The sequence below is a fragment of the Lactuca saligna genome, chromosome 3 (genome assembly GCF_052625555.1).
Source record: "Lactuca saligna cultivar CGN05327 chromosome 3, ASM5262555v1, whole genome shotgun sequence".
In the NCBI taxonomy this organism is placed as follows: domain Eukaryota; kingdom Viridiplantae; phylum Streptophyta; class Magnoliopsida; order Asterales; family Asteraceae; genus Lactuca; species Lactuca saligna.
In genome coordinates, this window is record NC_136419.1 from 219,368,000 (window position 1) to 219,433,312 (window position 65,313).

The 65,313-nt window shown below is 36.7% G+C and overlaps 2 protein-coding genes and 1 pseudogene across 3 annotated transcripts; 1 reads left to right on the plus strand and 2 right to left on the minus strand.

The window, feature by feature from the left end:
• Nucleotides 1–13,319: 13,319 nt before the first annotated feature.
• On the plus strand, nt 13,320–18,068 carry MYB17 (myb domain protein 17). Of its 2 annotated transcripts, none has more exons than XM_078986582.1 (4): nt 13,320–13,588; nt 15,557–15,713; nt 16,789–16,918; nt 17,205–18,068. In XM_078986582.1, the coding sequence occupies exons 2-4, from the start codon at nt 15,581–15,583 to the stop codon at nt 17,791–17,793; spliced, it is 852 nt and encodes a 283-aa protein (XP_078842708.1). In that variant the 5' UTR covers nt 13,320–13,588; nt 15,557–15,580; the 3' UTR covers nt 17,794–18,068. The 2 variants fall into 2 exon arrangements, with proteins under 2 accessions (XP_078842708.1, XP_078842709.1); XM_078986583.1 differs by having other exon boundaries at nt 15,570–15,713.
• A 5,798-nt stretch (nt 18,069–23,866) lies between these two features.
• On the minus strand, nt 23,867–36,485 carry LOC145037842 (K(+) efflux antiporter 2, chloroplastic-like). Its single transcript, XM_078986584.1, has 21 exons — nt 36,309–36,485; nt 33,807–35,404; nt 33,521–33,692; nt 33,336–33,426; nt 32,964–33,100; nt 32,532–32,591; nt 32,310–32,429; nt 31,697–31,765; nt 31,546–31,611; nt 30,967–31,056; nt 29,780–29,884; nt 29,576–29,704; nt 28,987–29,196; nt 28,042–28,191; nt 27,705–27,758; nt 27,511–27,569; nt 26,483–26,549; nt 26,178–26,354; nt 24,963–25,019; nt 24,265–24,339; nt 23,867–24,185 (listed from the first exon to the last, which is right to left on the minus strand). Exons 2-21 carry the CDS (start codon nt 35,330–35,332, stop codon nt 24,063–24,065), a joined length of 3,537 nt encoding a protein of 1,178 aa, XP_078842710.1. The 5' UTR covers nt 35,333–35,404; nt 36,309–36,485; the 3' UTR covers nt 23,867–24,062.
• Nucleotides 36,486–49,282: 12,797 nt separating this feature from the next.
• On the minus strand, nt 49,283–51,276 carry LOC145036394 (glutamate--tRNA ligase, cytoplasmic-like; annotated as a pseudogene).
• Nucleotides 51,277–65,313: the final 14,037 nt, after the last annotated feature.

Below are 65,313 nucleotides of genomic sequence, written 5' to 3' on the forward strand. Positions count from 1 at the left end.
TTCAAGCGTCTGAATGGTTCCTTCACTTTGACCATCCGTTTGTGGGTGATAAGCAGTGCTCATGTCTAGATGGGTTCCCAGTGCTTTCTGAAGTGATTGCCAAAAACGTGAAGTGAATCTACTATCTCTATCTGAGATGATAGACACTGGCACTCCGTGAAGTCTCACGATTTCTCGAATGTATATTCTTGTCAATCTCTCCATCTTGTAGGATTCTTTTATTGGCAGGAAATGAGCGGATTTCGTCAGTCTGTCAACTATTACCCATATAGTGTCCAATCCATCTGACGTCTTGGGCAGCTTGGTCACAAAATCCATAGTAATCCTTTCCCATTTCCACTCGGGAATTGCTGGTTGCTGTGATAACCCCGAGGGCTTCTGGTATTCCACCTTTACTTTAGCTCAAGTAAGGCATTTGCTAACATAGATGGCAATCTCTGCCTTCATGTTAGGCCACCAATAATGTTATTTAATATCCAAGTACATTTTGTCCGAACCCGGATGGACGGAGTATCGCGTCTTGTGAGCTTCATTCATGACTACTTCCCTAAATCCTCCAAGTTTAGGGACCCAAATACGGTTCATGAAATAATATACTCCGCCCTCTTTCACCTCGAGATTCTTCTCCATTCGGCGTAACGCTTCGCTTGTTTTGTTTTCCGCCTTCATGGCATCTGACTGGGCTGCCCTAATCTGATTGGTTAGATGAGCTTGGATGGTTATTGAGAGAGTTTTCACATGATGATTAGAGTACTCTTTCCGGCTCAAAGCATCAGCTACCACATTAGCCTTGCCTGGGTGGTACTTGATTTCACACTCATAATCATTTAATAGTTCAACCCATCTTCGTTGCCTCATATTCAGCTCTTTTTGATTCAAGATGTGCTGGAGACTCTTGTGGTCCGTGAAGATGGTGCACTTCGTACCATAAAGGTAGTGCCTCCAAATCCTCAGGGAGAAGACCACTGCTCCTAATTCCAAATCGTGGGTTGTATAATTCACTTCATGCGTATTTAGTTGCCATGACGCGTAAGCTATCACTTTTCCACGCTGCATGAGAACGCAACCTAAACCCTGATTTGACGCGTCACAATAGACTATGAAATCTTCCGTTCCCTCTAGTAGTGATAGTACTGGGGCACTGCAGAGTGCTTGCTTCAGAGTTTGAAATGCAGCTTCTTGTTTGTCTGTCCATTTGAATGGTACGCCCTTTTGTGTAAGCAAGGTAAGTGGTTTGGCGATCTTAGAGAAGTTTTGAATGAACCTCCTGTAGTAACCTGCTAGACCTAAGAATTGGCGAATTTATGTGGGTTTCGTCGGGACTGCCCATCCTTCGATGGCTTTGACCTTAGAAGGATCCACATGTATTCCTTCCTGACTAACAACATGACCCAAAAAGTTCACGCTACGAAGCCAGAACTCACACTTGGAGAGTTTTGCGTATAGCTTCTCAGTTCGCAGGGTTTCCAGGATTTGTCGGAGATGTTGGCCATGCTTTTCTTCGCTTCGAGAATAAACTATAATGTCATCAATGAAAACAATAACAAAGTTGTCAAGGAATGGTCGGAAGATTCAATTCATTAGGTCCATGAATGCAGCAGGGGCATTCGTTAGACCGAAGGGCATTACGACAAATTCATAATGTCCGTAACGAGTTCGGAAAGAGGTTTTGGGAATATCCTATTCCTGGACCTTGAGTTGATGGTACCCGGATCATAGATCTATCTTAGAGAAGTAACTAGCTCCTTGGAGCTGGTCAAATAGATCGTCGATTCGTGGGAGTGGATAGCGATTTTTGACAGTGAGCTTATTCAGTTCTCTGTAATCAATGCATGTCCTAAAAGATCCGTCCTTCTTCTTGACAAAGAGGACTGGAGCTCCCCATGGTGAGAAGCTGGTCGGATGAATCCCTTGTCCATGAGTTCATTGAGTTGGCTGGACAATTCCTGCATCTCAGCAGGAGCCAATCGGTAAGGTGATTTAGCGATGGGAGTAGCTCTTGGAACAAGATCAATTCGAAATTCGACTTGTCTTTCTGGGGGTACTCCAGGAAGATCTTCAGGAAATATGTCTGGGAATTCACATGCTACAAGAATGTCTTGAACGTTAACCACTTCCTTGGTTTTCACCACTATGTGCGCCAGGAACGTCAAATCATTCTTTCTCAGATGCTATTATGCCTGGACGCACGAGATGAGACGAAGGTTCGTGATGGGTTTGTCTCCGTAAATAACTAGGTTTTCATGATTTGGAAGGCGAAGGCGAACGGCCTTCTCGTGGCACATAATTTGAGCATGATGGGGGCTTAACCAGTCCATGCCAATAATCACATCAAAACTCCTAATGGAAATAGGCATTAAATTTATTAGAAAGACGTGTTGATTCAGGGCTAGGGTACATCTTATATAGATTTCCCCAGTGGATTATGTTTTCCCATTGGCCATTGCCACCGTAAAGGTTTCATTGAGCTTCTGGGGTGGTTGTTTTAACAAATGCTTAAACTTATTGCTCACAAAACTTCGTTCTGCTCCGCTATCAAATAGGATGCATGCATAAGTGTGGTTTAGGAGGAACGTACCGGTAACGACAACGGGATCCTGAACCGCTTCTCCCTGACCCATGGTCAGCACCCTTCCTGTTCCCCCATTTCCGGGATTGTTGTTGTTGGGTCAGTTTCGACGGAAATGCCCAGTACTTCCACATCCATAGCAGGTGTGGCTAGGTCCTGCATTGTTGCCGCCATTGTTGGTGTTGTTGTTTTTGGGTTATTGTTGTTGTTGTTTCCCTGTTGTTGGTTCTGAGGAGGGTAGGTCTTGCAGTACTTCGTCGTATGCCCCTTCCGATTGCAATTGGTGCACTGCATCTCTCTGCATTCTCCATTGTGATGGAGGCTAAACTTGTTGCACTTAGGAAGATTACCAGAATAAGGTCTAGGAGCACTTGGAGCAGCTGAGGCTGGAGCATGTGGTGTGGGTGGAACTTAAGTGGTTGCAGCATTAACTGTCACTGGTTGCTGCTTCTTGGATGATTTAGAGCCTTGACGTCCCTTCCTCTTGTTGTTCTTCCCCTTTTTGTTGTCGTTTTCCTTCTTACCTTCAACCTCCACTAGCTTCTCACCCTTCTTGTTGTTGTGGTCGTACAACTTCTTGGCCAATCTCTTGGCATTGTCGAAAGTTTCGGGATTTGCAGCTATCACGTTTCCTTGGATCGGGGAGGTTAGTCCCCAGATGAATCGTTCGATCTTCTTTCCCTCTTAGGTGATCATGTCGGGGCAAGCAGAGACAGTTCGCTAAACCTTGATATGTATGCATCTATATCAACGTTCCGGACAGTGAGATTCCACAACTCTTGTTCCATTTTCAGAATTTCGCCACGAGGGCAGTACTCGGCCATCAGCATTTCTTTCATCTCTGCCCATGGCATGGAATTGGCTACGAGGAGTGTCATCGCTTCCACGTGTCCGTTCCACCAAGTGAGCGCTTGGTCAACGAATGTGCATGCGGCAAACTTCACCTTCATCTCCTCAGGGCAATCGCATATCTCGAATATCGATTCCACCTTCTCGATCCATCGTTTCAGGGTGATCATTCCTACAGTGTCGTTAAAGGTCCGTGGTTTGGCGTTGGTGAAGTCTTTGTAGGAACATGTTTTGGTAGGTCCTTGATTCATCTCGTTGTTTGAACTTCCAGCCCCTTGCCCGTTGACTCCTCCATTGTTCCCTTGGTGAATTTGTGTCATCGATGCGGTGACCGCAGCAGATACAACTACTTGGAATGCAGCTGAGTCGACTTCGGGTGGGGTTGGTCCAGGGTTTCCGCGAGTGGGTCGTTGAGGCATCTTTCTATCATGGAACGAAAAGATGTTGAGTGTATGTGGTTTTTGTGAGGTTGTGATCCTATAAACTAGGTGTGTGGCACAAACTTAAGTAATTTCACAATTTAGCATACAATCATAGGTGTGTGGCACAGTATAAGTTCGGCAGCGTAACGGCTCTATGAGTAGTGTAATCACTTAAACATAGAGTCGGGATACATAGCATAGATCATAGTACTAGTAAGATAAGTCTATTCTTAACACCTTATGGAGCGCCCTACGACAGTAGCGAGATCATATGCCGAAATGTTGAGCCAACAACTGAGCCATCTCAGTCATTTCTCCAATGACCTCATCCCTCTCATGCTCAGCTCGCACTGCACGTGCTTCCATGGAGAATAGTTGTTGCCGCAAGGCGGCAATCTCAGCTTCGGGGGAGCGATTCTCCCTTGCGGGATTCACTGGTGAGGTGGGATGGTCTTGTTGCGCCTTGCTGTCAGGTGAGGTGGTGGAGTCCTCACCTGAGTCTTGTCCTTCCTCCATATCATCCTCGGCCTCATCGAACTCGTAGTCAGTGTCTGTGTACTCGTCAGGCCCAACGTCGTGTGCTCCCTCTTGACCTTCTTCAGGCTCATCTTCAATCATACTGTGAGCCACTAAGACCTGATGAAACTGAATACCCTGTTTCTCCCCTTCCATAGCGACTGAGAGGAGGTATACGAATAACTATCATTACTCCTATGACTCTACAATTATTGTATAGATTGAGCTGATGTTCTCTTCTTGGTGATAAAGGAGTATGTTTTTAGGTTCCCTAACCATCACGATTTCCTCAGGACATGTAATAGTTGTACCTTGGAGGGAATGTAGTTGATCAGGCTACATTCACTCCTTGATACGACCATGAACAGTCCTAGCTTAACCGAGATGCTAGTATTATCTTGTTTGGTTCGGTATTATGTTCTGTTTCCTAATTCACACAAGCAAAGATGTTTGTATCGTTATGTTTTACTTGTTTTGTTCAGAGTTGTTTTAGTCCCTCTTTTTGGTTTATAGTTGCATATCAATGTGTGGTTAGATATGCTAGTTCACTATAAACCTGGCTCTGATACCAACCTGTCATACCCCCGAACCAGACGGCGGAAACGTCCGAGGGTTCTTGTGACTTAAATTGAATACCATCACAATGAATATACATGAATCATAACATAATTCATCACCATGCATTGAAATATTACAACTGATATTGTTTACATTTAGTACATTGTTTTAGACATTACAATTTCATAACATAAACTGTCTGGCAGATAATCTAAGCAAAACACCATGACATTACTTGGTACTTATTCTTCGGCTTACCTGTTACCTGAGAATACAAGTTATTTTGAAAAACGTCAACATATGAAATGTTGGTGAATTCATAAGTATTGTTGTGGTAAAATTATTTGGTGTAGTTTGTAAAACCCAGGAAATCCGATATTTTCTAAAAAGATTGTTTGTTTATAAAAAGTGTGAAGATCCGTGAATATATGCTTGTTGATTTTCAAAACATGTATAATTGTTGAACCTTTGTATACATCACGCAAGTGAAAATGTTGAACTTCCCAGGAAAACCCGATGTTTTCCCAATACATGACTTGTCTATTGTTATACCGATACGTCGAATGATTTTGATTACCCGGGTGGCGTTGGATTAATTAGGGTTTGTGAGTTGTTATAATCACGCATTAAAGAAAATGACTAGTTTATAACTACAAATTACGAACGATCCTTAAAGGCATCAGCCGTTACTACTCACTTAATCCACCCACCCTGATTACTCTTGTTTATCATCTTGAATCTGTTTACTTTGATTTCTCATAAGCCCAACAACCGAGGAGATAGGAGAGTACGAAGTCCCTTTATTTCCATGAGTTATTCAAGGCTATCGGGAATGCGAAAGATACTTGGCCCAACTCGCATTTGACTTCTCGACCTCCCTAGCAGTACTAATGGGCCACTAGGGCCCAATAGCACATTAGAGCTATTGAAAGTCCTTTTACATGGAATTGGGGTCATAGGAGACCAAATAACACGTAAGCATATTCCTTTTGGGCCCAAAGATCATGTTAATGGGCTAGCAAGGCCCAACAAGCATGATTTGAAACTTCCAAGCCCAAAGTTTGTAAGTTAGCTCATCATAATTAACGCGTGTTTATTGAAATGCTTTGGTTTTATGATTTTGTGTTGTTATTGATTCGAGACTGAATTAATTCGTTTTGTAACGATATTTGTTGTTGAGAGTGTATTTGTTTTCCGTTTCGTTGGTAGTAATGGATCTTGTATTTTGTATTAATGAATTAATTTGTTTGAAAGTGGAATTTAACCCTTTTTACTACCCTTCTTTTATAAAAATAACACTTTGAGTCCTTTTTATATAAAAGAATTTCACTTTTAGTCCTTAAAACCTTTTTCTTGACACTTTTGTATTATTTATTTGATGAAAACACGATTTCAACACAAGATTTACTTTATTGACAGCTTCAGCCCCTCCAGAATAGTGTTTCTCGGTTAGTGACCCATTTTTCACAACTTTTACTGTTTTGGCCCAAAATCTAAAAAGTTTACATTTTTGGTCCTTTTTGTTAGTGAAAAGCATTTTTGACCTTTATAAACATTTTGTTATGGTAATTACCCCTTATTTTACAGGAAATTACATTTCCAGCCCCTCAACTTATCATTTTCGCATTTTTAAGGCTTATTGGGCCGAAAAGCCCATAAATAGCCCATTAGGCCAAAAATTTACATTTTAAGTCCCTTGAAATTCCTAAAGTTCAGAAAAATAATTGTAGGAACTGTTTTGACCCTTTTAACCTTCAAGAAACCATGACTTGTTGATTTGTACCCCTAGTTTTGTATTTTTGACAATTTAAGCCCAAAAATGGGTTTTATGTTAGAATATGTTCATCATGACCTTATAAACCATTTTTCTTGACTTGTTTAGTGTAAGATAGCTTAGATTATGCTTTTTTCCTTTCTCATGTCATAGATCTTGGGTTTACACCCCTTTTTGGTATCATATTCATCACAAAACACATGATAACACACACACACACATACATGCATCAAATCACACATAGCATACATATACACATAGATCTACACATTTTCTTGTATTCTCCCCCATAAAACTCATAAAAACCGAAAAGCAAGGGGTATGAAACTCACCTTTGCTTGTTGTTTTTTATTTGAAGAAGAAAAGAGAAGAGTTTGTTGTTATTTTCGGCCCTAGCAAGCTCCTTGGATGGATCTTGAACTTAGTGGGTTCTAAGATGCAAGATCATGAATTTGAATGGATTAAGAGGTGATTTTTGATGAAAAGAAGTGAGTTAGATCATAGATTTGTCATCAACTTACCTTAGATGATGAATTACTTGGTGAAAACCTCTTGAAACACAAGAAATTTCGAGATTTTTGGATGAAGGAGAGTGGATGATTCTTCAGTGGTTTAGAGAGAATTTTGTTGTGAAGTGTGTGTGTTTCTCTTGCTCTCGGCCGAAGAAAAGAGAGAGAGGGGAAGAGAGAAGATTGATGCATGTTTACTTGGATGTATGGGAATTGCATGGAAAACCATTAAGTAAAAATGAGGTGGCAATGAGAAAGTCAACTCCTCTTTCTCTTGTGGGTTTGGGCCGAAAATGGAGAGGGAAAGAGAGGAGATTTGGGATTTGAATGATTAAGCCCATTTCATGGTTAAGTTAGGTGATTTTTGGCCCAAATAAATAAAAATATGATTTTTATGACCTATCAGGGCTAAATTAAATTGGTTATGGCCCCATAAGATCCATTTAGGTATTTTATTTCATCCATGGCCCAAAATATTTGAAATATATGGAAGTGAGTCCAATTAGAGCCCATTTGAGATTTCTAAGCCTAAGATAGTCAAATTGGAAGCTTATTGGCCCATTGGGCCCAATAAGGAAATCCGAGTCCAAAATGGACTTAAACAAGGACTTCTCGGGTTTCCAATTATTTGTTGACTATTTGTAGTGCTTATATGAAGTGTTTGATTGAAATTATGTTGTTATTGAATAAGCATACTACATGCTTTCACATTGTTGGTTCACATTTGTTATCATTGTTAAATGTTTACTAGGAATTAAATTTCCTGGTTGCGACACTATCACTACCACATAATATCACACAAAAATCATCAAGCAATACATGCACAACTGATAATTATCACAAAGACAATCATCATACTATAACATAACTAGTGGGCCGGCCTTGGTGCCTTCGACCCACAAATTCTACGAAGGGAGACTCACCTCGAAAAGCTGAATCTCTCAGAAAGAAATCTCTTAATGCTGCCCTGATGACTCCCAAGATATCAATGCAAAATAACAATCAATCAAAATCTAATAACCCATCTTAGGGTAAAATGACCATTTTGCCCCTGGCCTAATTTGGATAATGACTAAGCCCCAAAACCATAACATAAAAGTCCATCACTAGATAATCTTCTAAAGCCCACCAGTGGCCTTCTTATGGCCTAATTTTCCAAATTGGACACAAATTCCTCTAATGGGCTTTACCCTAAAGCCCAAACATAAACATAGCCTAAAACCTGATTTCATATGGTCCACTATAGCCCAAAGCAACAAGGTCCAAGAAAATGGCCCAAGAAAAGCCCACTGTTTGGTCGAACGTTGGGCGTTCCCTTGTGGAACGTTGGGTGTTCGTTACCAGTGAACAGATCACGAGCCCCAGCCAGAACGTTGGGCGTTCCTCGACCCAATGCTAGGTTGAAACATCCCAAAAATACAGTCCAAAATTTTCGTTTTTAAATCATTATTAAAACCATAAATATCATCATTATAGTATAAAATCATGAACCATGTATCTCAAAATATCATAATGTCTTTCAACATATCAAAATCTCATATCAATTATCAGAGTAAATCTCCTAGGCTAGAAAACTGTGGTGTGTGTCAAGCGATCATCCTGAGCTCTTCCCTTTGCTAGCTGAAGTACCTGAAACCAAATTGAAAACTGTAAGCATGAAGATTAGTGAGCTCCCCTAAACTACCACATACCATACACATATATCATATAATAGATAACACAACTATGGGACACCGCCCAGCTGCATCGGGACGAGCCCGGCATCGGGCTCACCCCGGCATCAGACCACATCTGGCATCGGGCTCACCCCAGCATTGGGCTTGCCCTAGAATCAAGCATAACCCGACACATACACAATATATCATATATCATAAACACATAACATAAGCATATAACATACATCGGGCTTACCCCGATATCGGACTTACCCCGATATCGGACCGAAGCCCGGAATACATAACAGATATCATATAAACTAACATGCATCGGGCTTGCCACGGAACACATAACACATAACATGCATGAATCACAAAGACATCAAGCATACATATACTCTTCTCGAGACCGCCCCAGCATCAGACCGTAGTCCGGAACTACTAACAACTAAACGGGCTGGCATTGTGGCCTTAGACCCGTTCCTACTGGAAGATGACTCACCTCTCAAACTGGATGTTGAACTCGTGCATGAGGAATCTCTGTTGGCTACTCCCTTGACTCTCCGGCTACCTCTATACAATATTACTTAGTCAGAAAACTAAAAATCCATCTAAGGGTAAAATGACCATTCTACCCCCAGTCAAAGTCCATACTTTGCTCAAAGTCAACATTCTGGGTTGACTAACTCGCCGGGTTCTATAACTCAGAAATCCTGGAATTGCCACTCAACTCACCGAGTCGCTCCACCGACTCGTCGAGTCCTATCGAGCTGCTCAGTCGCGACTTGGCTAATCCACCCGTCGAGTCCCTCTACAGACTCGTCGAGTTCTACTATAAACTAGAATTAGGACAACACGACTCGACTCGTCGAGTTCCCTCATGGACTCAACGAGTCCTTATGTCTGATTGGCCATCTTAATAGAATAAGCCCGTGTTCTCTAGATCTATAGTCCATACTTCACTTGTTCACTGGGAATGACCTTTCTAAGGGTGAATTTTCCAACTTTACCCGTTGATAACTCTTTTTGAAGGGTTTAGCTAAAACCCTAATTCCTTTAGCACATAGATCTTGTCCAAAAAGCCTTAGAGTCTCAAATCCACGCATGAAAACCTAGATCTAGGGCCTAGCTATCAGATAACCACGAAAAGTCTCAAGCTTGCTTCCATGCATGGCCTTTTTGAGCTCAAAAGGCCATAAATACGTCTTTAGCACTTGCATGGGGGCTCTAAGGACATAAAGTTACACCTTTATGTCTTCACATCCCCTCTAGGCGCTAGATCTGGAAAAGTAACTCTTGGGTCGATCCTTACCCACAAGCTAGAAAATCTTGGACCAAAACCCACATAAAGTGGTCATAAATAGATCTAAGAAGAGAGTGATCAAGTTTAAAGCTTTATTACTAGAAAATGCAGCTAAAGGGATGAAACTTTTGGATCTACTATTTCTATCTTGAGTCCTCTAACTTCTTCTTCTTCCACAAGCTTCAAAAGGCACAAATAACACTCAAAATGACAAGAAATAGCTCAAGATCACTCAAGGTGGATTAGGGTTTCGAGATTAGGGTTTGGAGGTGATAGAGGTTGGAGTGGAGGCCAGATATGATGCTTAAATAGGGTGCAAGCCCTAAAGATTAGGGTTTCATCCAGATTGTCCTACTCTCCGAGCTAAGACCCCGACTTGTCGAGTAGCTCACTTAAAATCCCCGCATATACTTGATGGGTTTTGAGCAATACATCAATCCTATGGTGTACATGCAAACCCTAATACTTTTGGATCTAGTTTGTCTAATGAACATGCAATTGAATACCCAAAGCTATAAACCCTAGATCTATCAAATAAGAACTGAAATAAGGGTTTAGTAATTACCTTTGATTGTTATATTGCAATAACAATCAATTCCTTGCTTTGATTGGCTTCCAAAGCTTAGTGCCTCAAGTGTTGCACCTCTAATGGAGTCACAAACACCACTAAGCAACTTGGATGAAGAGGAGAATAGAGGAGGCTGCCCAAAACATCTAGAAACCTTAATCTAAGAGTTCACTATGTTTTGGGGGCCATAAGGGTCCTTTATATACTTAGGCAATTAGGGTTGTCAAGCTAGTAAACCCTAATTTGACTGCTTAAGCCCTAAGCAGCCCATGGACCATTCTAGAAGGCCCTTGGACGATTTCTTTATGGATCTCCATATAGAATTCGTCCATTGCCATCTAATGGATCCTAAGCCCAACTTTGTAACTATCTTATAATTACAATATCAGTCTCCTAAGTTTAATTAATCTCTTTTAGCCACAAAATTAATTATCAACTAATTCTTGACTAATATTAATTAAACAATATAATTTCTCTTTTAATATATTATTCTCATAATATATTAATAAATCATATTTAAACATTTCTCTCCTTAATTCATCCTACATATTGTTATGGTGAAGGCAACCCAAAAGGATCATGCTCATAATCGGGTCAAGTACATACCAAAATAGTTATGGACTTAGACACTAATCCAACAATATTGCCTTCTACTCGACGAGTTAGGGCCACCAACTCGTCGAGTAGCCCTTCTAAGATGCATAAATGATTAAGTTAAATACGTACCAGGAAACCGGGCGTTACATAGGCGTTCGCACACTGATGCCCAAAAGTGCTTATTAAGCACTTAATGTCTAAAGCCACATGACCATAACCTAGATCCAAGTCCTAAAGATCATATAGAATCATAAAGTCGCTGACTTGGTGGCTTTGCATGCCCCAAAAGGTCCCAACTTCAAGGTATAGCATTCAACTTCCATAAAAAGGGCTTAATCTCATGCATGACACGTATACAACTCTAAAGATGTAAACTTTATGAATCTAAAACATCATAAACACCAAGAGAAGCAACTCAAAGCTTCTTGAGTGACCATAACTACAAGATCTCAACCATGGGACCAAAATCCATAAAAACTTAGATCTAAGCTTCTAATGAGCAAGGTTAGAGCTTTATACCTTAAATGTGTTGGAATTGGAGCAGAGAACCAAGATCTAAAAGCTCTTACTTTAATCACCAACTTGCACCAAGCTTCTCTTCCTTGAATGAGCATAAAACACACACCAAAACACACACAATGAGCTCACAACTCACAAGGAGGCTCTAGGGTTTCGAGATTAAGGCGTGTGGCTGGAAATGAGGCCAACACCAGCTGAGACTTAAGGTGTTTAAATAGGGTCCAAGACCCTAAATTAGGGTTTCCATCTGATCATACGAATGCCCTATGTTCCCATATCTTCTCGCATCCGCATTTCCCATGTTCGCCCTGTGTACCTCCCTTGTGCGCCATGCGTATCCGTTTTGGCCCAACACCCCTCTAACTTCAAATGGTCATAACTTTTGCATCCCTTATCCGTTTTCGACGTTCTATATATCCACTGAAAGGTGGCGAGAAGCTTTACACTTCTAACAACCTACCTTCATCTTAAAACCTCCCGAACAAAACCCAAAATCCATAAAAGACCGAAATATCAAATTATGGTTATACCCTTGGCCTCCGAAGACACAATCTAACACTTGGATCATTTGGATCATAACACCCACACTCGAGAAGGGCCAAATTCTTCATTTCCCAAGGCCCTAAGCCTCATGACCATTGAAGATTGGACTGCAGCCCCGAATGAAAAAGCAAATTTGAAACCTAGTGTTACACCAACTTATCGATGAATATTCTTGAGAACTATAAAAATGTTGAGAATTGATCTAATTATTTATCAAACAAATGAAAGGTTAAAAAAAAGGAGTTTGTATGTATAAATATGCTCATCATAGAAAAAAATGTTAATTAAAGAAAATTACATGAAAGCATGATATTTTAACCATTTTTTATCTTAGTATTCGTGAATCAAAATATTTCACAGATCCAATCAACTTCAACAATTTTATTCTAGTATGACTACTTTAACCTGTTATAGTAAATAAAACTAACCAATATAGTTTTAGTTTGTTAAGCTTGAATTAGTGGCGGATACAAAAAAAAATATAAATGTTAGAACAATTTTTTTAAGGGTTGCACTACTAAAAAAAACTCATTTTCCAATAGCAGTTTCCGTCAGAAAAAAGTTACACCGACATATTTACAATATATTTACACTTATTTCTAACGGATTTTCAAATGATTCGTGACGGATTTTAACGAATTTACATTAAATTTTACACTTAACGATAAAATTTAAGAGATTATCCGTGCTACCCATAACACCAAATAGGTATGTCCCTGACTTATTAGAATTTCTTTGATTTATAATCGTTAGACCATAAAAAAGAACCAAAATGTATTAATGTTTTTTTGTTATATTCTCTTAAAACTTATACATTTAGTTATTTGCTCTACATGTGCCTACATGTGTATACGGAATGTATGTTTAGGTGTAGAATGTAGATGGCTGATGGCCCCCTTGGTCCTTCCCTTCTGCTCAGTCTCCAATTAAATGCTATCATCGCCTTTAATGCTCTCTTTCCCTCCTCTGCAACCTCTACTTACAATATCTTTACATACACATATACATACAATACATACATGTATGTATATGTATGATTTGAAGCGACAACACAACTGACGTACACACACACACACAATAATATATATTGTGTCTTTTTGGTTTTCGAATCCAATCTCCGCTATTAATGCTTCCTTCCTGCAAAATTTCTCCTCGTTGCTTTGCGTATTCAGCTCTTACCACCTATTATCACTATTATAACTTCAAGTAAGTTTCTCTCTCTCTCTCTCTCTCTCTCTCTCTCTCTCTCTAGATATCGTTGTTTTCTCTCTCTACTGCATTTAATTTTGCAATTATTATCAAGTGCTATTCATGAATTTAATGGCGATTTGTAAGAACTGATGGGGGCGGAAGCTTGTAAAAGAGGAAGCAACACATTAAATTCAGTTTTTCAATGCTTTTTATTTGCAAAAAGTATTGGATCAACATGTCTATCTCCTAGGGTTTTTCAAAAGAACAATTAATTGATCTCGAAAAATAATAACCAAAAATTATTTAGCCATTATTGTTCTTCTGCATTTAGAGAAAAAAAAAAAACAAGTTGAGTTATTATTTTAAGTTGTAATAATTAGTTTTTATTGTTTGATAATTTTATTTTATCATCAAGTATTTAAGGATCATATAATTTATTTTGTGTCGATTAATAATAAAACTGGTCAATGTTTAAGGATCATATAACTAGATTTGTGTCATTGTAAATAATACCATAAAGAAAAATGATAACGGTAAAATTATTAGGTTAAAATTGTATTAAAAAATCAACTATTTTTAACGTTTGACATTAAGTTGCCTACAAATCTAACTTACTATAAATAAAAAATAATTCTTTTCATTTCCACCTCTACTATACCGGTAAAGCGTGTCATAGTTTAATTTTAAATTTTTTACATAAGTATTAAATTTTGTTATGAATTTTGTCTAACATCTCAATTTGTTCAAAAAAAAAAAAGCATGTCATTGTATAAGAATCTACAAACGAAAAAAATTACGAAAAATGTAAGTCTCATAAGAAACCTACAGTGTATAAACAATCCATACATGTTTTTATGCATTAAGTAATTGTACACCATAAGTATTTTACGAAGCATAAAGTTTTGTTTTTATTTTTTCGATTTTTTCCAAAATAATAAATCATATGTATTGAATCTCATGGTAAACAAGAAAAAAAAGTCCGAGATTCCAAGAAATACTTCGTTCTTTGAAGCTTCATTGATAGAGTTATTTTAAGTTCGAAAACACAAAAAATGAGCAAAATTAAAATTTTCAACTTCATATTGTGTCTAACAAGCCCTAAAGACCCAAGAAATAATAGTTCATTGCCGGGAAGAGTAGTCAACTTAGTGTTGACCGTAGTCAACCATGCATTGACCATAGGTTTCTTAATCACCCACGATTTCAGCGGCTAATTTGAGATAAATGCTAATTTTTGACTAAAAACTAAAAAATAATTAAGAAAAATTGTTAGTTTTGTAATTTTCTCTAAAAGACACCAAATCATTGTTGAGATGCATTCATAGTTTAAATTGTTGTGAATTAACTTAGTTTACAATTTAATAACTGCAATGATCTAGTGTTATTTACGATTATGACACACATTCAGTTTCAGTTTAACAGGTTGTACATATTTTCACAGTTTAATAACTACGAATTTGATTACTAAGTGGTTTCTAACTTTTTTTTTTTTTGTTTCTACTTGGACATTTTATAAATATAGTCCAAACATTTTCTAAATAAAAAAATCGTCAAAAATTAGTTTTCCTTCATAAATTATTTGGTTACAAGTTTTTAATACGACCTCCTAAATTATTTAACCGGTTTGTCGTCGTTGTAATGAAGGCCGATTACCAAATATGCTGATACATAGTTTCTGTATCGTGTTTTGCAAAACTCTTGAAGATAATATGATAATAGAGATAGAGAGAGAGAGAGAGATATAAATACGATCAATAAATGCAAATAGTGTCGGCATGTAATTCGCCGGTCGTCGTACCTGAGATTTTGATTCTTCTCTTGACATGTCTTTTCCCCCACACACACCAACACACATTTTCTTTTCAAATTCATTCTCAAATCTCCATCTCTCACTCTCTCTCCATAATTATTGCTCAAATCATATATACTCTTCTTCTTAGTTCTTCCCCTACATATATACATTGATTCGGTTTAAATTTCTAGGGTTTTGATTCAGAGTCGTTGAAAATGGGGAGAGCGCCTTGTTGTGAGAAGACGGGATTGAAGAGAGGGCCATGGACTCAAGAAGAAGACGAACTGTTGATTGAGTATATCAAGAAGAACGGCCATGGAAGCTGGCGATCTCTACCTAAACTCGCTGGTGTGTTTCTGTTTATCTCTTTCGCTGATTTATCCATGAAATCTAGGTTAAACTTGTTTTGATCGAAGATAATAGCATTCTACTCGATTTTGATTTCAAAATCTTTAAAAGAATCAAATGATCGAAATATATGATATTCAGTTATTCACCTCCATTTTTTGCTTCGATTTTGGTTTCAAAATTTCTCCCTCTGAATTTTATCTTCAAAAAATCAACGATCGTTTTATTTTTGTGATTATGCAAAAAAGAATGCTTATTTTGTTTTGTAGAGGTCACAAAAATTCAGTTTTGTGAATATTGGACATTTTAACTCGTAAGAACTAATTTTGTAGTAGATAAATTTGATCATTTTGCAACTAAAAACGAAAAAAATATATATACCCATAATGTGAAGCAGATAAAATCTTATACATAAAAGTCCCAATACTTAGTTTTGGAATTTTTTTTTTTTTTTAAAATAAATATGTATTTATTATAGCTCTAGAATGTCAGAAAACCCATTTTTGTGGAGCAGATTGCTAGTGGTTAATATTCATTAAAGTCGTGATAATTAATTTTTACCTTTATTTTCAAAAATCATTCTATCTTATATACTTTTATTAATCCTTAATTATTTTGGTTAAGAAATTAGAAAATCTACAATTTAAATCAATATTTTTAAATAATACTACGTACCCATTAATCTTTTTCTAATATAATAATTACATGTTTGTAATCTTCCTATTAAGTTAACTATTGTATATATCAAAAGTTTTCAAAAACAAAATCATGAAATAAGTTAGAAGATTGTTTATTTGTATGTATGGATTATGTTGAAGAGAGTAATCATTGATTCATATTCTCTTTGTGTCATCAACAAAACAGACAAATAAATGTGTGGGGTCCATGCATATCTCTTATTATATATTATTATAACATAATATCAAGACTTGGATTTAAATGCAACTTATTGACATCACATGGATGAAAGTACACTTTTGTTGTATTGTCCATTCTATCACTATTTCCACATCAAAATTAGAACCGATATATTTTATATCAAAAAAATTCATTAATTATTTAAACAATTTTCCAGGTTTGCTCCGGTGCGGTAAGAGTTGTCGGCTCCGGTGGACAAACTACCTTCGACCGGACATCAAGCGCGGTCCCTTTAGCCCCGAAGAAGAAAAACTCGTCATCCAACTGCATGCCATTCTCGGCAATCGGTACTGCTAATACTCGAACCCTTTGTTTCTTTTTTGTAAAAGGGACACAGTGTTGAGAATCTTAATCCCAACGTGGGTTGGGATTTTTATTTCCACTGCGCAAATGGATTTTATAATCAATTACTAACCCTCAGCTCACGCTGGCCCACACTATCAGAAAAGGACTTGTGACAATGTGGGTGGGATTCTCGGTCCCGAGGGTTAGTAATTGATTATGGTTTTTATCTGGGGAATGAAATTTTTTTAATTTATGATTTTATGTTGACATTTTATTTGTATTTTTCAGATGGGCTGCAATTGCAGCCCAAATACCAGGAAGAACGGATAACGAGATCAAGAATTTATGGAACACTCACTTGCGAAAACGTCTTCTTTCCATCGGAATCGACCCACAAACCCACGAGCCGACCGCCGTATCGGGCCCGCTAAAACGACCGCCGGCCTCCCCGTCCACCCGCCACATGGCGCAATGGGAGAGCGCCAGGCTGGAGGCCGAAGCACGTCTTTCGATGGAATCATCTCTACTTTTAAGCTCATCGATAACAAACAAAAGAATCAACAACACCGCTAACGCCGACTATTTTCTCCGAATTTGGCATTCCGAAGTTGGGAACTCGTTTAGAAGCATGAATAAGGTTGTGTGCTCTAGTCCGGCTTCACAAGCCTCGGTTTCCGGGACGACTATGGAAACGGTACACAAACCGGAATTGGAATCGGAATTGAAATTCGAGGGTAAAAACGGACATTTCTACACCGGAATCACACATTCCTCGAGCTCGGATGAAGTTGAAGATTCGTCGGATACCGCATTACAGTTGTTTTTTGATTTCCCTGGTCAAAATGATATGAGCTTCTTAGAAGCTCATTTCAATTAAAGTTGAACTAGAAGAGAAACTGTCTGACAGACAGCTTGTTTCAGACAGGTTCTCTTCTGGTATTAGTTTTTATGAAAGAAGACAAAGATATTTGAGTACGAGGTCTTCGTTGTATTGTAATTTTATATATATAATCATGACGCTTTTATGAGCTTAGGTGTGAAACAACTAACTGTTATGAACTTAGCTATGAAAGTAGATGACTGTTTTGGAACAATGATGTTGACGAATGATATTTAGCAATTTTTCAATCTACGTTTTGGCATTTCTTTGGCTTTGTTTGTGTTCACCAGGGCTTTTTTTTTTTGGATATATATATAAATCATATGGATTTTTGTTAAATTATGTGTTCGATTAACTTAATAACTTATATGAAGACAGGAGGAGTTAGCTTGTTTCATCACTCATGTATCATGACCTTGTTTCATCCCTCGTATCCTTATGTAAGACATCACTAGCGAAAACTTATATAGAATCGCCAACGTCCTCAATAGACCTTAAAAACCTCATAAATGTATGGGCCACAGAGGCAAGCTTAGGGACATAAGGGATAAAACAGGTCCCGAAACATGCAAAAGTGTCTAAGAGATGAAGCTACAAAAACATCGGAAAGAGTCTGCACCACACAATCGTCTCACCCATAAACTTCATACATAAGATGCAACATGTACGTAAAATGCCAAACACCATTTAGCAATCAAACTTTACCATCTAAGCGTGAAAAGCATCTTAATCAGGATTATCACCATAAACTCATCATCAAATCACAATATAATAGCAACTAGGTTTAAACTGAAAAAAATGACAATAGACCTCTCTGAAAATAATATATTGGGTATGTTGTGAAAAAAAATTCAAAATGGAAACCAGCTAAATTTATCAAACCGATAAAGGTATCACTCTTGAGGGATTTCTTGAATTCTTTTTTAAATTTTAGGTTTAAACCTGAAAAAAAAAAATTGACTTGGATAAAAAAAAATCTTTTTTTTGTATGTAACTAATCAAAAGTATAAAGTAACAAGTAAGTGGTCGTGGTGGGGAGGTTTGGTGCATGTTGGTTGGGGCAAATTGAATTGAATAGCACTTGTACTGGATTAGTTATTGCATGAAATTTGAATGTTAAAAGTTTGTTCGAATAAAAAGAGACAATAGTTACCATACTATTATTCGAAAGACTATATAGCTTAATTTGGTATATAACCAAAATGGAACTCCCCATTTCACAGCTTTTATAGTTGTATATTTTCCTTGAAATATTATAAATTTTAAATAACCTTCTTGTATCAGTATTACTATAATTTTATATCACAAAAAAAAAAAAAAAAAAAAAAAAACCGTCAATATTCTTTTTTAAACGGCAGCAAGATTTATATAAAATGAAACTAATAAGAAGCTAGGAGACAAGAGTTATGGAAATACAAAAACAAATGAGCATTACATTCTAGAACATGATTCGAACACAATTTTTGCCATCTTAAGTGTCCACCGGTGGTGGATGTGAAAGTTGTACCTAACTTGCCAGTGTTGTGTGATTTTGAAGCGTGGTTGAAGATTTTCTCGTTTATAAAGCCCATTTGAATATCAGAGAAATAGCTATATGCAGTTATGCACATCGCTAATTTTTTTTTAGTCATTAGGCCTAATAAATTTATGAGAACCCATCGAGTGAATATGTGATCTTCATCTTTCAGTAGCAAAATTACAGAGTTGCACAAAGATCGAGTGAATATGTGATCTTCATCTTCGGTAGCAAAATTACAGAATTGCACAAAGAGGTAGTCCCAATACCAATTTTATGTAGATTTGCAAGAATTTACGACTTTCAAGGGTGCTTTTGTATAACAGAGAAAAAAAGCGTCAAGGTTTTCGATGACTGATTTGCATAAGAGTAGACGGTATGGGCCTCAACGAGCGATAACGAGGCTCAGGTGGCACACAGAAACACCGTCCTAACGGGGAAACCCACCCTACTCGTTGCATCTCGTCGAGCAAGTCTCGTGAGTCGTGACCATCACAACGACTTGAAACGGGAAAAAAAATAACCGTCGGGGCTTATAACCGTTTGCAATGGTCAATATTCAAAAAACAAAATTACCTTTTTACCTATATATTTACTCATTTTAATTCAATTTTTACATCTTTTTATCAATCTCTCTATATTTTATACACTTTCTAAATCAAAAAATGGAGCAAAATCCAATCCCCCCCCCCCTCCATCATCAAACTCAGGGCCGGCCCATGGGCGAGCGCACCGGGCCCCCAAAAGCCAAAGGGCCCCTATTTTGGACTTACAATATGGATTATATAATAACATCATTAAATTTAAGCATGGTGGATTGGTTTTTTAAAGTCCAATACTGTAACATCCGTAGGGTCGGTCCAAACATATATGGGGCCCGGAGCGAAAAGAAAAAAATAGTCCCTCAAATACAAATATAATAAAGATTGAAAAAAATATCATTACTCTTCAATATAGGCGTTTTCAATTAGAAATAAAAATCAAACTAAATTGTTTATATTTTGAGCTAAATTGAGTTTTAACCAACTTTAGGTCCTAAAAATCATTTAAGTAATAATTTATATATATATATATATAGATATATATATATATATATATATATATATATATATATATATATATATATATATAAACTACATAGCCCATAAATTTTGGGCCCCCTGGAATCGTGGGCCCTGGGCGGTCGCCCGGGTGGCGCATCGTCTGGACCGGCCCTGAACATCCGGAATTACGGGTATGCTATTTTGATTATTTAATCATTTAATTTTTTTGGGGAGTTATTGGAGGGACTCGACGAGTTGGTGCTTCAACTCGTCGAGTAGGGTCGTGACTTTTGATGCGTTTTAGCGACTGGACTCGACGAGTCGGTGCTGACGAGGAAAACCCTAATTTCTCGGGTTTAGGACCTATTTAAAGGTTCTTATGGCCTTCATTTGTGGCCACTTACACCCCTGAGAAACCCTAGAGAGCGAAGAGAGCTTAGAGAGTAAAGGAAAGGCTAATTCATCATCCTTTTTGGTGTGTTCTTGCAAGAAGGAGTGGGAAAGTCCAAGCTAGATCGATTGTGAAGCTTGGATTTGTGTTATTCATTCTGAGATTCGCTTCTGGAGGTACAAATCCTTTCCCATTTCATGTATTTGATAGATTTCTTGAATCTAGGGTTTCTTTGCATCATTTTGAGTTGGATTATGAAGCATGTGATGTCCCAAAGTGGTGTAGATGTTGGATCTAGACCATGAGAGGTCCAAAAAGTCCCAACCTTCCAACATTTATGTTGTTTCATGAGAGTTTTGAGAGTAGGTTGCCATTTTAAAGGTTATTTCTCCATTTATGGCTTTGTATGTGTTGCATGAATGTAAAGTTTGAACCTTTTCGTGACTTTTGAGTGCTAGAAGGTTAGATCTACTAGTTAGAGAAGCAGATCTGACCTCAGAAGTTCGTTTTAGTGTTGCCATGGAAGGAACTCGCCGAGTCCATAAGGGGACTCGACAAGTCGAGTTGGGTTGCCCCGCGATTCATGACCAGTAGTAGCCCGTCGAGTGGAAGGTTCACTCGACGAGTCGAGTGAGGTTTAGAAAGATCCAGAGGACACGCTTGGACTCGCCGAGTCACCTATGTGCACTCGACGAGTCTGGTCAAAGTTTGACCGTTGACTTTTAGGGTTGAGTCAACACTTGGACTTTTGGACCATTAGAAGGGTAAATTGGTCTTCTAGCCTTCTGAGAGAACATTGGAACGAACTAGTCTAGCCTGGAGAGTCGTTATTGATTTGAGATGATTGCTTATATGTTTAAGCGGGGCTAGGTCATTGTTACGAGGTTCAGTGATACCGAACACGTGAGTTACTAGACAGCATATGAGATGAGTCTTCTCACTATACTTTACCTAGAGTGGTAACTATGTGTGACCGGAAGGTCTTATATGTTATGCAGAGTATGTGATATATGTTGCTATGTGATATGTATGTGTTATGCTATGTTATGAGTACTATGATATGGACCGGAAGGTCAACAGTGTATGGACCGGAAGGTTAAGATGATGAAGACCGGAAGGTCTTACGGGTAGGGTCGGAAGGTCTACCAGAGTCGGGACGGAAGTCCCCTGAGACACATGGATCGGAAGATCCCATAGAGTTATGGCCTTGAGTGGCGTATGTGTTGTATGTGGTATTTTGGGGAACTCACTAAGCATTTATGCTTACAGTGTTATGTGTTATGTGTTTCAGGTACTAGCGATAATCGCAGGAATGCGCCGGCATGATCTGTACACACTGGCAGGAGATTTGTTTTATGATCTTGGGATATGTTTTTATCGTGATGGCATTTGTTAAACTTGAGAATTTGAGAATATTGAATGAGTTTTATGTTATTTGAAAAATGAAAGTTGTTTTGAAAATTCACTTTGTTACAAATACTCTAATCATTTGTAATCCGGGAGCGGGAGCAGGTACATGCAAGCGTGCATCCGAGTTTCGATTTCCAAGGCTTCATAACTCTTCAAAATCAATTTTCATGGAGAATACAAACGACACAGTCCACTTCTCTAGAAGCCAACAATTATATCTTATTCTATTTCTTATTAAAGATCTAAGTCAATCGATCGTCTCATACTTCTTCTTTTCATGATTTCACAAAAGTGAAACTTGATCTTTTCCTTCTTATTTTTGTTTTCCTTTTTCTAAAATATCACGATTGAATCTATGAATGAATGCGAAATTATTTGATTTATATCTTAATTCAAACCTTTTAGAGACTGGAATCGAGAGTTACAGTAATTGTGTCACTTCTATTTCTTTATCAATCGCTGGAAATTTCAAGTTGCAGTCATTCGGAATTGAGGTCTAGAGACAAAATCGACTTTTGTATGTTCTAGCCTTTTTGAAAAATCTGTATCGCAAAAATGACATGTTGAGCAACAAATTTGGGTCAAAGAACTAAGCGGTACAACAAATTCAACGGTAATTACAATCGGCTTCAGGCGCAACAGCAAAGCGGAACCAACGACTTTGATTTGTTCAACTCTGCTAAGGAACAGTATCGGGTCGAAATGGGACATATTTTCGACTTTGAAAAATCATGGGAGTTGTTGCGAGCGAATCCAAGGTGGAATAAAATGCCTACATCGTCAGAGGTTCAATCTAAAAGGTCTTGCAATTCGAGTTCGATCGACGTGTCGGACGCACGGACTCACATCGACGAGCACAATTTATTAATAAAAGAAAAAAATGAGTTGAAACATCGTCATTTGGAGTTTCTAGAAAAAAAGCAAACGCAAAAAAAGATGGAACTAATGACACATCAGTTGTCAATTCTTCGGACAAACGATGAGGTTTAACATCTGTTGATCTGACGGTGCTACAAGCGATAAATAAACAAATTATGAAGCAATATTTGGATTAATTAGGATTGTTGTGTGGTTTTAGAAGTAATTTAAATGATATTTATTTTAGGTTTAAAATTATGTTTTTTTTTAATTGTAATCATAATTTTAGATTTTAAATATTATATCTTTTTTTGTTTTTAAAATATTATGTTTTATAAAAATATATTCATTTTAGTGATTAAAAAAAACATAAAAAGAAAAAAAAAACAAAAAGAAAAAGAAAAAAGGAAAAAAAATAAAAAATAAAACATATTTATTTTCAAAAAAATTGGTGTTGTATCTTATTATCTATTTTCCCACTTGGTGTTGTAACCCCATTTACTTATGTGACATTTAAATGACACAACTTGATATTGCATCTTGTTACCCATACCCCATACCCAATGCTCTAAGGTTAGGCAACCCGTAGGAGAGATTAGAGGTTTTCCATAATTTCCCAGTGTTTTTGATCCATCCACTTATAAAATGTGTTTTGAATTTTATATCTTAATTATGAGTTTCTATCTTTAATTAAAATTAAGGGTATATAAGTCAAAAGCCATTGTTTTTATAATCTATATCTCATAAAATTACATCAGTTATCCAAGTGTTTGATCATAATATCACATTATAAACCATTGACCACGTATTTTGAATATTACCAAATTCAAAAGTCTTCAACAAATTAAAACATATCAGCAAATCCAAAATTTCGTCATTCAACTATTATCAAGTTTGGCCCCCACAAAATCAAGTCACAGTCCAAAATAACCCTAAAAATATGGGTAGATGGTGAGAATAGAAAATCTTTACCTGTACAGTTTGTATTTAAGGGGCGAAATTTACTATAAACATCTAGAAATTTCAGTTTTTTTTTTCTTTTCTTTATTTATGCTGCGAGTGTTCCTTCATTGACTTGGCTATCATCGATAAAATCTGAAGTTTGGGATTTAGGTTTTATAACAACACGAGAAAACCCGTATCCAAGAGAGTTTCCACTAGTTTCACATAGCTGAAAAAAAGAGTGTTTATTAAAAATAAATCATTTTATTTATAGAGAAAAGATGAAAAATAAAAGTATGATTTGATACCTCGGTTAGTTCTGAGAGGTGACGTGTTCTAAACTCATTGATTGTGGCAGCTATTTCGGACATTGGTAATTTAGCCTATCAAAAATAAGTTTGAGAAAATGTTTCTGAATTCTGATCTATTTATTGCAGAAATAAACAATACTTTTATTTACTTAAATAAAATCAAACATTAAGTACCAACTTTTTAGAAATTTGCCCTTATAGGTCTAGATGCAAGAAAAGAAATAACAATGCTTTTATTTATTTGTGTTATAGCATCCAGCATCCAACTTCTTTTTTTTTTCTATTCAGCATTGTGCTTTTTTTCTTACCAAGTCTAAGGCATTGTACTTTCTTTTTTATACTTTGAAAAGGTCGAACAATTATAGCAATGAAAATTGGTATAATCAATTTTTAAAGTATGATGCTATAATAAGAAGCAATGAAAGTAGAGTGCTATAAAAAAAAAAGGGCAAAAATAAATAAAAACAAATTGTATTTTCATTGTTTTATACATTTAGACACTTTGACTATTTTAGATAGTGATTAAACCATTAATATTTTTTTGATTTTGGATTTTTATAAAAGCATAATGTATGTATACCATTTTATCGATTTAGTCACTGAATTATCATCATAGTTTTCAATAAAAAAGCAGATAATAACCTGAAATTGAAAACCGGATAGCATTTAATGGAATATATAAAACAAGGCCTTACTTGTGCAAGAACAGCAGCTGCTAGCTGTAAACTTGGCTCTAAAGTCTCTGGCACAACCTGCATTGTGTTTTTTTACTCAAAGTTAATATGGTGTGAGGGATTTATATGAAAAGGAAGAGTAAAACAATATTGATACAAAACCCAAATTAAGACAAGTGTCAAGATCAAGGAAGGAAAGGAATGCTTCATTCCATTGTAAAGAAAAATGTTGTTTCTTGAAGCAATGTGATTCTTCCCATTTTGTTAATTTTCATTCCTCAAACAGCAGAGTGTTTTTTTTTTCATTTCATCATGGAATGGAACTCAAAAAAATAAAATGAAAAATAAATTTTGGAAATCGTCATGATTTTAATTAAATTACAATTTTGATTTTTTAATGACCTTGTATCATGTTATTTTTTTAATTTTGTAAACAGCAACGCCATTTTATTTATTTGTGTATTATAGCATACTACTTTATTTCTTTCTGTTACACTTTACATTTTTTTTCTTATTAAGGCATCATACTTCAAAAAATCTACCCAGTTATAACTTATAACAGCAAAATTTGCTTTGTATTTCAATGACATTGCCATTATTGAGTGGATTTTTCAAAGTATAACGATGGATGTTATATTAAAAAAATCAATAAAAATGTTTTGCTATTTCTTGCATTATTACTCTTTGTAAATAAAATAACTTTAAGGGTAAATGCAAGAAACAGCAATGTAGTTTCATTGATTTGTTTATTAGGGCGTCCAGCTTTCATTTTTCCTATTATGACATTGAACTTTAAAACTCTACCCAATTATAGCAATGCCATCAAAATACAAACCAATTTCACCACCATAACAAGGTACATTTTTCAAAGTATAACATCTTAATAATAAAATTTCAAAATACAATTCTATAATTGGATAGAAAATTTTGAAGTACAATGCTATAATATAAAAGAACTGTAAGTAAGATGTAATAAAATAATAAATTAAAGTAGACTGATACTTCTTGCATTTAGCCCAAATAACTAAACAACGAATAAAGTAGAGTAATATAAAAAACTCATGAAAAATAGAGGCTATAATTTAAGCAGTTAGTACAACATATTTTAAAACTTGTATCGAATTATAGCAATGAAAATTGGTTTATATTTGAAAAACTTTGCTAGATTTTTCAAAAAGTTTGATGCGCCGATAATAAACAAAAGTAGGTTGGTATTTGCTGTAAAGAGAAAAATACCGCTGTTGCTCCAGCTTTCTCCAAATTGAGTCCATGATCAACATCATGAGCACGTACAAAAGTCTTCACATTGGGGAAGTATTTGCTGAGAGCCCAAACAGTTCTATAATTTGCACCAGGTGTATCCAAAGTTATTGCTGCAGCACAGGCCCTTTCTGCCCCAATTTTATGAAGAACCTGAAAAATCAATCAATAAACATTAAATAAATCAATGAAAGTACAGTGCTATCTCTTACAAATGTGTTTGTTTTGTGTTGGTGTTGTGATAGAAATTGAAATTGGGTGGGGGTGGGGGTGGGGTTCACCTCTCGACTACCAGCATCACCAAAGTATACAGGAAGGTCAAGTGCGCGTCCCACTGCTACTCGATCACTGGTGATCATGGAAATTTTAGATGCCAATTCACTACTTATCATATAATTCATAAAAAGTAAGGGATGAATGGAAAAGAAACAACCATGTACTTTCATATATTTGTGTGTATTACAGCGTCTTACTTTCTTTCTATTACAACAACTTTTTTTTTCTTATTAAAGCCATTGTTATACTTTGAGAAGTCCACCCAACCATATATGGTATCGCACTTGTTTTTTTTCTTATTATACAAGTGAAAACGGTTTTGTATTTAAGTGGCATTTGTGTAGCAGCCTATAACTAGGTAGATTTTCCAAATTACAATGTACTTTCATATATTTGTCTTTTCATTCTATTACAGAATTGTACTTTCAATTTTTTTTTCTTATTAGGCCATTGTAATTTAGAAAATCAACCCAATTACAGCATTTTATTTTTAATTTCTTTTTCTTATCATAGCAGTGAAAAGTGCTTTGTACTTGGATGACATTGCCATAATTGGGTAGATTTGCTAAAGTACATTGCTGTAATAAGGAAAAATGAAAGTAAGATGCAATCATTGAAAGTGCATTGCTATTTCTTGCATAAGAATTTATAAAAAAGCAAGAGATGTGGATAAGTGTAAAAGTTAGGTGAGAGAAACAGTATAGGCTAGTTATTATACACTTCACAAACAGTAAGGGCTAAATGCAAGTAACAACAATGTACATTCATATATTTGTGTATTATAGCATCCAATTTTCATTTCTTTCTATTACAGCATTGTACTATCAGGTTTTTTCTTATTAAATATCTACCCAATTATAGCATTGTACTTTTATTTATTGTTTCTTATTATAGCAGTGAAAATTGCTTTGTATTCAGATGACATTGCTATAACTGTGTATATTATTTTCTAAAGGTACAATGCTGTAACGAAGAGATGTGATAAGTGTGTGAGAAGACACTTAAGGAACATAAAAGTAAAATAACTCCATACCTCCTCACGTCAAGAGCAACAAATGGAATAAGTCTTTCAGAAAGCAGCTGGGCAATGATCTGAAAGAACCAAAAAAGTTAAAATAAAAATATTTAAACATCACATAAAAATAGCCACCAACATCATGTTCATGTCCATCTTATTAACCTTAGTTAAATTCAATAATACAACACAATTTTAAGATTAGAATATACCTGGCCTACACGTCCAAAACCACATATAATGATATGATCCTGCAAATCATCCGTCTGAAAATAGGATACATCAAATTACAAGAAATTAGAAATGAACAGAATACTTGATCCATGTAGTTTCCAAAATCACATTATTAAATAAATCTACAGATGTGATGCTATTTTCTGAAACCTTCTTTTCTTGACATATAGCAACTAGATTCACTCAAAAAAAAAAGCACTTTACATACTAAATTCCATGTCCAATGCTTTCCCTCCAACTTTTTGTGTCATTTTCTAATTTCCCCCTAAAAGATATACATTTGGGAAAAGTAATTTTTGGGATATTATATATTACCTCACTTTCTACAGGTAATAGACTACGAACATCTTGCTGTTCGAAGCGAGATGCTATTAACTGCCCTCCAGCAGCTAACCATGGTGTGATAGCCATTGAAATCCCCACCACAAGAAATAGCAAAGAAGACAGCTGAGAAGTCATTATACCCTGAAATAAAACCATAAAATTATAAATTATAAACATAGTAACTGTACTAAAATACATAATATAATTTCGCCCGGTTCCATGGCTTAAAGAAAAGGAATAGACGTTTGGTTCATAGGATGTTTTGGAAGGAATGGAATCTGTCAAAGGAATTGGAATCAGATAGAATCATAATCTGAAAAGCGTTTGGCTGGCAAGAAACGAGATGGAAATAAATTCAATAATAATAAAAAAAATTATTGATTTTGGAATTTTTCTTTTTATTTAGATTATTTTTTGTTTCTGTAAATATAAATACTTAAATTTCTTAATTTTATTAATGTCAAAATATAATGAGGGTATTTTGGTCATTTGATAAAAAGAGAAGAATGGAACCGAATTCCTTCCACCCTCCCTAATGAATCATGAAATCCACCAACCACAGAATTCGAAGATTCCGATGGAGTTGAATACTTGAATCCCATCCATTCGTCAAACTTACACATCACCAGAGCCAGAGAGTGTTTTTTTGCAGAATATTTTTGGAAGGAATGAAATCCATCAAAGGAATTGGAACATGAAAGAATCCTAATCTGTCATGTGCTTGGTTGGCAGAAAATGAGAAGGAATTTAATAACAAAATAACTAAATCATTTTTTTATTTTTTATCTATTACAAATAATATCCAATCAAAAATTTTATTATCGATATATAACGAGCGTATTTTGGTCTTTTAACCAAAAAAAAAAAGAATGGAACTGCATTCCTTTTAGCCTCCCCTAGGAATAGTGAAATCCATCAAACATGGAATTTGCATACCTGATTGACAGCTTCACCAAAGGCCACAAATGCAAATTCTCCACCAGGTGCAAGTAGAAGACCAACTCTGATTGCAGATATCAATGAGACACCAAAAAGCCTACCAACTACAGCCACAAGTATGGTCTTCCCAACAAGCAGAAGCCCTAAAGTCCCCATAATAACAGGAAAGTTTGAAACTAGAAGTTTTGGATCAATTGACATTCCAACCTGAAAAAAAATAAAAAAATCAAGTCCTTTGAAATCCCCTTCTTTTGTAAATGGTACAATTCTAGATGAGAGCATCCACAATAGGGAGCTTATTGGGTCATATTAAGCTACCAAATAGTCAACTCTCCTATTGTGGAGTTTTTTGGAATACATGTGCAAGTACAAGCTTAATTATAGAGTTTTTCATTCATTGGGACTGAATGCCACGTCATCAGTCACTTTGTTAATTCCTTGTTTGTATATCACTATATTGTATGAATCCTGAGATGTCGAGTTCAGGATTTTTATACAAGATACAAACAAGGGAACTAACTAACTGATGACATGGCATTCAGTCCCACAACTGATGATGTGGCATTCAGTTCAATAGAAGGTATACCGTCATGAAGAAGAGGCCTAATAGAAGGCCACGATATGGAGCAATATCTGATTCAACTTGCAAAGAGAATTCAGTTTCTGCAAGTAGCAAACCAGCCAAAAATGCTCCTAGTGCCATGGAAAGCCCAGCCTGAGAAAATAAATATGAATGACAAAATGATTTTTTAAATATTTATATAAAGATAGTTAAATTAAGTGTGCTCACCCTCGCAGTAAGGAGACTAGTTCCCAGGATAACCAGGAGAGTATTTGCAGAGAATATTTCTGCATTCTGCATCTCGGCAATTTGCTTGTAAATTGGCCGAAGTAACTGCAAGTTCCAAGAGGGGAAATAAGCTAACAATTGCCCATAAAATGCATCAAAACTTCTATCATTATACTCTGAGCATGTTTTATTATAATGAATTAAATGCATGAAATAGCAATTTACTTTAATATATTTGTTTATTATAGCATCATACTTCCATTTTTATCCTATTACAGCATTTTACTTTGAAAAATCCACCCAATGATAGCAATATCATCCAAATACAATGCAATTTACATTGCTATAATTAGGTAGATTTTTCAAAAGGACAATATCGTAATATGAAAAAGATACAATGCTACAATTGGATAGATTTTTCAAAGTAAAATACTGTAATGAGAAAAAAAATGAAAATACAATGTTGTAGTCGAAAAAGATGGAAGTTAGATGCTATGTAAACAAATAAAAGGAAGTACATTGTTATTTCTTGCATTTAACTTTAACCCTTATACTTGGAGATGGGATCTTATAGGGAGCTTGCAACAGTTTTTTTGGGTCTCGATCAGGGTGTAGGAACTATGCCGTGTCTGGTTTGCAGACTTATTCTGATGGAATCTGTCAGAATTGGAATTCAAGATTCCATTCCATGTTTGGTTCATTAGTTGTTAAATGGATGGAAATCAATTCCGTTGGAATCCTTTAAATTCCATGTTCGATGGATTTCACTATTCCTAGGGATGGCGGAAGGAAATTTAATTTCATTCATTAGTTTTTTGAAAAGACCAAAGTACCTTCATTATTGTTTAATGTAAAAGATTCAATTATATATATATATATATATACACACACACACACACACATTAAACAATAGATATTTAAATGTAAATATATATTAATTTTTATTATTGAATTCCATTCCATTTCCTGCCAACCAAACACATGACAGATTATGGATCCTTCAAATTCCAATTCGTTTAACAGATTCCATTCCTTCCAAAAACATTCTAACCAAACACCCCTAAGAGAGTAAAGGTTATGACGTTATGCACCCAAATGAAATTATTAAAGAAGGGTACAAGTTGGATCATGTTAAGAATCAAATGCAGATGTTGTAATTAATTTCATAAATTGTATAGAAAGTTTACCAAGCGTCCTCCAGCAATAATGGCGCTAATAGCAACAAGTGCCTTCACAGCAGCCAATCCAAGAGCTTCAGCAATTGCTTGGAAGCCAATCTGAGAGCATAAAAGGATTGTTCATTGATGAGGGGAGTTAGAACTATCAAATCAGGTTACAAGCAAAACAACATCTTAGGCTTTGTAACATATATAAGGTTTGGCTTTTGTATCTATAAAAAACAACATATTAGTTACGGGGTTTTGTTTCAAAACCAAACCCAACAGTATCTTAATATGACATGATTATCATAACATATATAAATTCTCAATGGAAACCGTAAATGCATGTTACTTATTTTAATTTTTAACATACTTATTCAATTCAACACAGACGTTTTGAATATTTAATATTTCTGATCAGTTTGGGTTTTTTTTTGGTTTTCATAATTTCTCATTTTTGGTTAGGTTTCAACTTTTTTTGCATGCCCATATGAAAAACAGATCCAGTTGAACCGGGCTAGAAACTGGTTATTTAGGTTTGGTTTTGGTTTTGACTTAAAGAACATAGTCATTAAATGAATGGTGTGTGTTGATAAAAATACTTACCCCTCCTTTTGATGAATTTGGTGAAATAAGAGGTATGAGAATCAGCAAAACAACAACAGCCAAGTCCTGACAAAAAAGAGACATATCAGAAAAATAAAAATAAAAAGTAGCATGATTTCTGAAGATAGAGAGAATGAGCAAGAAAACATACCTGAAAAAGTAAAACAGAGAATGTAGCTCGTCCATGACGTGATGTGCTCTCACCTCGTTCCTGCAATACCTGTACAAGTAGAAGATTGATATCAACTTAATGGGATAAGTGCAAGAAATAGCAATCTCTTTTATTTATTTTTAGTTATAGCATTCTCTTTTCATTTCTTTCTTCCAATTACAGCATTGTACTTTTATTTTTTTCTTTTCTTATTAAGCCATTGTACTTTGAAAAACCTACCCCATTATAACTGTGAAAATGTTTTTATATTTGATTTAATGGGCTAAGTGCTAGAAACAGCAACTTACTCTAATTTACTTGTTTATTATAGCATTCTATTTGCATTTCTTCCAATTACAACTTCCTACTTACAAAAGAAATTCATAATAAAACATTATTTTTTGAAAAATCTACCATATTACAGCATCATCCTTTCAAAAAGAATTTATTATTAGGGCATTGTCTGTGAAAATCTCAGTGAAAATGATCTGTATTTGGATGACATTCTACTAATTGGGTAGATTTTTAAAAGTACAAGGCTATAATAGAAAGAAAAAAATGATTGTAAGATGCTATAATAAATAAACAAATCAATGAAAGTACTGGTGATTACCTGGAGGACAACAGCAGTGGAAGATAGTGCCAGGCCATTACCAATGACAATTGCAGCAGGCCCTAGCTGTCCACAAACAAAATGGGCAACCATTCCAACAACAACAGCTGTCGCCAAGACCTGTGTAACAAGGATTTAAATATTGGGAGTAATGCAAAAAAATAATAATAATAATGATTTAGGCTTGTTAATAGTTATAAAAACCAAATGATTGCAATTTACCTGAGCAGAACCTAATCCAAAAACATATTTCTTCATGGAACTCAGCCTTTCAACAGAAAGCTGCAGAGAGTTTACAGTTTTAATCAACTTTCTTCTGATACAGATGCACAAACTTAAGATAAACTAAGGGCTAAATGCAAGAGCTAGCAACGCACATCCATTTATTTGTTTATTATACCATTTCATTTTTCATTTCATATTGTTACTGCATTGTACTTTGAAAAATATAGACAATTATAGCAATGCCATTCAAATATAAAGCAATTTTAATTGCTATAATTGAGTATATTTTTCAAAGTGCAATGCCTCAATAAGAAAAGATTGAAAATACAATGTTGTAGCAGAAAAAATGCTGTACTAACAAATAAATGATGGTATGTTGTTATTTCTTGTATTTAGCCCCAAACTAAAATCAGACTTAGGTATACTAACCTCGAGGCCAATATTGAAAAGCAAGAAAACAACTCCAAATTCAGCTATTGCTTTTGTAGCATGTACATTGCGTATAATTGAAAGACCATATGGTCCAATCAAGATGCCAGCAGTCAGATACCCAAGAACAGGACTGCCTGGAGACACAATCAGATGAAAGAATCAAAAGATTAGGTCATGACAAACTGTATTCCTATAACCATAGAATGCTGTAAACTTAAAAATATAAATGATCGAGATTTATTTAAAAAAAAAAAAAAAAAAAAAAAAAAACATAATAACTAATAAACAAGATTTTAGGGACATGATCATTTGATATTTTGACATGCAATTTCAAAGATAAAGCATATAACAATGTTAGCATAAATATACCTCCAGGAAGTTTCTGGAATATAGGAACAAAGATAACACTGGCAAGTAATAACCATAGAATGTCCAACAGGGAAGCTTCTTCTTCATTCATCTGAATAGATTAAGCATGAGATCAGTAAGCATAAAGCACTAAACTAAATAGCATTCATTGCCCAACTTGAGACAAATGGTAAACAGCAGCATACCTCTTGATGAGGAAGCATTGCAATAAGCTTTTTGACTCTCATTGGTAATTTCCTTATTTGTTTGACCAATGGCTTAGCATTTGATGAAACTTCATCAATACTTGTGGTGATAATGTCAGGTTGTTGAAATAGTTGATGGATCCTTTCTTCCCGTTTAGCATAAAAAGCAAAACTGACATGTATATAGTCATCACATGATAAGAGGAAAAGAATTTCAGGACCAAATATTAGTAAGTGACTAGTTCTTTTTTTCTTTTAAATTACCGAATTAGAAAGAAATTTATACCCTGCCGCAAGAAGCATAGAGCCAAGCACAAGTTTAGGTATTTGTGATCTTGTGGAATCGATTAGCCATTGAAAAAATGAAGTAGGAGTAAACTCGGTATCATCCTCTGCAGAAGAGAAAAACGATGCTGAAAAGAAACGGGAGGACTTCTTCAACAATGTTTTAGAAGAATTTAATGGTGAAGTGTCTTTGGTCAAATCCTTCTGCGTTTCTGGCTTTTTTGTTTGACTTTTCGTCTTTTCTGCATCATATTCCACCTCTTTAGATGGTAAACTTGGTTTCCCATTCTCTTGTTCACTGTCATCAGAAAATCTCGACTCTTCAAACATTTGGCTATCTATTACATCTTCAGTGGTGGAAGAACCCTCAATAGATCCATCAACAATTATCTCCACAGAATTTCCTTGAATGCCCTTATCATCCTCACCCATTGAATCCTCATTTAAACTTTCAGAGGTATCCACAGGGGAGATGGGAAGCAATTTCTCAGCTTTCTGCAATGCAATTTCAGCATCATTAACACGTTTCGTAGCCTCCAGTTCAAAAGCAACAGCTTCCTCGGCTAAAAGCATTATATTTGCCACATCCTCTTCAGCTCTCAAAGCTTCCATCTCTGCTTTCTTTGCAAGATCTTTAAGCGTTTCCACTTCTCTTTCCAACCCATCTTTCCTATTCTGCAACTGAGTCAATGTTCCTTGACAATTAGCCAAAGTCAAAAGACACTCTCTTATATCTTCCTGAGCGATAAAGACAGCTTCCTCTTCTTCTCTCAATGGATTTAAATTTTTTTCTTCACTTTCATTTTCCATACTTGTTCTTTCTTTAGCAACTTCTAGCGAATCAAGAGCCAATGTAAGCCTAGCCTCAGATAATGATAGTGCCATTGCAGCTCTCTGAACAGCTTCATTAGCAGCAACCTCTTCATTTGTAATCTCTTCAATCAAAAGCAAAGTTGAATTGACACTATCTTGAACACTTGAAGCTTCATCTTTTAGTGCTATTGCTGCTTCTGATACCCTTTGAGCCTTTTCTTCAAACATGGTACTGTTAAGTTGAGCAATCTCCAATTCCTTAAGTGCCTTCTGCAACACTTTCTTTAATTCATCTACACTTGGGTTCTCTGTTTCCTCATCTTCCCCCTCGTCATTTAACTTTTCTGGACCAAAATTAGTGTCCCCTGTTGGGTTCTCTTCACTACTACTCTCAATAAAATCAACATCCCTCTCCGTCCCATCTATATATGCAATTGAATCATTTCCTTGACATGCTACTTTAACTCCTCTTGATGTCTTAAGTATACAGAGAGTGGATTTCGGTTTACTATAACTCCACAAACAACTTTTCAACTCACCTCCACTATGACTAGACAAAATCAATTTCTTTAACTTCTTTCTAGGCCCAACAAACACGAGCCTTGTGTTGCCAAACAATTTGTAATCATACCTTGAGCGCACAGTTAGCTGCTTTAATGCTCTATAACTAGTACCTTCACTGCCACGGATTTGAAAACTACATGAAATATCCATATTTACCTCGCTTTCACTTTCTAACTATAAACTACTGATAGAACCAACTCTCCTTTTTGTGTCGTCATTCACCTGTTGAAGCAAATTGATTTCACACATACTTCAGAAAAGAATCAAACATGCATGCTATATACATGTGCTTAATAATCCAAATTTCAGTCATCCAAAGTCTAATTTGTATAATATGTGTAGTTAATTTCAAGCATAATTCACAGTTTCTATAGTTGTTGAATCTCTTATTGATGTCAAATTTGCCACCAAAAAAAATTAAAAAAACAAACTGGATTACAACTCAGATGTACCTAAAAACTCTACTACTGTAACTTAAGCAAAATTCACTTCAAAATAAACAAAAACACACAATCAGAAATTACTTAATATTAATATATATCCATTCAGAAATCATGCTCAAGTATAGTACATATACTCTATCTCAATGTCTATATAAAAACAAGCATCATTCCTACATACAAACTCAAAAATAACAAAACAACCACTTTTTTTCTGCATGTGTGAATGTCGATATGCAGATAGGTTCGACATGTCAAATTTCAAGTCAATTCTTGATAGCTCGACTTCAAAATTCATTATAAGTACCCTACAGAACATCACAACCATGTCCTACTCAAAGCTAATCAATTATTAAGCTATCTTCGTACATTCCAGTTCAAATTTTTGTATATGTATCGATCGGACGACATCTGTATAAAATGTCTATATAAATTCGAAATAATTATGTACAGATGACAGCTCATTCGTGTTCGAATAACAAAAGTTTCGATCATCCAATGTCTAGTTTCTAACAAGTTGACTTCAATATTGGCTAAATATGCTCTAGAAAACACTAAAATAATCAACAAATTAACCGCAATCAAGCTTCCGTTCTACATTCTACTTCGATTTCCAAACTTAAAAGAGCATGTATATGTGTGTAGTTAGAACTGTATACGCGTGTGCAGATGAAGTGAAAACTTACTGATCGATCGTTACATGTGGACTAAGACCGGAAGGTTGAGCTCGAAAAATATCAATGGCGGATTTTCTCAGGAAAAAATTAGGTTAAAAATGGAAATGATGAAGGGATGATGACGTCAGTGGCCCAGGGGAAGGGGAGGAGAGTGTTGTGTCTAAAAAGAAAGAATATACTAAAAGAGTAAAAGATGCCTTAAAAATCTGGGCTGAGCTTGTTAATCGGGTCGGACATAAACGGATTACAGCAGTGATCGTTGGATACAAGATTAATATAATGGGAAATTGAGTAACGTAACTCGTATAAATTTGATAAGAATTTGATAACAATAATTATTTTTTTATAAATTTTAGAGTAAATTACATGAATGGTCCTTTAAGTTTGCATTTTTTTTCTCGAAGTAGTCCTTACAAAAGGTTTTTCCCCTAAATGGTACCTACGGACGTAACATTAATGTTAACGGTCCTTGTGTTGGATGTCCGTCTAAAGCAACGTTAACATGCTCCCATGTGTTTGCACATGAGGATATTTTAGTCATTTCTCCTAATGATACCTACGGACGTAACATTGACGTGAACGGTCCTTGTGTTGAATGTCCGTCTAAAGCAACGTTAACATGCTCCCATGTGCTTGCACATGAGGATATTTTAGTCATTTCTCCTAAAAGGATCGTTTGTGAACAATTATCCGAAGAGGTATATTACCCTCTTCTTCCCCCCAATGTGATCGACCACTGTAACCTATAAAGAACGAAGTAAACGCAATAGAATGCCAATATGCGCATGTGGAAATTGCAATCTTGTTATTGTCACATCGTGGTCTGATTGCAACCCTGTAAGGTGATTTTGGTCCTATATTCGTAATGAGAGGAGGTACGATCAGATTGGGTGGTTTGATGAGCCCATATGCCTTAGATCGGTGGAAGTGATACTTGGGTTACTCAGGTCTATGAACAAGCTCCAAAGAATCCTTTCAACCGGTTACAATGCAAGCAAGGATGTATAAGTTAATACTTGTATTCAGTTGGGGTCTTTTTGCAATTTTTTACCTGAAGCATGCTTGATTAGAGTTTGATGTGGTAAAAGACTATGACAACCCGAAATTTCTTTCTTGTACAAACCATTCAAATCAATCAAGTTCAAACTTGTTTTTGCTATCTTCTAGCATTGTTTAGAGTCAGTTAAAGTGTTCTAAGCCTTGTATCTTCAAAGTTAGGGTTTAGAAAGGAGTCCCGCAAGTTCAACACTTCAAAAATCGGCCAAACACTCCAACTTAAGGAGTGTACGGCTGTACACATGGAGTGTACGACCGTACACCCCCTTCTGGTTGTACACTCTCATGTATAAATGAGAGTGTTAGCCTCCTTTCACCTCTTTTCCCACTCTTAAGCCGAAAATTCAACTTCTCTCTCAAGTATCATCCGATTTTGCTTCTAGATCTTCAAGTTGTAAGTGTTTTCTTCCTTCTATTTGATGATTCGTTACACTATCTAGTAAGGATCTACCATTTCATCCATGAAATTACTCATTTTGATTAGATCTTCAAGTGTTCTCCAAGAACACCAAGCACATCTACTAAGTTTTGGACATCAAACACCCCTAAAGGCTTCTCTATTGTAAGTACCACTCCTTGTGCTTGTTTCTTACTGACTTTACTCCTTAGAAAACATATAGAACATGATCAATAAGAAGTGTATGGTCGTACACCCCTTTATTTGGTGCTTAATGGCCTTAAAACTCATGTTCTAGGCTAGCACTTGATCAAGAACACTTAGAGAATGAAAGATAGAACCTTGGAATACCCTTTTGACCATTTTTACATGATTATCAAGGGTGTACGGCATACACTCCTTGTATGGTCGTACACACCCTTTTTAGGGCCCAAAATGGCATTTAACTCTCAATAAGGTTAAGTATTGGTCAAGACACACTACCTAGATGCTTAAGAGGACTTTAAAACACTCAATGACATGTTTCACCATGAGTGTACGGCTGTACACTCACTTGGATCGTACACTCTGGCCGTACACACACATGAAACACAACATCTTGGTCGTAAACACTAATGTGTGGCCATATACCCATTATATGCAACCCTTAGTACTTCTAGCACTTGAATCGAAGTGTTTTCTATAACCTAGGGTGTCTTTCCTTACATAATTAGTTGTTTAAACACTAATTGTAAACGTGTATGTATGTATGTATGTATATATATATATATATATATATATATATATATATATATATATATATCATTATATGATAAATAGGATCCGTGTGTGTACTTAAGTCTTCACTTGGCACTTAGCATCTTATACCACTCGTTCATCCAAACCACTCACTACAGGTGAGTTCATACCCCTTAATCTACCTTTTAAATGATTTTAAATGCTTTTATGGGGGGGGGGGGGGGAGTACAAGTTGAAACATTATAGTTATTATATCATTCACATGTGATTAATAACTATCAAACAAATGGATTTACTATACTTTTAACTGTTTTATCAAGCAAACCACTTCAAAATGTTTATTAAACTTGTTCTTATATGCCAAACCTTTTCTTTTAACTCTTTTAAACTTATATATAGTCAAAACCATGTCTAATGCATATATAGTTATATAAGTAAGGTTGGGAGGACTTAGGACTAACAACTCACTTTATTTCATGTTCTTTGTTTAGTTGTTGACTTAGAGTAGCCTGTTGTTTGTTCGAGTGTTGTTTGATCTTTAGTTATATATTATGTATAGATGTATAGACATAAAACCTTTTATCTCAGTTCAATACCTTTGGGTAGCAAAGGTGTTCAAACATGTTCATTATACAAACAACTCTACAAGTAAACTATAATAGGTATAGTTTAGGAAGTCACTACTCACTATTTCTAGTACAATGAAACATACAAAGAGTCAGTTCATACATGAGTCAATAGATACTATAAAGAGAAACAGGTAGAGAATACTATAACAAGAAACAATACTCAATATAAAGAGAAACAGATAGAGAATACTATAGTGAGAAACAATACATACTATATACTATACAAGAGAACATATTATGATGAGAAACAAAGAGAACATACTACATACTAGACAGATAGAACATACACTACACTAGTACATACAATACATATACAATAATACTATAACATAAATGTGAGTCACTACTTCGGGGCATGGCATCACCGTTATCTCTCGTTTTGTAACCAGAGTCTCCTGTAAGGAGAGCGTGAATTTATGTATAGATCTATACGGGACTGATCATCCTACACCTTGCTGCTAGCTACAGTGGGACCTGCAGGTCTACGGGTGACGAATGTCATACCATTTCGACGTCTTCGAGCGTCGTGTTTTACTAAGTCGATCAAGTATGGTTACAATTATATCACATTATACCTTAATTAACAATTGGTTTAAGGTGGTTAGTACAACATTAGTCATTATAATACAACACTACAATACTTTATTATTTCTCATTGCATTCACATTGTGATCTTCTCACATAAACAGTAATGTAAAAACTATATTTTGTTAATCATAGTCACACTTGGGAAAAATACACACTTTTACAAGAAACAAACACTCAGAACATTTGATGCCTTGGTAGAAGGCTACTTTTAGTAGAAAATATAGGATTTTCTAGGAGATACAAACATTTACTACAAACTTTTACAAACTTATACATTAAACACTTACAAACATTTTCATACAAACAATGACACTAAAATGCTTATGAACTCCCTAGCTTTAAAGCTGATAAACTCTTTCAAAATAACTTGTATTCTCATGTCATCGGTAGATAGGTACCAATGCCAGGTTTTGAGAAGATGGAGCACGTTCAAGACTCATCTCTTATTTTGATTCATATTTTTGGTGTCTTATAACTATACAGAACACACTTGTATTAAATTATATTATTAATGTAATGGATGATGTTGTTGCTTGTTTACTATTATGCTTTGTTGTGATATTGTACATGATGTCCTCCGCCCCAGAACGTTTCCGCCGTTCCGGTTTTGGGGTGTGACAAAGACTGTCTTACCCCTATCTTAGCTTGATTTAACTCAAGGCCCAATCCAAAGGTCCAAAAGTTAAACTATGAATCAAAGCCCAACATATGGCCCAATTTTCCGAATTGGGCCCAAACCTTTACATGGTCTTATTCAAAGGCCCAACCATTTAGTCCAGTCCAAACATTTGGCATTTCTAATGGCCTAATATCTCATAATCATAAAGTGTGACAACCCGAAATTTCCATTCTGAACAAACCATACCAAGCCAATAGAAGTTAGAACAGTTACAGTAAAATTTTAGACTTTGGGTATAAGTTTGAGTATTTCATGTTTATCACTTAAGGAGATATTAGGAGAGTGGATGCACTAGGGTTTTGTGCAACACTGTTATTCCAATACTCTATGACATTAGAGTTCATTATGGGAATAAAATATTTTCTGCCAAAAATCTCAGGACTATATATAGAAATCTGAACCATATTCATTCATTAGTTGCATTTCCAACTAGAGAAAAGCCGAATTCTCTCTCACGGATCTTCATGTTTTATCCCAAATCGTGAGTACCTTTCTCTAGTTGTATTATATGGCTTATAATGTGCTTAATAACATTAATTTCATAACAAAACAACTAGATTCGTGAGTTTACCGCCCAAGAACACCTTGGGGAGTAAACTCCTAAAAAGATGCCTAGTCCTTCCCCCGTGATTTGTAACTACCTTAGGCTTGTATGTTAGTGTGTATATGACTAGAAAACATCAAAATCGGATCAAGACCCCGAGATTTGGGAGTTTACCGCCCAAGAACACTTGGAGAGTAAACTCCATTTTAAGGGCCAAAGGTGTGCCCAATGTCCCTCAAAGCCTTGGAACTCAACATAGGGACTACCATTACATGTTTAGACCACCAAAACAATTAAAAATCAAAGCTAGAAGTGAGTTCACAGCCAAGAAGGTTCTAGGGCCGTGAACTCCATGTTTTTGTGCCAAAATGCCCTAAAAACACCCCTTAAGCCAAGAGGCTAATTTGGGCATGTACCTAAATGATTTTAGGACTAGCTAACACACTTAGAACACCAAGAGTAAGGTGTTCACGGCCCAAAAGGTTCTAGGGCCGTGAACTCCATAAAATGGTGCCAAATGGTGCCATAAACTCTTCTAAAGCCAAGTACAAAAGCCTAGTTTTATTCCTAGTGAAATTAAGGACTTGAAAACACCATAAACATCCTCCCAAGGGAGATTACGACCGTAATCTCCAAGGGATATGGTCCCGGGGCTGTAAACTCCTCAAAGGAGTTAAAAGGAAGCCCAAACACTTGTTTAAGCCTTGAAGCAATTCACCATTTGAGTTGTAATAAAGTTAAGCCTCATTTAGTGACCCAAGATAGAGTTTACGGCCAAGAGTTTATTTATTTCTCAAGTCAAGTTGCTTTGGTGAAGGCAACCCAAAAGGACCATGCACAACCGGGTCAAGTACTTGCCTAATATAGTTGCAGCCTTAGACACTATTCCAACACACATATCTGCACACTCACGAACGACCTATAGTAGACGACGGGGCACGAACGAAGACAATGATTGTGCCTACAGCCGGCATCGTCGGTGGCAGTTCTTCTTCAACGAGATCGACGGTTCTCGACTGTGGTGGGTGGCGGATGAGAGCTTTACGTGGCGGCCGCTAGCTGATCGGAAAACGAATGGAGAATGGTGGCGACAACGATAGAGACGAAAGGGGGTATAAGGATGGAGAGGTGGCGGCTGAACGATGACACTTAGGGTTAGGGTTATGGAGGAGTCGAAGAGTTATATACCCAGTTCATACAACTTCAGCCCATAATGACGAAAAAGGCCTCTCCTTCTCCATTTTCTTTCAAATTTAATCCAAATGTTATCAAACGACCCTTCCTATACAAAACCCTTTTCAATTTAAATCCAGAATTTAGCATTTAGTCCCTGCTCCCAATAATCTATTCAATGTAAGTCTAGATAATACCATACACCCCCTAACTACTGAAAATCTTTACAAAATAAGTCCCGAACTACACTTTTAACCCCCATCTTCTAAAATTGTAACAATTAACCCTCGAGACCAACACTTTGCTACATAATTATTGATTTTAGGGCTACTATACATTCATTAATTAATTAATTTATTTAATAAACAAGGTGTTACATTATAAAGTATTCTTAAACATCATAGTGAATCAAATAAATAGTGTCGAAAGAACTCCAGGGGATGTTGTGCAATCATGTCGGGCCCTTCCCTTAGGAACCAGAAGTACCTAAAACATTTAAACCGCAAAACCATAAACACAAAGCTTAGTGAGTTCGCCCAAAATACCACATAACCATACAGGCCCCACACACAATATATTGGGCTCCACCCATTCTGTAACGACGTAAAAGTTCAACCAAAATTTAAAATTTCAAAAACACATTAATTTTAACAATTAACCATAAAATGCCACAATGTCAATCCCCCAAAACCCAGGTACAAAATAAAATAGTGTATAAAACTCCAGGATCCTCTCAAACATAAAACAATCTCCGGTGTGTGTGTCTACAATCAAGCCGACGCCTTCCGGTGATCCTGAGAAGTACCTGAAACACATAACACATAACACGATAAGCATAAATCTTAGTGAGTTCCCCAAAATACTATGCACAACTCATTAGCTACTCTAGTCCATAACTCAATAAGACCTTCCAGTCAATGTGTCTCAGTGGAACCCTCCAGTCCTAACTCAGTAAACTCATAGCAACAATATTCAACAATAATTCACAATAGACAATGCAGAATACCACAATACACAGATAAACACATAAAACAGCTCAATCACATAAAGATACCACTCTTGGTAAGTATAGTGAGAAGACTCACCTCGTAAGTAAGCTAAGTGAATGAATACTCTAGCACACAAATCCCCAAGTCTAGCCTCCTCCTAATCACACAAGATAGTTATCTAATTAACTCTTTAAATTACACATTTACTTAGTCATCTCTCTCACTCTCTTGAAGTGGGGAAAAGACCAATTTACCCCTCCATGGTTTCCCAAAGACATGGTTGACCAAACCCTAAGTCAACAGAAGTCAAACTCGAGTCAACAGTCCATGTTAACCCTACTCGTCGAGTGCACTCATGGGAATCGACGAGTCTGCTCGTCATCCACAAAATCATTCAAAAGTCTAGCTCAACTCGCCGAGGTTACCCATCAACTCGCCAAGTTGTTGCGCAATCAAAACCATCAGGACAACCCCATCCGACTCGGCGAGTCCATTCAGACCCATATCTCATTCAATCGTTTTCAAGGTAGAGAACCTCCCCAAACTCTAGATCTATACTTCTAAGGCTCATCAACCACGCAAAGTCACAAGCTTTACGCCCATGCATGGCATTTTGAGCTTAAAATGCCAAAACACACCCTAAAAGGGGTTTTCACTCAAGATCTCTATTATGGTTGAAAAAAGCATGGACTTTTGGACTCTATGGATCTCACATGGTCCATATCTGAAGTTCAACCCTCTCACTGAACACAAAACACTCAAGGTCCTCATATTTGGGTGGAAAAATCCTAAATTCACAAAACCAAGTGATCTATACGAAATAATGAGAAAGGTGCAAGCTTTATACCTTTCCCAGAAGCTGTGAAGTGAAATAACCACAGATCCAACAACACTCTTTTTTCCCTTGGCTTGGAAATATTCTTTTCTATTCACAAGATGCACCAAACACTCACAATTAGCAAAGTACTCTCTCTCTCTCTAAGCTCAAAGGTCGGTTAGGGTTTGCTCTCCAAGAAGGGTAGCCGCAAATGAGGCTATAAGTGCCTTTAAATAGGCCCCAAACCTGGGGATTTAGGGTTTCTCATCCCGGTTCCTACTCGGTGAGTCGACTCCTCGGACTCATCGAGTAGGTCATTAAACCCTCATGGCACTTCGTGACTCTACTCGACGAGTTGGGGCACCGACTCGTCGAGTAGCTCAAGAAATAAATAAATAAATAATATAGCTGGATGTCCAGATGTTACAATTCTCCCCCACTAGAATCAGACTTCTCCCCCGAAATCATCATCTGAAAATAACTCTGGATATTGCTCTCGCGTCTCGGACTCCGACTCCCACATCAACTCGGACCCTCTCCAATGTTGCCACTGGCCCTGAACCAGGGTTACCTCCTTGTTCCTCAGAACCTTCACCTTTTGATCCATGATTGCAATCATTCGCTCAATGTAATTCAAGCTCACATCCACCTGAATGTCCTCTCGTGGTACCATTACCATCTCATTGGCTACACACTTCCTCAGCTGAGATACGTGGAAGGTGTTATAAATCTGACTCAAATTTGCAGATAGATCCAAAATGTATGCTACCCTACCCACCCTGACAGTCACCCTGAAAGGCCCGATGTATCGGGAACCAAGCTTGCCCCGATTCCTGATTCGGATTTGTAACGCCTATATATTCGGGCTAGTCAATTTAGAGATAATAGGGGTCGAAAATGACATTTTAATAAATAACCTTAACCAAGCTTTAGAATATGTCTCAAGGGTTCTGTACATATAAAGAATGCCGAAATCCGAGTTATAACGAAGAAGTTATGGCCCGTCGAAGTTTTACAGCAAAATCAGCACAACACCGGGAGACGTAAATAGTGAATTTTTTATAAAGGACTTTTTAGCCTTGGTGACCCAAAAAAAAGTTGTAGTATACGTTAAATTGAGAGCGTCCATAAAAAGAATGCCCAAATCTGACTTCGTATGAGGAAGTTATGAATTTTCTAAGATTTGACATAGTAGTGCACGGTCCGAAACTCGAATTTTAGTTCGAGCGGTTTTTGGACTACACGACCTAAATAAGAGTTGAAGATATCATTAATATAAGCTCAACGATAAAAAGATAGACGAAAATGGAGTCCATATGTAGAAGTTATGAATTTTACGCAGACATTTAACAGTATAATCACCTCCTACTATTAAATTTAATATCGGTCGAGAATTAGCCGATAGAGTCTAAATGAAAGTTGTAGATCTTGTTTTCACCTACGCGTGGATATAAAGAACATCAAAAAAAGATCTTGTATGCGAAAGTTATGGGGTTTAGAAGTCGGCAGGGTAAATTATGTTACATTAAAAATAGTGGTTGATAATTTAAATAATATATATGATGAAATTAAAACATTATCAAAAGAATTTAAATTTCATAAATTATAACAATAGTTAATTAAAATAGTGAGTAATATAATTATTTTATTCTGGAAAGAAAACTTCCTTAACGAGGGTCCCATACCCGAATAATCTCTCGATGCAAATATATGGTTATGCATCATGCACTGGAGTAGTGTGATAATTTGAATATGAATTAATAGTTTATTCATCATATTTTCCACATGTCTTAGTAAGTCACCACAATTAATTTTATACACATGTAAAACGTGAGCAGAGACCATTAAATGATTTAATTTTCATAAGTGTTATATTATTTATTGTTCAAATTAATTATAGTTTTACATCAACTAAATGTAATTATTATTATTATATAGTTAATAAAAATGACATAAATATTTTCAATAACGTATGATTACCAAAAATTTAACCATATAATTTTATTCTGCGGATATTTGTCTAGTTGTATTAATATATATTCCAGTTTTCAAGTTTAAAGGAAGCTTCTACTCGGTAATTCAAGTCTGGTTCATGCTACTTACCCCTGGTGTAAACCGGATTTAGTCATACAAATTCAGTTTTTACTAGGGGTGAGTAAACCCAAACCGAGAAACCGACGAAACCGAAACCGAATCAAAACCAACGATGTGGGTTTTAAATTTGTAAAAAGCGACTTTCCGGGTTCGGTTTCGGTTTTGCCCCCAGAAACCGACCCAACAACCCGAGAAACCGACCCCTCTTTAAAACCGAGAAACCGACCCAACAAACCCGCAAACCCGATGTTTTTTACTGATTATTTTATATATATATATATATATATATATTAAAAAAATAAAAAAATAAATAAAAGAAGCTTAGGTGCTTTTTTAATTATTTAACTAATTGTTACATTTCTGGAAAATGGGTTTAAACCCAAAGTCCATGGGTTTAAACCCAGAAACCGTAAGTGTATGGGTTGAACCTAAGAAACCGAGAAACCGCCCAAACCGATATCAGAAATTGAGAAACCGAACCGACCAGAAACTGTGACATCCCCAAAATCACGGCCAGAAAAGACCGATTTTGTTTATGCTTTATAAAAATCAGAGTACTTCATTTTATAAAAAGGTTGCGGAATTTGTTCCCAGAAAAACATGGTAAATACGTTATTAAAACATTTTCGAAGAAACGTATTTATTTCATTTTAAAACGTTTGGGATGTCATCGTTAATACATGAACATAAGCATAAACAGAACTTAGAATTATTCACACTAGTGGTCTACATCTCTTTAAATCTCTCAGTGTAATGTCACTTCATATCAACACCTGTGATATAAATAAACTGAGTGGGTCAGGTTGGGAAACCTGGTGAGCACATAGGGATTTCAATCCCACAATGTTATACCATATATATAGTTTAAAATTCACAAAATATACAATTTCACCATACATATATATAAACAACTCTTATCCCACCCCGTCGATCCTCGCAACGAGGCTATCCATACTCTCGGACCTAAGATTAGTCGTTTTACCTACTCCATACTCTCGGATCAGAAATGAACGAATTTACCAAATCCATACTCTCGGACTAGGGACGAATGACTAATCCATACTCTCGGATTAAAGATGAATGATTATGCCTAATCCATACTCTCGGACTAGGGACAATAGCTAATCCATACTCTCGGATTAACGACGAATGATTATGCCTAATCCATATTCTCGGACTAGGGACAATGACTATGTCTAATCCATACTCCCGGATAAGTGACATATACTAACTTCTATTCTCTGAGTTTAACTCACTTGTACTCGTAAGAATATACTACCCAATATTCCTCATATTTAATTTAGGTCTACTCTTTATCCTAAATTATCAAATATAATCAGGTATGTTGTTTAACACGAATTTCAAGCAACATCAATTAACTCGCACATAAACATATAATCAATACTTCAATCAATACTTGTATTAAAATCATGTTCATGAAAGGGACTATGCACTCACCTGAGAAGGTGGTGACTCGGTACTCGGACAGCGCTTCATTTACTTTAAAATAATTTCCTTCGACGAAACCTAGTATTATCACCAATAGACTTTAGTCTATTATTCACCGAGACTAATTAATAGTCTAGATATTATTACTATTATATAAGCGTTAAAAAAAAATACTTATATAACCCATAATAATAGCCCAAGTATTTATTATATGTTCTTAATAACGTTAATATAATTAAATAAAAACTATATTAAAAATAGTGTAGGCGTAGCTCACTTACAACGTGTTTTATAGAAAACCAGGCTTTGCTTGGAGCAGTGTTTCCAAGCCGAAAAGCTCTTCTTCTCGGAGCCGTTGAGCACTCCGGGGCTTCCACCTCGTGCTAGGGAGGTTCCCTAGGCTTTTCGGGGGATTTCGGGGCTAGAGAGAGGTTCTAGAGAGAGAGTAAAGAGAAGAAAGAATGGGAAAGGTGTGAAGAAAATGAGGGTGGGAGAGGTGATATTTATAGGGTGAAAATGGCTGAACTTGGTGCCACATGTCACCATCTAGTGGCAAGACTTGGGGAGAAAGCAATGATCAAGATTGTGCCACATCACCCCAACACACTTCCGACTTCTAAAATCCATAACTTTCACATACGACCTCCGTTTTTGACGTTCTTTATATCCACGCGTAGGTAAAAATAATATCTCCGTCGGCTAATTCTCGACCGATCTTAAATTTAACAGTACGAGGCGTTTAGACTGTTAAATGACCGCGAAGAATTCGTAACTCCTTCATACGGACTCCGTTTTCGTCTGTCTTTTTACCATTGAGTTCCTATTAATGAGATCTTCAACTCTCATTTATTTCACGTAAGCCAAAAACCTCTCAAACTAAAATTCGAGTTTCGGGCTGTATACTGCTAAGCCGAATCTTAGAAAAATCATAACTTCCTCATACGAAGTCAGATTTGGGCGTTCTTTTTATCGACGCTCTTAGTTTAAGATATTCTACGACTTTTGTTTAGATTGCTAAGGCTAAAAAGTCTTCTATCGTAAATTCACTATTTACATCTTCCGGTGCCGTGCCGGTTTTGCCGTAAAACTTCGGCGGGCCATAAGTTCTTCGTTATAACTTGGATTTCGGCGTTCTTTATATGTACGGAAACCTTGTGACATATTATAAAACTTGGTTAAGACTATTCATTCTAAATAATCTTTTGTCGAAAAGTCATTTTTGACCCTTATTGCCTCTAAATTGACTAGCCCGGATCTGCGGGCGTTACAGAAACCGACCCTATTAGGTTCTGAAAACCAGAAACCGATCATTTACGGGTTGGGTTAGGGTTCAAAACCGACCCATGCACAACCCTAGTTTTCACATATTGAGCCGATTTTTACTGGTTCATTAACAAGCGGTTTTTGGGTATAATAAACCATGACTTATGCATTTAATGGTATCAAATGTATGTTGCAGTTCTTTACTCGGTGATGCATAAAGTTGTTTTATTACAGGATTAGAAGATGAGAATGTTTATCCAATAAGCAAGTAAATCTCATGAAACAAAACCATTCGAAAACATCTACTACCAGAAAAAACTTTAACCCACGACTTTTAGTAGGAGGGACCAATATCGGAAGTTATAGACAAATGGGATTTAACACACAAATAGGATTTGGTTAGGTCGCTCCAACATTTTGTAATATATACATGAGGTTAAGAACTAATTTGAAGAAAGAATAAACATAGCAAAAGTGAGTAACTACAGGTAACTATAATATCAAATGAAAACACAATTAGTCCCAAAATCTTGTAATCCATGTTTATTAACTAACAAATTATTTTTATTATTTGGTGGTTGCAGTTTGCCTGCTATCTGGAACAGCAAAGAGAACAATGGGTTTTGAAGGTGTTATGAAAGGAACATCGCATCTGAAGTAGCCTTTCCTCTCCAACTGCAATATGTCTCCACACTTCAGTCTTCTCATGTTTGAATCCCCAACTCCCCCAATCTCTTTCTTTGTATCCCTGTTCAACACCGGAATAAAATCCTTTTCTTTTTTCATCTGCATAAAAAACACACAATTAATTAATTAATTAATTATAAGTAAGTTAAGGGGCATTTATGACTTTTCACACACACACACAAGATATGGATATGCTACTATTAATCAATTATCATTCATACCTTCTTTTTCGTGATCAGGTATCCAAACTCCACTAGAGTTAAAGGAACAAGCTCGTTAGTGTGAGGCAACCACGTGAGTTTCAGTTTAGTTGTCTTAAACGATCCCTCAGGATGCAAAACCCCGATTAAGTCGGTCACATTTCTGTTTTTGTCCTTTTTGATTTCTCTAACAATTGCATTTCCCCAGTCCATTAACGTAATTTCCTCGTTAGGGGATATGGCCTTAGCATCGGCTTGTTCTATCCAAATCTTTTTGGTAAAAGCGATGGATTTATCCCCTGCAGCGACGTATTTCTTGTGCTTTGGTATGACACGCACAAATGGCTTGTGGGGCCCATCTAATAATGTCAACAAGACCCGGTTCTCTTCAAGGACTGCAGTGTGTCTGGGCAAACAGGGTCGATCATTTTTTTGTTAATGCTCCAGAGTTTGTCCCATTCCATAACATTCAGATTCATTGATGCTCCCTGTGAAAAAAGAATATTAAGATTTTGTTGTTATTTTTAGAAAATGAAAACGTAAGTTAACTGAAAACATCAAATTTTGTTAAAAAAAATGTATTGCAAATTTCCATTCCGTTCAATGATTAAGGGGTAAAAAATTAACAAAACAGAAGGAAACTTTGTTTAGGATTGGTCCATTCCATTCCAACACGAAACAAACATTCCATTCCATTCCTTCTCAGTTCCATCATTAAAAAAAAAAACTACCGAAACTAAGTTAGTAATTTAGATTGTAGAATATACTTACTTGGTCAAGTATAAAGTGTATTAAAGCCTGAATTTGTAAGCCTCTGCGCACAATTCCTTGGACAGTTGGAAAACAAGCATCATCCCATCCATTAACCTTGTTCTTTTCAACAAACCAAAGCAACTTCCGTTTACTTAAAACTGTATAAACCATATTCAACCTGCTAAATTCATACAAATGAACTTTCCTAACCCCAATTTCCTCTTGAATCCTTGAATAATGAGGATTTCTATCATGATACTCGCTGGATCTCAACGCGTGTGTAATCCCTTCAATAGAATCAACAAAAGGACATGCAAAATCATAAGTTGGATATATTTTATACTTTGATCCGACTCGGTGATGTGGAATCGGATTACACCGATAATAAGTCGGGTCCCGCATTGATCCATTGTTATCGGTTATGTCCAATTTTCCTCTTAAACAACATTGAACTCCCTTTTCCGTTCCAAGAACCATCTCGTTCCATAGTTTGAGGTTTTCATCTACACTCTGATTCCGACACTTTGATTCTATTTTCTTCTCTCGCTCGTATCTCATCTGTTCTTTGGGGGTGTCGTCGACGCATGTTTTCCCTTTTTTGATCAACTTTTCAGCCATTTCCATGAGATTCGGAAAGTAATCGGAAGTATAAGTGATTTTTTCATATTTGATTCCCAATGTCGCGATATCCATTAAAATATTATCAACAAATTCGTTGCTTTCCTTTGCAGGATTTGTGTCATCAAACCGTAGGAATAGTTTCCCTTTGTATTTCTAAGCAAAATATTGGTTCAATAAAACGGCTTTTGCATGGCCTATGTGGAGATAGCCACTTGGTTCAGGTGCAAATCTCAACAAAACTTTTCCCATTTCAGCATATGAAAGATCCACTTTAGGGCGATTGGAATTAACAAGATGCATCATTACCTTGTTCACCGAGATAAAAGAAAACAGAAGAACAGGAGTGTAGAAGAAGGGACGAACACAGGGGAATAACAGAAAACAGAGGAGAGAAAAAAAATTACTTGCGAAATCTTATTAAAACTTGATTCGATCAATGAATTAAAAAGACGACGATTACATCTTATATATATACTAATTAGAAGGAAACTTAGGCAACAAGATTTCTTAGACAACAAGGCAATAAGTTGGATTTCCTTATATAGGTTTTTAGTATTCTAGTCTAATATAGTGATTTCTAAACTGCCTTATGCTAATATAAATCTAGAAAAAATAATTCTGATTATCTAAATCTTTTATAGAAACTATAGCTGTATATATCCGGTCCAATAAAACTTACCTTTATACCCTGGTGACTCATTAAATATCCGACCATAATTAAATTCAAATCCCTTTAAAATAAAATCGGCATCTAATATCAATATTTTTGTTATTTTTTTCAAAATTTCAACTTACTTTGATACAATTACTAGGTGGGAGACGCGTGTATTACATGGATTGATTTATAAAAAGATTATGCATTAAAATATAAACATAAAATATTTTTTAATGTACAATTTTAATATAAAAAAGGAAGAAATGTATTTATTGCAATTTAATATCATATATATGATACTTAATACTTTACATATATAAGTATACGATTTTAATTTTAAAATTGAAACAAACCAAAAATTAACAAGTGGATAATATTTAATTCAAAAATATTACAAAATAGGTGTGAGACCCGTATATTATACGGTTTGATTTTAAAAAAAAATTAAACATTAAAGTGTAAACAGAAAATATTTTTTAATGTATAACTTTAAAATTAGAAATGAAGAAATGTATTTATTGTAATTTAATATCATATATATGATATTTAATACTTTACATATATAAATATATGATTTTAATTTAAAAATTGAAACAAACAAAAAATTGATAAATGGATAATATTTATTTCAAAATTACTACAAAATAACAAGTGTCAAAACTCATGAAAGATTGACATGTGGCAAAAAAACCTTCATTTATTAAGGAGGATGATAAGTGTTAAAACTCATGAGAGATTGACAGGTAACAAAAATACCTTTATTTATTAAGGAGGATAAGAATTTTAAGGATTACACGAAAGTTTATACCATTTAATTTTTGAATTTCTTAATCATTACTGTTGTATTTATTTATTTATTTTAATATTTCTGTTAATGTTTTTAAACATCGACCAGTTATTGCTATCCTTTTATATAAAGGGTTTTTTTTAATCTTTTTAAACACGAACCAGTTATGTTATTTTTGTTCAAACAATGTCCATTATATCAGTTTTATAAACTGTTTCCAGACTTCTTTTAATCCTTTTAAACACTCATCATTTATTTATATTTTTTATTTAAAGGACCATTTTTTGCTATTTCTCTAATACATAGGGACCACTTATGTTAATATTTTTAAACACTTACCGTTTATTGCTCTTTTTATATTTAAAGGATCATTTTTGTAAATCTATTTATACAGGTACCAGTTATATTATTTTTGTTCAAACATGGACTATTATACCAGTTTATAAACTGTTTCTGTTTCTGTTAATCTTGGATGAACACCGACTATTTATTGTTATTTTTTATTTAAAGGACCATTATTTTTAATGTTTTTAAACACTGGCAATTTATTGATCTTTTTATATTTAAAGAACAATTTTGTAATCTTTTTATACAAGGACCAATTATGTTAATTTTGTTCAACCGACGATCATTATACCAGATTAAATTTAAAAGCTGTTTATATTTCTGTTAATCATTTTGAACGAGGAACCTTTTTTCTATGGCAATATACTTCCTTTTTTCAATAGTTATATCATCATTGTTTTCATTTTTTTTCCTTATTTTTGATTTTTTTATTTATTTCTAACTTATTTCTTAGGGACCTTATATGTAAAATTTTACGTTATAACGACCTTACATTTCAAATTTTAAGTCATAACATCCCACTTTCATTTTAACATGTAATGCCAATATACTTTTATTTGTCTCCCACTATAATTGATATTAAGGGTCTGTTTGGGATACCTTTTTAAACCATCTTTTGATTTTATCTTTTTCAAAAAGCCAAAAAGTCGTTTGGCAAAATGAAAATGTCTTTTTATTTTAACTCTTAGGCAAGAGTAAATGAGGGTCGGCAAAAAGAAGCAGATTCATGTATTTTACACAAAGTCCTTTTCCAACAAGGACTTTTAAGGTTTAAAAGAAATCCCATTATAGCCTAAAAAAACAACAAAATGAAATTCTTCTCATGATTAACAAACGTTAAAGATTCTGTATTCGTTCCTGTTGTGATGATTCCAATCAATATTTATATTTGAAAACTAAAAACTCTCCTTATAAATATTTCTTTACATATGAGTAACTCCTTACCTTATTTCTCATTCATATGGTACAAAAAGTTTGCATAACCTTTAACTAAAGTTCACAAAGAGATATTTAAACCTAATCAACTTAGAAACCTGAAAACCCAATCACATACTAATCAATTCAATTCATCAAATTCAACATATTAATCATGCCAACACAAATTCAAACATACAGGGGATACTCATGAAATGTATAACACAAAATTTCTTGAATATTTTGAATATGGATACCGATGATTTATGTAACATCCCAAAAACACAGTCTAAAAATTTCGTTTAATTTAATGATAAAACCATAGTTAATAAACCTCATATAGAAATCATAAGCAATGTATCTCAAAATATTATAACAACTGTCAAAAATATCAGAGTACAAACATCCCAGGCTGAATAAATGGTGTGTGCACTGGAATCATCCCGATCTCCTTTTTTGAAAACTAAGTACCTAAAACCAAAACTGAAACTGTAAGCACGAAGCTTAGTGAGCTCCCCCAAACTACCACATACCATACAATAACATATAAACACATATTGGGCCTTGCCCACTGCATCGGACCAAAGTCCGGAAACTGCATCAGACCGAAGTCCGGAACTAACTAGGACCTTGTCCCCTGCATCGGACCGAAGTCCGGAAATAACTACATCGGACCGAAGTCCGGAACTAACTACATCGGACCAAAGTCCGGAACTGAGTGGGACCTTGTACCCTGCATTGGACCGAAGTCCGGAACTAACTGCATCGGACCGAAGTCCAGAAACTAATTGAGCATAACATAGCATAACATAAACATATCAACTAGCATACACACATAAACTGCATACTGCATCGGGTCGTAGCCCGGAACACATAACACATAAACACCACCTGAGCCACGAAGGCATCAAACATTCTAACTACTGCATCGGACCGAGGTCCGGAAACTACTACTAATTAAACGGGCCAGCATTGTGGCCTTAGACCCATTCCTACTGGAAGGAAACTCACCTCACACTGTTGAAGTCCCGCAGGCTCAATCCCACACTGCTGAAGTCCCACAGACTCGACCCCAGTTGCTAGATGACAGATTCCCGATCTGTCAACATCAAAATATCACCCAATTAATAATTGGGTTCCTGTAACATCCAAAAAATACGAGCCAAAAATTTCATTTTTAAATACACATACTTAGCAAAACATTAGAAATAAAACATTCACCGATCATATCATTTCATAAAAGATGGGCGTGTCTGGAAACCAGTTTATAAGAACATAACAAAGTCAAAGTACAAATCCACAGGAAGATCTCATAGTGCGGAATACAAGCGTGTGTGTGATGTGCTGCTACCACGCCAGCTCCTTCCCCTTCGAAGAAGAGGTACCTGAAACCAAAACTAAAAACTGTAAGCACGAAGCTTAGTGAGTTCCCCCATCATACCACATACCATACAATCACATATCATACATATTTCCAGGCATTTCTGGGGTGCCCGACCTACCCGGTACGACCATTCTGGGATGCCGACCTACCCGTGTCAAGCCATTCTGGGGTGCTGACTACCCATGTCAAGCCATTATGGGGTGCTGACTACCCTTCGGTCCTAACGACCGAACCTCGGGGACTATTTCACCCCTACTACTACTACTATCACATATTATAACGTAACAGATTATCAGACCTATCTGGCGTGTCTGAACTACCCTTCGGTCCTAATAACCGAACTCGGGGACTGCTCCCCTCCTACTACCTCTAACTCATATAACAGATCACGCTAGCATATAAACATAACATCACATACTGTCAGACGTATCTGGGGTGTCTGACTACCCTCCGGTCCTAACAACCGAACTCTACTACTATCACATATAACATATCATGCTAGCATATAACGTATCAGGTAATAGCAAACCTAGATGATATCACAAAGACCATCATCTATCATACGTCTCCTACTGGTGGGCCGGCATTGTGGCCTTATACCCACCGCTACTGGAAGGTAACTCAACTCGAAAGTAGCTGTTGAAGTCTGCTTGCTGAGCGTCTGACTGCTGGATCGCAAATCCTCCGGCTATAAACCATAAACATCAGTTAGACACCCATAAATACTCTTAGGTCAAAAGACTGAACCTCCCTTGGTCCAAGGTCAACTCCTTGGTCAAAGTCAATGTCCATTTGACTGGACTCGCCGAGTCCTTTTCCTACTAACCCGATCCTACTCAACCAGTCCTTCTTCCCACTCACTGAATCACCCTTAACTCATGACTTGGGATGATTGAACCAACTCGTGACCCGACTCGCCGAGTTTGAATAACAACTCGCCGAGTTCCAGGAAATCTTCATAGGACTCGCCGAGTTGTTCATCCAACTCGCTGAGTCTAAGGCCATCTTCATGGAACTCGCTGAGTTCCTCCTTGGGACTCGCCGAGTCCCTATGACCCATTTCCCATAGATCCATGTTCATTGAGCATGCTTATCACGTAAAGTTACAAATTTTACGTGCATACATGGCCTCATAAGCTCATAAGGCCAAAACCAAACTCTTAATGAGGCCATACACTCAATGGGGACCTCAATCACTTCAACCACAGAACTTTATGCTACTAATTCATCTAATAAGTCCAGATCTAAAGTCCTTTCGGATCATTAAGCACCACACATGGAGTTTGGTGTTTTAGGGGTTGAAAACCACCAATTTTGGATAAAAATGGTAACTAATGATCTAAAGATCAAGGTAGAGACTTTTCTACCTTAATGGAAGCTTCTCCCTGAGTAGAGTTCGGATCTACTCCTTTCCTTGCACTCTCCAACCACCTCTTTCTTCTTTTAAGCTCCAACCTCCTTCACAAAGCCAAAAACACTCTCAAGAACAATATGGGGGGCTAGGGTCTCGCTCTACTGCTCTCTGGAAGTGTTAGGGACAAAGGAGGCCAAGTTAGAGTGTTTAAATAGGGTGCAAACACCCGGATTAGGGTTTTTGCCCAACCAGGGCCTACTCGCCGAGTCCAAAGTCCAACTCTCATACCTTGTCCCACTCCTACTCGGTGAGTTGGCCCATCAACTCGCCGAGTCCAAGGCAAGATGCATTATTATCATTTATTTTTAAAAAGGTAATTAGCAAGGAGTACGTATCGAGAACCAGGTGCTACAGTTCCACTACATAACTATAATTACATACTTTGGATAATTACTACATTACCCCAAGCTTGGCTTACCCAAGCCTAAGGTCCAAACCATAGGCCCAAAGTCAACTAGGGATCAAGGCCCAACATATGACCCAATTTTCTAAATTGGGCCCAAACCTCTACATGGACTTCCCTTAAGGCCTAATTGCTCAGTCCGGTCCAACATGTCTCATTCTAAGGGCCCAATATCATAAAACCATCTAGGCCCAAACTATGGCCCATCTATGGCCTAATTTTCCAAATTGGGCCTAATCCTTCATTAGGGCCTTACCCTAAAGCCCAAATAAATATTCTAGTCCATAATCATTCTTGGATGGCCCATTATTGGCCTAATTACCAATTACCCAATTGAAAAGCCCAACTCAAGGCCCATGTGACGTTAGGGTTTCACATAAAATGACAATTAGGGTCAAGTGTTTCTCACTTAACCCATTAAGGGCTTAACCCACTAAGGACTTAATCCATTAGGTCCATTATTGCTTAGATTAATTTCTGCCAATGATTATTATTTAATATTTCACTTATTAAATAATTCTTGTGTGTGTCCTGATAATTTCTCAAATATTAGTATTTTCTCAATTAGCCCATTAAGGACTTAGTCCATTAAGTCCTTTATTCTGCTAGATAAATGACATGAAATAGTTTAGGCTTAATTCACAATACAATCCCAATGGCCCAAAAGTGGGTCCAAATAAGTCCAAGGCCCAAATACTCATAATTAAGGTTTTCCACCCAAACATGGCCCAATAGGCCCAAAACTAATCTCTAAGCCCGTTAGGGTTTGCTAGCGGGGCACCACCCACTACAACCTCGAGTAGTGGTGGTCAATGGCAACTCACGGAGGCAGCCACCGCCTTACGGTGGTGGCTTTGAGTTTCTTTTTATTATTCATTTTGCTAATTACAATTACAGAGATTAAACCAAAACTAAACACACACACTAACACAAACACACAAACACAAACACAAACACAACCGCCCTAGTGGTGGCCGGCGGTGGTTGTTCATGATTTTACGGAAAAATAAAACACACACCATAAAATACATCTCTTGCTCAGGAATGCACATGACCACCCACTTCACGATGGCATACGGAGGTCCATTAGTCAACAGCAACGGCACAGCGGCGACAACCACCATTTCCAACGGTGGCGGCAGTGGTTCCTGCCCAAAATCACACATACTACATCATAATTAATAAGCACACACACACACACACAGCCACCTCCTACGGTGGCTAGTGGCGACAAATGGGGCAGAAAACGGTGGTAGCCACCACCATGAGGTGGTGGCGGTGGATTTCAAGCCAAATGACATCCGGCTTATGCATACAACTCATGGAAGCAATCCATGCCCAAAAACATTACAAGACTAAGACTCCCAACCACCGACTAGGAGGCTAGGGTCGTCGGAGTGAGCAGAATTGGCGGTTCAAGGACCGCCGGTGTTCACAGCCTTCAAACACAGTGTCAAAACACCAAAAAAAATGAGGACATGCGAAAATAAGCGGCATAAGACCTTACCAAGAACCTCCCGGTCACGCAGAACCAACACAGCAACGACGTAGCTGTAGTTGCCGGTCTCGGTGGCTCTTGCGGCTTCCCTTATGTCACCGGCAACAGCAAGGAGGTGGTGTGTCACACCCCGAAAACCATGGCGGAAACATTTCCAGGGCGGACTCCACGTTAAGTATCAAATCCAGTGCACATAGTAAGCAAAGTAAACAACCATTACATTACATATAGAAATTTAGATTTGTTCTAAAGTAAAGTTGTACATTGTTATAAATATGTATATATAAACAAAAGAAAGACGTGTCTTCGATGCACTCCATCTTCGTCAAAAAAGGATCATCAGGTACCTGTCTAATGCGGACCTGAGAATACAAGCAATTTGAAAATCAGCATAAAGCTTGTGATTTCATAAGTGGTTTTGTTTTGTGAAAATGTATGAGTTTCCTTTTGGTTTCTGAAAATGTTACGACCCAAGAAAATCCCATATTTTCTTAAAAGTAATGTTTGGTTAACTGTTAGGTTACACGGTTCTGGTTATGTTTAACTATGATCCCAGGAAAATCCCAAATTTTCCTAATGTGAAAGATGTATACTGAAAACCTGGTTATCCTTGTAAAGTGCATGTTAGTTTACCAACCCGAAATGTAATGTGAAAGATGTACACTGAATATGTATTAGTTTTAACACGTTTATAAAACTAATAATGTGACAACCCAAAATTTCCATTTGTACGAACATTATCTATTCAATAGGAGCTAGTCCAATTTCTATAAATTTCAGACTTGTCCGAACAAGTTTGTGTACATTAGGGTTTACGTTTCTGGATGTATCCGGAGAATGGATGCTCCTGTAATCGTGAAACTTGAACATTGTAAGTTTCACAATGTGATAGTCCGACTTCCAGAATAAAAATATTTTCTGTCAAAATATTCCAGGACTATAAATAGTTTTCTGAACTAAATTAATTCATTATTTACAATTCCAACTAGAGAAAAGCCAATTCTCTCTGACGGATCTTCGGGTTTTCACCCCGGATTGTGAGTCTACTTTCCTAAACATGTTTTAATACTTGCTATATGCTTTATAACATCATTTATATGTCCAAAATCAACAAGTTAGAGGAGTTTACGGCCAAAGAACTCTTAGGCCGTAAACCCCTTTTTAATGGACAAACATGCCCTAACTTGCCTCCTTGAGCCTTAAGACTTTAACCACTAGTACTTGTGCTTGTTTTGGACTTGAAAACACTTCAAAATGATAGAGTTTTAGGAGTTTACGGCCAAGGAAAGGATCTTGGGCCGTAAACCCCTCTTTCTTAAGTAAAAATCATTCCAAGCACACCTTAGGCCTTAAGACAATTTACCTTGCATACTTGGGCCTAGAATGGAGAGTAGAACACATCAAAACCACTCCTTGAAAGGAGTTTACGGCCAATGAACATATCTTGGGCCGTAAACTCCAAGTGATGCCCTAAATGTGTGCATCTTGTCCCCATTAGCCTTAGATAAATTCAAGGAAGCCATCCTTGATGTTTAAGAGCCTCAAATCAATTAAAATCCAAGAGTTTACGGCCGTAAACTCTAGGGTGAGAGGACTTTAGGCCGAAAACTCCACTATGGAGTATACTAGAGCCTTAAACTAATTCATGTGTTATTCCAACAAAGCTAGGAGTGTTCTAGGATCAAGATAGCACCCTAAAACAACCAAAACCACCCTTTGAGGAGTTCACGGCCATAAACCCATGAGTTTACGGCCGTAAACTCCAAGGTGTGGGGTTTGTTGGGTGGTGAACTCCTATGCAAGGCCATTTGATGTTTCAAACCCTTTTGCCTTGTCCCGTAGCAACTTAGATGCAACCATTTGAACCTTAAACACTCATAAGAGTGTTTACATGTTCCTAATTGTATTAACTTACTTTGTTAAGTTATTATGTGGCTAATTAGTTATATATATGCTTATTATATGATAACTAGGCTCGAACGTGTGAACAAGTCTCCGTTTGACACTTAGCATGGTACCCGATACCTCAAGTCAAACGACTCACCACAAGTGAGTTCATACCCCTTGAATCAACCTTTGAAATGATTTTAAATGATGGGGGGGGGATACAAGTCAAATACTTATAGTTATTGCTTCAATCACATGTGATTGCATTTAATCACATGTGATTAATAACTAGGAAAACAACGATTTTTACCAATGTTCAAACTGTTTATCAAACTGTTTCACTTCAAATGTTTTACAAACTCTTTTTACTTATCAAATGCTTTTATATAACTTTGTTTTACTTCTTATAAATTGCATGCCCATATATGTATATATATATAAGTAATGTTTAAAGGGCTTAGGAAGGCCATCCGCCCTATTTCCTTTTCGCGCACTGAGATGTGGTCTGGTGGGACTTCGGGTGACCATCCGAAGGTCGTTTCAACATTAGTTATATATCATATATACATGTATAGACATAAAAGTACTTCCATATTCATATTTATCAGTACATCAATAGTTAGTTACCATCGGGGTAACACAATACATATACATATACTAGAAACAATACATATACATATACTAGAAACAATACATATACAATGATACTAGAAACAATACATATACAATGATGCTAGAAACAATACATATACAATGATGCTAGAAACAATACATATACATATACTAGAAACAATACATATACATATACTACAAACAATACATATACAATGATGCTAGAAACAATACATATACATATACTAGAAACAATACATATACAATGATGCTAGAAACAATACATATACATATACTAGAACAAGAAACAGTACATATACATGAATACTTTATTATTGTGATTTAAATCGGAGCATGACTTAACTGTCATGGCTCGAGTTGTAGCCAGAATTCTCTTGAAGGGAGAGCGTGAGTTTGCGTATAGATCTATACTGGATTGACAATCCTACACCTTGCTGCTAGCTACAGCCGGACCTGCAGGTCTGCGGGTGCCAAACGTCATTCCATTATTACGACCATTCATTTGTCGTTGTTACTAGTCGATAGTATGGTGCAATTTATCACGTAATGCCTTAATATAAATCCGGTTTAAGGTAGTTAGTACCACAGTAGTTCTTATAATACAAGGCTACAGTACTACAATAATTTACCCATTACATATTTTTAGTGATAACCTCACTTAAACGTTTATGTACAAACTATATTTTGTTAAATGATAGTTACATTTGGGAAATTACACACTTTTACATCAAACGAACATACCAAAACAGTTAAGCCTTGGTAGAAGGCTTCTTTAATAGAAAATATAGGTTTTTCTGAGAGATTCAAACTTTTACAAACAATTGCAAACTTTTACATACATTTTACAAACTTATACTTGATACATGTTCAAACATTTTTTAATGACAAATACAGACACTAAAATACTTATGAACTCACCAGCTTAATGCTGATAAACTCTTTCAAAATAACTTGTATTCTCAGGTCGTCAGTAGACAGGTACCGAGGCCAGCTTTTGAGAAGATGGAGCGCATTCAAGACTCATCTTATTATTTTGATATATGTTATTTTTGGTGTATACAATGTACATAACACACTTGTATTAAAATTATATATTTAATGCAATGGATGATGTTGTTTGCTTATTTACATTTACTGTGTTGTGATACTTACATGACATCCTCCGCCCCAGAACGTTTCCGCCGTTCTTGGTTTTGGGGTGCGACAGATTGGTATCAGAGCATTGTTTATAGTGAATCAAGTATATCAACCCATAAAAGATATACTAAACTATAAACCCATTTGGGATTAAAACACTCTGACCAAGAGTCTATACTTAAAATACTAAAATATTTAATTAAGTATACTAGTCTACATTCATACTAAAACCAGTGTCACAACGACAAGAACAGAAGTATTACGATTGTTAAATATCACAGGTAAGCTCGGGGATATATGGTCAGTCCTGGGAATGGCATAGCCTGATCAACTATGCTGGTCCGAGGAGTGATTAACATATGCCCTAGAATGGTTGTGATGTGTTAACAAGTCTAAAAACTTACCAACAATACCACAAGAAGATTCAATAGAACCTAAACTTAAAATACTATAGGTGTATTCTGTACTACCAACTACTTGTAGACTATATCTTTATACCTCTCTTCTCGCGTAGATTTAGATGGCTGGATTCCATCACGGCGACCCGTACTTTCCAAATGAAGGCAACGCAGGATGGCTCGAAGCAGAGTCTGACGATGAACACCCAATTCCATTAGATGATCATCAAGCTGAAGGCTTCTCAGATGGATCAGACTCTGAGCCTGAAGTCAACAACCTACCTCCCGTAGGTCAAGCCCCGAACAACAACCCTCGACCAGCTTTTCTAGGTCCCACTCCCTTGTGGCTAGATAACTTGAATCGCTGGAGTGACGAACAGGGTCAACCCTTACCATACTTTGGGGACCGAACCTTTTACAACGTCAGCGATGGCGGCTCTGCTGACCGAACTCTACCTGTCCTTATCCGTAGGATATCTCGTAATGTCGAGCAAGGTCGAGCAGCCATCGACCGGGTCGTGGAGATTGATGCCAACTCTGGTGTCAACACAGTCCGCATTCGCCGTCTCGAAGAAGATATGGAACGGACCCGGAGAACCAATGAAACTCTGCAACAACGTCTGGTTGCCTCTCAAGCTGAGGTCATGGAACTTCGGGCTCGTCAAAGGGCTCATGAACGACACCTTCAAGAGGTGGTACATCAAATGAGAGACCTCAGGGTTCTCCCGAGGAATACTCATCGCTGTTAGATGATGTCTAGTACATCATTATCTTTTGGGTTAAGGATTAGTCTTTTAACATCTGTGCTCTAAGTAGCACTTATCTGTAAAATATTCCTAACTTTCAGTACTCTAATTAGGAATCTAGGAACTGTCAAACTTTCCGTATGGTATGATGTAAGACCTACTGTTAGGTCAATTTTCATTGAACTCGTTACATCAGTAATACCAGTATTATTGACAACTACCTACTCTGTGGGATAAATCTTTACATTTGGATTTCCCTACACATCTTTCTAGTTGTGAACACAAACACTTATTCAATTGTTGGGCTATGGTTAGTTAGTCCATGTGTCATTCGCACATTACTCACAAATTGATTCTTACCACTTTTCTCATCTTTATAAACTTATAGTTGAAAGATGCCTCCTCGTAAATCTCCCAGGACTAGGAATAATCCTGTACCTCCACCGCCTCCTCCACCTGCGGTCATCGATACTGCAGCTCTGAACGCTGCCGTAGCTGCAACAGTGGCAACTGCCATGGCTCAGTATCACTCATCAGATGCTAGCAGAGGTGGAACCCCGGTTAACTCCATTCCGGTTGAAACTCCTGTGCGCTCGAGAGAGTGCTCTTACAAGGATTTCACCAATTGTAAGCCGAAACCCTTTCATGGGACCGGCGGAGTCATTGCTCTTTCGCAATGGTTCGAGAAGACTGAATCGGTCTTCAAAATTTGTTCTTGCCCTGCTGCGTGCAAAGTCAAATATGCCGCATGCACCTTCGAAGGGAAGGCACTGACGTGGTGGAACAGCCACGTTAAATCTCTAACTCTCGTCGTGGCCAACGTCATAGGCTGGGATACGATGAAAGACCTCATGATTGAGGAATACTGCCCGAGGGGCGAGATCCAGAAATTGGAACAGGAGCTTTGGAGCCTGACCATGAAGGGCACCAACATTATCGCTTACACTGCCCGGTTTAGAGAACTGGTGGCCCTCTGCCCTAACATGGTTCCCACAGAAGGGAAGAAGATTGAAAGGTATGTATGGGGACTAGTGCCTCCTTACCAGGGGAATGTCTTAGCATCCAACCCTGCTACCTTCGACAGTGCCAAGCGACTGGCACAGCGGCTCATTGACCATGGTGTCAAAACCCCTACAACCACAACAACCCTAGCCATCTCAGAACCATCCAAACCCGCTGACTCCAAGCGGAAGTTCTGGGATGACAAGAAAAGGAAGCGAGCTGCCAAGAAGCAGCAAACTGTGGCTGTACATGTCGTAGTAACCCCTGCTGCTACTGCACCAACGAAGCAGTATGCTGGAAGTTTGCCGAAGTGCAACAAATGCAACTTCCACCACAACGGCCCCTGCCGTGAAATGCAGTGCTCAAACTGCAACAGAAAAGGACACACCGTCCGTTTCTGTAAATTCCCAGTGCAACTGATCACGCAAGTCCCTGGCTCTGGCGCGATCCCAACTTGCTATGGATGTGGCGAAACAGGCCACTATAAGAGGGACTGCCCCAAAGCGAGAAATGCTGGAGGAGCAGGGAGGGTACTAGCTATAGGCCACGGGGAAGCAGTCACTGACCCGACAGTGGTGACTGGTACGTTCCTCCTCGATAACTCCTATGCATGCATTCTATTCGATAGTGGAGCGGAGCGAAGCTTCGTGAACCACAAATTTGCTCGCATGCTTAAACCACAACCACACGCACTTAAAGAACAATTCACAGTAGAAATGGCTAACGGCAAAACAGAAAACACCAGTAGCATATACTTAGGATGTATCCTAACCCTAGATAACCATTCATTCCCAATCGACCTCATGCCGGTCTCAATAAAAAGTTTCGACGTCATCATCGGCATGGATTGGTTGAGCCTTCATCGCGCCGACATCATGTGCTTCGAGAACACAGTCCGACTAAACCTTCCGCCTAACGAAACTCTTATAGTCTACGGCGACAAACCTGGTGCGAGTCTTCGCATTATATCAAGTATTCAAGCACAGAAATATCTGCGCAAAGAATACCACGCATTCCTTGCTCACGTCGTCGACACAAACCTCGAAACGTAAGAACTCAAGAACATTCCAGTAGTGAGCGACTTTCCCGAAATTTTCCCAGAAGAACTACCTGGATTACCTCCGCAACGACAG

Coding starts and splice junctions, on each gene's coding strand:
- MYB17 (XM_078986582.1), top strand. CDS start 15,581: ATGGGGAGAGCGCCTTGTTGTGAGAAGACGGGATTGAAGAGAGGGCCA. Junction 15,714..16,788: donor ATCTCTACCTAAACTCGCTG/GTGTGTTTCTGT, acceptor ACAATTTTCCAG/GTTTGCTCCGGTGCGGTAAG. Junction 16,919..17,204: donor CATGCCATTCTCGGCAATCG/GTACTGCTAATA, acceptor TGTATTTTTCAG/ATGGGCTGCAATTGCAGCCC.
- LOC145037842 (XM_078986584.1), bottom strand. CDS start 35,332: ATGGATATTTCATGTAGTTTTCAAATCCGTGGCAGTGAAGGTACTAGT. Junction 31,766..32,309: donor CCACTGCTGTTGTCCTCCAG/GTAATCACCAGT, acceptor CTACTTGTACAG/GTATTGCAGGAACGAGGTGA. Junction 26,355..26,482: donor GTGATGCTGGTAGTCGAGAG/GTGAACCCCACC, acceptor TTGATTTTTCAG/GTTCTTCATAAAATTGGGGC.